The 67,609-nt window shown below is 43.0% G+C and overlaps 3 protein-coding genes and 1 long non-coding RNA gene across 6 annotated transcripts; 2 read left to right on the top strand and 2 right to left on the bottom strand.

Moving 5' to 3' along the window:
* Positions 1 to 9,901: 9,901 nt before the first annotated feature.
* On the top strand, positions 9,902 to 33,481 carry LOC127009998 (potassium channel subfamily K member 6-like). 2 transcript variants are annotated; one of them, XM_050883717.1, is made up of 7 exons: positions 9,902 to 9,945; positions 12,281 to 13,403; positions 15,414 to 15,554; positions 17,765 to 17,937; positions 18,231 to 18,456; positions 18,824 to 18,993; positions 19,883 to 33,481. In XM_050883717.1, exons 2-7 carry the CDS (start codon positions 13,040 to 13,042, stop codon positions 20,018 to 20,020), a joined length of 1,212 nt encoding a protein of 403 aa, XP_050739674.1. In that variant the 5' UTR covers positions 9,902 to 9,945; positions 12,281 to 13,039; the 3' UTR covers positions 20,021 to 33,481. The 2 variants fall into 2 exon arrangements, with proteins under 2 accessions (XP_050739674.1, XP_050739740.1); XM_050883783.1 differs by lacking the exon at positions 9,902 to 9,945 and having other exon boundaries at positions 11,731 to 13,403; positions 19,883 to 20,021; positions 21,537 to 33,481.
* On the bottom strand, positions 33,155 to 34,489 carry LOC127010265 (uncharacterized). Its single transcript, XR_007763029.1, has 2 exons — positions 34,339 to 34,489; positions 33,155 to 34,087 (listed from the first exon to the last, which is right to left on the bottom strand). It is a non-coding gene; the product is annotated as an uncharacterized LOC127010265 (long non-coding RNA).
* Positions 34,490 to 34,681: 192 nt separating this feature from the next.
* On the top strand, positions 34,682 to 63,054 carry LOC127010067 (COBW domain-containing protein 1-like). Its single transcript, XM_050883903.1, has 13 exons — positions 34,682 to 34,818; positions 35,889 to 36,107; positions 36,532 to 36,628; positions 44,906 to 44,997; positions 47,378 to 47,437; positions 54,407 to 54,444; positions 54,804 to 54,850; positions 54,976 to 55,062; positions 57,342 to 57,386; positions 59,100 to 59,211; positions 59,806 to 59,940; positions 61,765 to 61,891; positions 62,322 to 63,054. Exons 2-13 carry the CDS (start codon positions 35,900 to 35,902, stop codon positions 62,396 to 62,398), a joined length of 1,125 nt encoding a protein of 374 aa, XP_050739860.1. The 5' UTR covers positions 34,682 to 34,818; positions 35,889 to 35,899; the 3' UTR covers positions 62,399 to 63,054.
* Positions 38,777 to 40,921, bottom strand: LOC127010125 (uncharacterized). 2 transcript variants are annotated; one of them, XM_050884073.1, is made up of 4 exons: positions 40,761 to 40,921; positions 40,050 to 40,612; positions 38,996 to 39,152; positions 38,777 to 38,874 (listed from the first exon to the last, which is right to left on the bottom strand). In XM_050884073.1, the coding sequence occupies exons 1-3, from the start codon at positions 40,769 to 40,771 to the stop codon at positions 39,004 to 39,006; spliced, it is 723 nt and encodes a 240-aa protein (XP_050740030.1). In that variant the 5' UTR covers positions 40,772 to 40,921; the 3' UTR covers positions 38,777 to 38,874; positions 38,996 to 39,003. The 2 variants fall into 2 exon arrangements, with proteins under 2 accessions (XP_050740030.1, XP_050739955.1); XM_050883998.1 differs by having other exon boundaries at positions 38,777 to 39,152.
* Positions 63,055 to 67,609: the final 4,555 nt, after the last annotated feature.

Below are 67,609 nucleotides of genomic sequence, written 5' to 3'. Positions count from 1 at the left end.
AAAAAGAAATCCTGGTCTACATTTTTTTCTCTCTCATTATTTCTATTTCCATAAAGTCCTGCAGCTATTAAGGGACACAGCTGCTGGCGGCGTCCGAGCGGCTGGCGGGGAGGGAGGAAAAAAAAATTATATATCGTGGGCTTAGAGTTAAAATATATATGTAGTTATTGTGCGATGTGATTTACGATTTGGACTGAGCTGAAATATTTCCTCTGCTGTCTGGTGTGTCCATCCGGGCTTGAGGAAGGGACGGAAGGAAGGAAGAGAGGGAGGGGAGGAGGGGAGGAAGGAAAAGTGAATTGACGATTGAAGGGATGAAGGAAAGAAGGATATAGGAAAGAGGAAAGGAGGATGGGTGGGAAAGGGAGAAAGAAAGAAAGGAATGCAGGAACAGGAATAAGAGGAAGGAAGGGAGGAAGGAAGGAAAAGTAAATTGACGATTGAAGGGATGAAGGAAAGAAGGATATAGGAAAGAGGAAAGGAGGATGGGTGGGAAAGGGAGAAAGAAAGAAAGGAATGCAGGAACAGGAATAAGTGGAAGGAGGGAAGGAAGGAAGGAAGGAAAAATGAATTGAAGATTGAAGGGATGAAGGAGAGAAGGATATATAAAAGAGGAAAGGAGAAAGGAAGAAAGAAACGAATGCAGGAACAGAAATGAGAGGAAGGAAGGAAGGAAGGGAGAAAGGAGGGAAGGAAAGAAGGAAGGAAAAATGAATTGACGATTAAAGGGATGAAGGAAAAAAGGATATATAACAGAGGAAAGGAGGAAGGAAGAAAGGAAGGAATGCAGGAAGGAAGGAAGGGAGGAAGGAAGGATTTTATAGTGAGAGAAAGATGGAAGAAAGGGAGGGAAAGAAGAAGGGAAGAAGGATATAGTAGGAAAGGAAGGAGGGTGGGAGAAAGGGAAAATGAAAGAAAGGAAGGAAAGGAAGAAAGGATTAGCGATAGGATGAAAAAGAAAATCGAAAGAAGAAAGAGAGAAGGAAAAAGAAAGAAAATAACGACAAAAGACGAAAGAAAGAAGGAAAAGGAGGAAAGAAAGGAATGAGGGAAATATAAAGAGAGAAAGAAAAGAAAAAGATAAAGAAAATAAAGGAAGGAAGGTCAACGTGGGTGTCACCTCTGAAGGCAAAATGTAAAATAGAATCTGAAACTCTACCGAATCCAATTTTATGTCGAAGGTGAAACTGAATTCCTTGAGACGGTGATAAAGGTTAGGAGTCAATGTCTTCCTCCTCCTCCTCCTCCTCCTCCTCCTCCTCCTCCTCCTCTTTCTCCTCCTCCTCCTCTTCTGCTCCTTCTTCCTCCTTCTTCATATCTTCCTTCCTCTATACTTTCTGCTGTTCAATTTCTTTTCCTGCCTTTTCAGTATCTTCCTCCTCCTCCTCCTCCTCCTCTTTCTCCTCTTCCTCCTCCTCCTCTTCTCCCTTCTTCCTCCTTCTTCATATCTTCCTTCCTCTATACTTTCTGGTGTTCAATTCCTTTTTCCTTTCTTATTTTCTACTTCCTTTCCTTCTTTTCTCTTTCAAATCATCTTCCTTTCTCTTCTCTTCCTCTTTACTCCTCTCTTCTTCTCTTCGTCCTCTTCTCCCTCCTTCCTCTACTTTCTGTTGTTCGATCTTTCTCCTTCAGTTCCTCTCCCTTCCTCCTTCAATTCTTCTTCCTTTCTATTCTCCTCTTCTTCTTCTTTCCTCCTCTTCTCCCTCCTTTCTCCAACTCCGCTATCTCTTTTTTTCCTTTCCTTTCTGCTGTTCTATCCTTTTTCCTTCTTTCCTTCATTTCCTCTTCTTCTTTCCTCTCTTTCTCCTCTCCTTTCTGCTGTCATATCCTCTCTCCCTTCTTTTCCACCTCCTCTCCTTTCCTCCTTCATTTCTTCCCTCCTCATTTTCCTCCTTCTCCCTTCTTCTTTATCTCTTTCTCTCTCCTTTCTCCTGTTCTATTTTTTCTCCCTCCTCTGTTTCCTATCCCTTCTTTCCTCCTTTGTATCTCCATCCTTTCTCTCCGCATCTTTCCTCTGTATTCTCTATTTCCTCTCCTTTCCTCCTTCCTTCATCTCTTCCTCTCCTCTCTGTTGTCCTATCCTTTCCATTTCCTTCACTTTTCATCCTTTTTCTTCTCATGTCTCTCCTGTCCCCTCCACCTCCTGTCCTTCTTTCCTCCTTCCTTCATCTTTTCCTCTCCTTTCTCTTTCCTTCACTTGTCTTCCTTTTTCTTCTCATCTGTCTCTCGTCTCCTCCACCTCCTCTTCTTCTTTCCTCTCTCTTTCAACTCTTCATTCTTCCTCCTCTCTTCTCTTGTCTCCTCCACTTCCTCTTCATCCTTTCTCCTCTCCTCTCCCCCTTGGTTCCTCCACTTCCTCGCCTTCTTTCCTCTCCTTCACCTCTTCATTCTTTCTCCTCTCCTCTTTCTCCTCTTTATCCTCTGACGAAGGAGAGTAAAACCATAAGTAATAACCTCGCTATAACTAAACTAAAGATGAAGGAGAAAGTAAAATATTAAAGTGTCTTAAAAATACATACATACAGAGAGAGAGAGAGAGAGAGAGAGAGAGAGAGAGAGAGAGAGAGAGAGAGAGAGAGAGAGAGAGAGAGGATTATGTCGTTAAGAGCGTCTGCAAAGTCGTATTGATGGAGTTACTCGTAAAAGGATTATAAGTAAAAATAGAAAAAATAAATAAAATGTTCCTAGCAATGTCAGCTGATCTTGTAACACGCGCACGCACGCACGAACACACACACACATACGTTAATACACACGCACATACTCACATAAAAAAAAACATACATATTCTTCCTCTTCATTTTCTTTTTTCTTTTTTTTCATAATCATCATCTGCTGCTTCTTTCTTCCTCCTCCTCTTCCCCCTCTTCTTCTCCTTCTTCTTCTTTCTTCCTCCCTCCCTCCCTCACTGAAAAAAAAGAAAAGAAAAGGAAAAAGAAAAAAATAAAGTCTCGCCTCATAACGCACCCGCCTGCCTTAGTGCTTTAATTTATCTATTCGGCGCCCACTTTAGTCGCCTGCATAATAGATGAAGGCACTTTGAATATTCTCTCTCTCTCTCTCTCTCTCTCTCTCTCTCTCTCTCTCTCTCTCTCTCTCTCTCTCTCTCTCTCTCTCTCTGAGGCAAGGTTCCGGCGCTCAGGGGGGGCTGCCTCCACCACCTCTAATTGGTGTAACTGCCACAGTTTCGTTCACTGTAAGGAATATCAAAATAAACATATAGAATGTTCAACAAAGTCTTCTGCAAACAGAACATCCGACGCGTTGTTCCCGGCACTTGCCTCGTGGTGGGCGATGCGTTTTCACCTTCCAGGAGGCGTCTGGCCACGTCTCTTCCCATGCCCTGCTGGACCTGGAGTACCTCTTCAGGTGCAGCAGCAAGCCAGGTGCCGGCGCCATGCAGGTCAAAATCTGCGTGGTGCTGCGCTACGGCGGGAAACGTGTGGCCCGCGCTGACCTGGAAGAGTTTCTCGGCCAGCTGACGCGTGGTGGCCGCCTGGACTCTTTCTTCCTGTATGTACACGAAGAAAAAGTCGCCCTCCTGCAGGCCAATCAGCCGATTACGGACCCAGGTACGGAATGGCTTTTTGAGGGAGAGCCACGAGGCACACACACAATGGTTAAGGCTGAGACTCATGAAGAATATGATGATACTAACGAATTGGAAGACTGTACTGACGAACACTACGAAGAATGGAAGGCTTACCTCGACAAGGCATTCTCCGTTGAGGATGAAGATGATATCGACGAACTGGAAGACAGCAATGAAGACAACTACAAGGAATGGAAGGCTTACCTCGACAAGGCATTCTCCGTTGAGGATGAAGATGATATCGACGAACTGGAAGACAGCAATGAAGACAACTACAAAGAATGGAAGGCTTATCTGGAAAAGGTATTCTCCGTTGATGATGATGATGATGCAGACGAGGTGACCTCCGAGTTGCGGGAAGCCTCCGATGCAGGGAATGAAGGAGCAGACGAGGTGACCTCCGAGTTGCGGGAAGCCTCCGATGCAGGGAATGAAGGAGCAGACGAGGTGACCTCCGAGTTGCGGGAAGCCTCCGATGCAGGGAATGAAGGAGCAGAAGAGGTGACCTCCGAGTTGCGGGAAGCCTCCGATGCAGGGAATGAAGGAGCAGAAGAGGTGACCTCCGAGTTGCGGGAAGCCTCCGATGCAGGGAATGAAGGAGCAGAAGAGGTGACCTCCGAGTTGCGGGAAGCCTCCGATGCAGGAAAGGAAGGAGCAGAAGAGGTGACCTCCGAGTTGCGGGAAGCCTCCGATGCAGGAAAGGAAGGGGAAGCCTCCGATGCAGGAAAGGAAGGGGAAGCCTCCGATGCAGGAAAGGAAGGAGCAGAAGAGGTGACCTCCGAGTTGCGGGAAGCCTCCGATGCAGGAAAGGAAGGAGCAGAAGAGGTGACCTCCGAGTTGCGGGAAGCCTCCGATGCAGGGAATGAAGCAGCACGCGAAGCGACGTCCGCAGACCAGGAAGATTCCCGTCAAGGCGAGTCTTCTGCACCAGTGGCAGTCTCTGCCAACCCCGCCACTGCCTCTCACGCTTACCGCAGCCTGGCTGTGCCTCATAGATTCATCAGCCGCCTTGCAGGCCCCGGGGACCGCTACCTCGAGGATCTGCGGCGGAGCTATGGGGTACAAATCACGCGGACTAAGCGAACCCTTCATGTGAAGGGCCACAGAGATTCAGTTCTGCAGTGCCACGACTTCATTCGTGCCAAAATAGCAGAGTGGCGGAGGTGCGAGGCCGCTGAGGCTCATTAAGCGACCTACAGACACCTGGGACGGTCCGGTAACAATGCTCGTGACCTCTGTGAAGGAAAGGGTGCTGGAAACGAGGCGACCTCCGAGTTGCGGGAAGCCTCTGTGAAGGAAAAGGTGCTGGCGAAGAGGTGACCTCCGAGTTGCGGGAAGCCTCTGTGAAGGAAAAGGTGCTGGCGAAGAGGTGACCTCCGAGTTGCGGGAAGCCTCTGGTGTATATATCTTATCTTATTGTTTCTTATTATCTAGACGTTATGTAACTGTTGTACTTGTCATCCACTGCACTTCCGTTATTATTGTATCAGTAATGGTAATAATGATAACAAAATTACTACTATACTACTACTGCTTCCACTACTACTACTACCATGGTAAGACCGCACCTTGAGTATGCAGTACAGTTCTGGTCTCCTAGTTACAGAAAGGACATTGATTTACTGGAAAGGATTCAACGACGCGCCACGAAGATGATTCCAACCTTAAGGGCTCAACCGTCCGATGAACGACTCAAGCGACTCAATCTCTTTACAGTGGAGAAAAGACGCCTACGAGGGGATATGATTCAAGTCTTCAAGTACCTGAAAAAGTTCAATAACGTCGGTTACTCCAAATTCTTTGAACTGCAAACCAACTCAAGAACTAGAAATAACGGTTTACCCATTTAGTCGAGTCGATGTAACACAGACATTGGAAGGAGTTTCTTTTCAAACCGAGTCATCCGCCACTGGAACAATCTTCCCTCAGAAGTAGTAAATGCGAATACCATCAACTCCTTCAAATATCGAATCGACCGTCATTTCATTGTGTCAGGAGTAAACTGAACACCGAGGTGCTTTCATCTGTTCCTCAAGCCCCAAGTGGCTGTCGAGCAGATTAAATCACCAAAGCGGACAACCTCGTAATGAGCCAATAGGCTTTCTGTTGCCTGCATTTCCGTGTTTCCGTGTTTCCCTGTTTCCTCCTCCTCCTCTTCCTCCTCCCCTTGTCAATCTCAGTTATCATACATCAGAGACACAAATTTAGAAGCAAGGAAGATAGATTAAGTCAATACAGCATCTCTCTCTCTCTCTCTCTCTCTCTCTCTCTCTCTCTCTCTCTCTCTCTCTCTCTCTCTCTCTCTCTCTCTCTCTCTCTCTCTCTCTCTCTCTCTCTCTCTCTCTCTCTCTCTCTCTCTCTGTGTGTGTGTGTGTGTGTGTGTGTGTGTGTGTGTGTGTGTGTGTGTGTGTGTGTGTGTGTGTGTGTGTGTGTGTGTGTGTGTGTGTGTGTGTGTGTGTGTGTGTGTGTGTGTGTGTGTGTGTGTGTGTGTGTGTGTGTGTGTGTGTGTGTGTGTGTGTGTGTGTGTGTGTGTCTGTCTGTCTGTCTGTCTCTCTGTGTGTGTGTGTGTGTGTGTGTGTGTGTGTGTGTGTGTGTGTGTGTGTGTGTGTGTGTGTGTGTGTGTGTGTGTGTGTGTGTGTGTGTGTGTGTGTGTGTGTGTGTGTGTGTGTGTGTGTGTGTGTGGAGTCTGTCTTATCTGTCTGTCTGTCTGTCTATCTGTGTGTGTGTGTGTGTGTGTGTGTGTGTGTGTGTGTGTGTGTGTGTGTGTGTGTGTGTGTGTGTGTGTGTGTGTGTGTGTGTGTGGAGTCTGTCTTATCTGTGTGTCTGTCTGTGTGTGTGTGTGTGTGTGTGTGTGTGTGTGTGTGTGTGTGTGTGTGTGTGTGTGTCTGTCTGTGTGTGTGTGTGTGTGTGTGTGTGTGTGTGTGTGTGTGTGTGTGTGTGTGTGTGTGTGTGTGGAGTCTGTCTTATCTGTGTGTCTGTCTGTGTGTGTGTGTGTGTGTGTGTGTGTGTGTGTGTGTGTGTGTGTGTGTGTGTGTGTGTGTGTGTGTGTGTGTGTGTGTGTGTGTGTGTGTGTGTGTGTGTCTGTCTTATCTGTGTCTGTCTGTGTGTGTGTGTGTGTGTGTGTGTGTGTGTGTGTGTGTGTGTGTGTGTGTGTGTGTGTGTGTGTGTGTGTGTGTGTGTGTGTGTGTGTGTGTGTGTGTGTGTGTGTGTGTGTGTGTAAGGCATGGCAACGCATTATTACTATAGTCTTACAAGGTTATTATCAAGGACACTCTTTATTGTTAGATAAGCTTCTCCTCCTCCTCCTCCTCCTCCTCCTCCTCCTCCTCAGATAATCAGCCTCTTCTTGTTATCTCTTGTGGTCACTGGGAGAGAATTATCCTCCTCTTCCTCTTCTTCTTCTTTTTCTTCTTCTTCTTCTTCTTCTTTTATTTTTATTTTCTTCTTTTTCTTCTTCTTCTTCTTCTTCTTCTTCTTCTTCTTCTTTTTTCTTCTTCTTCTTCTTCTTCTTCTTCTTCTTCTTAGAGAGAGAGAGAGAGAGAGAGAGAGCATTGAATTGTGTTGCGTGAGTTGTATTTTTCTTTCATTTAATTAATTTTTGTGTTGAAGTTCGTTTATTGACACACACACACACACACACACACACACACACACACACACACACACACACATTTGGTAAGGCTTTAATAGAGGTTGTGTATGTGTGGGTATTTCCGTGGGTAGTGTTATGAGCCTATACACACACATATACGTCTACTGCATTAGTGAAAAGTGGAAGCATTAGTATTGAAGAGGAGGAGGAGGAGGAGGAGGAGGAGGTGTGAATAAGTAAAGGGAAAGTGATATTAACCAGAAGAAGAAAAATAAGAAAAAGAACTTGAAGAAAAAGAATTAAAACAAGAACAAGAAAAAGAAGAAAACTAAAACAACTACAACAAGAAAAATAAAAAGGAACAAGAAGAACAACAAGGACAAAAAGGAAAAGAAAAAAGACCTCGAAGAGAAAAATAAAAAGAAAAACGAGAAGAAGAAAAAAGTAAAAGAAAAACGAGAAGAAGAAAAAAAAGGTAAAATGACTAGAACATGAACAAGAATAACAACAAAATGAAGAACAAAAGAACAAGAAAAAAGAAAAAATAATAAAACAACAAAACGGAAAAGAGAAAAAGAACAAGAACAACAAGGACAAAAAGGAAAAGAAAAAAGACCTCGAAGAAGAAAATAGAATAAGAAAAACGAGAAGAAAAAAAAAGGTAAAATAACTAGAACATGAACAAGAATAACAACAAGATGAAGAGCAAGAACAAAAATAATAATAAAACAACAACAAGAAAAATAACAAAAAAAGAACAAGGGGACAAAAAGGAAAAGAAAAAAATCGAACAAAAAAAAAAACGAGAAGAACAAGAAAATAGATAAAATGACTATAACATTACCAAGAACGACAAGAAGCAACCTCCAGGAATATCACCATTGCTACACGACGCTTGCATTACATTACACACTCCACACGCCGCCTTGAATTCACTAGCTCCTGATGTCTGGTGTTTCTGGCGGCGGTGAATTATGCCGCACACGCACGCCGGGCACCGAGGCTTGAAGGCACTGAGAGACATATTAAGCATTTCCCCGCCCGAGCACACACACATTGGACAAGGCTTTCGTGGGAGTTTGCCCTTCTGGTAGTTTAACCTTTCCTCTGTGCCGTGAACCTAAGAAAACACTCATAGAACCCGACTGATCTCGTTTTGGGCATTTCCAGGGGTACTTTTATGACCCTTCTGGTAGTTTAACCTTTCCTCTGTGCCGTGAACCTAAGAAAACAATCATTAGAACCCGACTGATCTCGTTTTGGGCATTTCCAGGGGTACTTTTATGACCCTTCTGGTAGTTTAACCTTTCCTCTGTGCCGTGAACCTAAGAAAACACTCATTAGAACCCGACTGATCTCGTTTTGGGCCTCTGGAAATAGGTGAGTTGATGTGGTGTGTGTGTGTGTGTGTGTGTGTGTGTGTGTGTGTGTGTGTGTGTGTGTGTGTGTGTGTGTGTGTGTGTGTGTGTATACTTTTAATACTTTCAACGTTCCTCTCACGCCACGCACTGATAGAACAGGAAGGAACAAGGAGGGAGGGAAACGGAGAAAATAAGTGAGGTAGGAGGAAGAGAAGGCAAGAAAGAGAGAGGAGATAAGGGAAGTGATGTGGAAGGAAAAGAGGAAAGGAAGAACGGCTGCAGTGAAGAGATAAGCTAACAGACAAACACTCGCATCATCAAACGTTTGTGGCTCCTGTGACGAACGTTTTTCAAGGCCGAGAGAGGAGCTACACCGGGCTGTCACGAGTGCTTTCTTTTCCCCGTTCACACAGCGGAAGCCTCGCAAAACCACCGCCAGGCTCAGGAAACTAACTACCTATGGAAATTCCCCCTCGACAACTTCCGCGAGAGACCCTTTGGGAGTATAGATGGTATGAAGTAGATAAGCCTTCGAAGAGTTTGATAATATATGTACCAAAGATAGTTCTCGTGTGTGTGTGTGTGTGTGTGTGTGTGTGTGTGTGTGTGTTGAAATCTGGTTATGTGGAGAAATTAAACTATATGTGGCTTTTGATATAGTTTGGTGCGTAGACATTTTCCCTCCTCCCTCCCTCCTCTCTTCACATCTTCCCTCCTTCCTTTCCTCTCCATATTTATACAAATCTTCCCTCTTCCTTCCTTCCTTTTCCATACCTATACTAATCGTCCCTCCTTTCTTCCTCCACATACACGTCTTCCCTCCTCTTTTCTTCCTCCATACACACATCTTCCCTCCTCTCTCCTTCATCCACGTCTTCCCTTCTTCCTCCTTATATGTGAGTGCAGGTGTGAAAATGTGCAGGTGTCTTTTGCAGGTGTGGGGGGCGTCAGGTGTGGCCCAATCTACTCCCAAGGGTCTGGCAGTCAGGTGTTTCTGTTTGTCTGTCTGTCTGGTCTGTCTGTCTGTCTGTCTGCCTGTATGTATGTATGTATGTATGTATGTATGTATCTCTCTCTCTCTCTCTCTCTCTCTCTCTCTCTCTCTCTCTCTCTCTCTCTCTCTCTCTCTCTCTCTCTCTCTCTCTCTCTCTCTCTCTCTCACACACACACACACACACACACACACACACACACACACACACACACACACACACACACACACACATCTTCACGGCCACTTAATCACCATAGCAATCAGTCCGTTCTCTTATCTAAGCCTTAGGGCGGGAAGGGAGGAGAAGGGAGAGGGCGGAGGGGACAGTCAGGTGGTCAGTCAGTGAGGTCAGCCGTCAACCACTCCGTCAGTCAGGGTCAGCTCGTGGCCGTCGAAACACTCGCTGGTTGTGGTGGTAGTGGTTGTGGTGAAGTGCATTGTCTGACCTCACGTGTTTGACCTCCGTAACCTCATTGCCTGATTCGTGACCTCGTTTACCTGTTTTATCCGTCTTAAGCTTAATGTGTTTACCTGTGTTTATTTCTGGGCAGCTTGTTTACTTCCTTCGTGGCTGAAACCTCCTGCCTACCTGTCCATCCCTCCCCATCTGCTCCATCTTTCTGTCTCCGGGTCTTCCTGCTGTCCCTATTTCACCTCCTCCCTTGTCTGTCTGTTTTCTGCTTTATTTTCTGTCTTGTTTCTTTGCTAACTTGCTCGGTGGGTCATCCTGCTGTTCACATTTCGCCTCCCTCTTCTGCCTGTCTTCTTAACCTGCTGTGTCGAGTCTTGGTAACTTGCTCAGTGGGTCATCCTGCTGTCCATATTTCGTCCCCTGCTTCCCCTTCTGCCTGTCTTCTTAACCTGCCGTGTTGAGTCTTGGTAACTTGCTCGGTGGGTCATCCTGCTGTCCATATTTCGTCCCCTGCTTCCCCTTCTGCCTGTCTTCTTAACCTGCCGTGTCGAGTCTTTGCTAACTTGCTCAGTGGGTCATCCTGCTGTCCATATTTCGTCCCCTGCTTCCCCTTCTGCCTGTCTTCTTAACCTGCCGTGTTGAGTCTTGGTAACTTGCTCGGTGGGTCATCCTGCTGTTCACATTTCGCCTCCCTCTTCTGCCTGTCTTCTTAACCTGTGTCGAGTCTTGGTAACTTGCTCAGTGTGTCATTCTGCTCTCCATCTTTTTCCTCCTGGTCTTTCTTCTGCTCTATACACCGCCTTTCACCTTCCGACTCATCTATTTCTCCATTCGACTCATCTACTCACTCGGTGGCTTATTCTGCTCCTCATAGATTCTGCTGTCCTTATTTCACCTCCTGCATCCTCTTCTGCCATAGTTACCGCCTCCAAGCTCCTCTCCCACTTACCCATTCTCCTCCTCCATTCGTCTCATCTACTCACTCGGTGGCTTATTCTGCTCCTCATAGATTCTGCTGTCCTTATTTCACCTCCTGCATCCTCTTCTGCCATAGTTACTGCCTTCAACCTCCTCTCCCACCTACCTATTCTCCTCCTCCACTCACTGACTTCCTCCACTCGTCTCATCTACTCATTCTGCTGTCCATATTTCACCTCCTGCATCCTCTTCTGCCATAGTTACTGCCTTCAACCTCCTCTCCCACCTACCTATTCTCCTCCTCCACTCACTGACTTCCTCCACTCGTCTCATCTACTCCTGCTGTCCATATTTCACCTCCTGCTTCCTCTTCTTCTTTATCCACTTCCTCCCTCAACCCGTCTCACCTCCTCCCCCTCCTCCTCCCTCACTCGTCTGCTTGTCCACATCACCGGCACTCATGAGCTTCCAAGGCGCTCTGTGCTTATAGTCTGTTCGGAGCATGAAGTCGGTTCAGGGTGGAGCTGGTATCGTCGTTTACCTCTACCCATGCTGCCAAATCAGCCTTCGTACATGCGTCTCTCTCTTATTTCCCATTCATGTGCTATTTGAAAGCGATATTTTATATATTCTGTATATAGTAAAGGAAGCTACGTAGTATAATGAGTGTCGATGTTTAGGATTATAACAAGGATTTGTATAAATTCTATGACATGTGGCAGCGATTTTTTCCCATGGTGCCACGTTGTGGTGGTGGTGGTGGTGGCCGGTGTGTCCCCCTAGGTCCCTCCCCCGGGTCAAGAGGGAGAGAGAGAGAGAGATAAACAGGTGGGTTGTGGGTGGGTAGGCCGGGAGAGAGTGCTAATCTGATAATTGGCGGTCGAACTGGCAGCGCCGCACTCATGGGAATTCTGGAATCTGCCACACCTTGAACCGACTTCATGCTCCGAACAGACTATAGTGTTTGGACCCTTCGTGGCTCTCTCCCTCCTGCTGATGGTGGCGGTCTTCCTTCTCCTGTGTCCCTCCCGCACCCCCCCGCCGCCCCTCCACGCCCTTGAGAGTGTGTCCTGCCCGGCTACAGGGGACACGTACTGCACTCCCTTCTCGCATGGAAAGTCTGCTTAAAGTGCCCTGTGTTATCGTGTAAGAGGGACTTTAGTTCGGTTATCTCCCTTACGTAAGAGAGTGTATAGTGCATGATAACGAGGGGATACGATGATGAGGTGATTAGTTTGAAACGTGAGCTTTCGTTATGGTTTGTGTGCCAAGGAGAATTGCTGACCGGACTTGTGAGGGTTTAGAAGAGAAGGTTATACGTGTTGATGTTTAAAGTAAGAACATAAGAACATAGGGAAACTGCAAGAGGCCGAGTGGAGAGTATAATCGTGTCTCATCGAACTACGAACAGAATCAAATAGGAAGTCGATAAAGCAATGAAGAGCAAAGTAAGAAAGGGAAGAGTAGGAGTCACATAACTGAAGGAGAAAGAAAAGGAGAACATTCGAGTGAAGAACTTGACGAAAAAGTTGAAGTCTGACCAAGGATTAACAGGACCAAATGAAAAGCAGAAAATTCGAGTGAAGAACTTGACGAAAAAGTTGAAGTCTGACCAAGGACTAACATAACCAAATATAGCAAATCGATACAGCAATGTCGAGCAAAGTAAGAGAGAGATAACTGAAAAAAAAAAGTAGAACAATAAAAGTAAAAACCTAGACTGAAGAAAATAACAGTTAGTCAAATCGTGTGTCACCAAAGAACCACTAACAGAGAGAAGGAGAAGAGAGAAGGATGGTAAAGTTGGCAAAAGTGTTCCTCGCGCAGTGCTGGGAAAAAAGGGCACAAATATCTGAATAAGTGAAGATAAGTGACATTATTTCAGTTTAGAAAATTACGTAACACTGAAAACTAAAGTGTGTGAATAAGAAGGGAGGAACGAGAGGAGAAGGAGGACCTGAGAAGCGATACAAAGCGTTACAGATCAAAAGAAGAAGAAGAAGAAGAAGAAGGAACAAAACCAAACAGCAAATCGATGAAGCAATGACGAACGAGCTAAACAAGAAAGAGAAAAAGAGAAGAGAACAAAGAAGCCGTGAGTAAGGAGTGACAAAGAACCAGAGAAGACAGACAAACTTAACCTAACATAAAAACACCAACACCTTTTAAAATGACCATGCTGTTCTCGCGCCAAGGCTGCTGCGCCCCGCGGGAATACGAAGTCCTGGGGGGCGACGAAGAAGTTGGCAGCGGGGAGACCGATGTGTTAGTGCGGGAGAGTATCTGTGAGGACGAGGAGGAACTTCGCACAAGCCTTCGAAGCCTCCGGGAGCGTGATAACGTGGGCGTGTGGGGGCGTGGGCGTGAGCGGTGGGCGGACGTGGCGTTCCTGGGCTATGTGGGCTTGTACTGGGGGTTCCTCTTCCTCGGGGCGCTCTTCTTCTCGCACATCGAAGGGCCAATTGAGGACGGGATGATACGGAAAATTGTGGAGAGCAAAGAGGAGTTCCTGAAGCGACATCCGTGTGTATCAGGTGTGTGTGTGTGTGTGTGTGTGTGCAGCGATGACAAATTATCGTACTCAGCGCATTGCATTTTCGTGGTTTCTGGTCGATAACTATAGAAACAAAGAACGAAAACCATCAGTATTTAGCAGTTTCAACGATGACTTTAATTTTCTATCGTTGTTTGTGTTGTTACGACAGTCTTGGGACCTAAAAACAATAAATACAATGTTCAGAGTACGACACTTTGGCAACGCTCTGTGTGTGTGTGTGTGTGTGTGTGTGTGTGTTGGCCTTTCATCTCGTCACGTCTGTTTGCATGATGCTGTGTGCAGACTCCTCTCATCTCCTTTATGCTGAGATCAGAAACGTCAGTGCCAGATTCAGTGCCTCTTAACTCTCCTCCTTCTCCTCACTTCTCTTCAGTGCCTCGTAAGTCTTCTCCTCCTCCTTCTCTTCCTGCTCCGCCCTTCTACTTCTCTTCCTCTTCTTCCTCTTCGTAACAACAATCCAACCACAACGAGTCATCTTCATAACACTAATTCCAGCTTTTAACACTCATCTATGTCTTTCTGTTCATCTTCTTCATTCTCCTCCTTCATTTTCCTTCTCTTTCTTCGTTTCTTCGTTCCCTTCCTTCTTAATTTTCCTCCTACTACTCCTTCTCCAACTTCTTTCAACAATCCTCTAAGTCTTTTTCATCCTCATCTTCATTGTCCTTCCTTCTCTTTCTTCGTTCTCTTCCTTCTTGATTTTCCTTCTCTTCTTCATTCTCCAACTTTTTCCAACAATCATCTAAGTCTTTTTTATCCTCTTCTTCATTGTCCTTCCTCATTTTCCTTCTCTTTATTCTTAATTTTCTTTCTACTCCTTTTCATTTATTTTCCTCCTTCATTCTCCTCCTTTTTCATCTTCCTCCTTCTTCTTCATTCTCCCTCTTCCTCCTCCTCCTCCTTCTTCTAACTTCCTCTCAATCATCAACCCAAGTAACGAATCATCATAATCAATGTGACAATATAGTTCTCATTGTCCTTCCTCTTCCCTCTTCCTCCTGTTCTTCCACTCCTCTTCATCATCATCAACATCCTTTACCAATCTCAATTAACAGCTGTACTAACTTCCCGCATCCATCCCTGTTATTAATGGTGTATCTGCTCCCATTCATCTCCAGGCTCCCTCCTCCTCCCATTCATTAGTATCCTCTCACCTCCATCTGTTCGTCTTTATTAATTGTCTTTCCTCCCACGTTTGATTTCTTGTTTGTGTTTCTCTGCGTTGTTCTTACGTTTATGATTTACTCTTTTGCTGTTTGTCTCTCGCTATTCATCAAAATCTTCCTGTTCCCTATTTCTTGCATACCACATCTTTCCTGAAAACTCTTTACGGCTTCTATAATTCTCTCACTTGCTTTACCACTCAGTCCCAGCAGCAGCAGTATCCATTCCCCCTCTGTTCTTGCAATCCTCCCATTCACATCCCATCCCATCTCACGCAGTGCCACCCTCATCATCTCCGTCCTTTCTGGTACCTCCCACACCCCAGAATTGCATGCATCCTCACCCTTATCCTTTCCTTTACGTTTTGTTCACTACTCATGTTTTAAGTTATGTTTCCTGTCAGTTTACTTTATATAACTATTCTTTATTTTCTTCCCTATAATGCGCCACTCCTACTCTTCCTCCTATTACTACTTCTATATCTTCCTGATTCTCCTCCTCCTTTTACTAATTTTTCTTCTACTACTTTTACTTCTATAATAGCCTCCTTTTTTTTTCTAATGTACAAATGTTCCTGCTCCTCTTCCTCCTCCTACATATCTACTCGTATATAATAGCTACTTTTTATCTACTATTCCTGCTCCTCTTCCTCCTCCAAGATCTACTCGTATGTAATAGCTACTTTTATCTGCTTCCTGTTCATCTTTCTCGTAACTCACTTTCTACTACTACTATTACTACCACTACTACTACTACTACCACTACTACTACTACTATCACTACTACTACTACTACCACAACTAACGCCCCTCCCTCTCCGCAGACTCAGCCCTCGAGGACCTCATAGTGGAGATCATCACAGCGAACAACCGCGGCGTGTCTGCTGCTAAGAACACTGCCGGGGAGCACAACTGGTCCTTCGGGCAGAGCTTCTTCTTCTCCAGCACCATCGTCACCACTATAGGTAAAGGGAGGAAATGGGGTACTGGGGGCTAGGTGTGGCATAGGGCAAGAAAGGAAGGACGGGGAAGACAGGGGACTCGAAACTGTACCTGAACAGAAACGAGATAAAACACAGACAGTAAAATAGTGAGCCACTTGAAAACCAAAGTCTATATATACCAAGTCGAGTCATACGCAGCTTTGTGGGAGGAGACGCGGCAGAGGCGTGGCTTATGCGTGACGTTGCTTGGTTAATGTAGAAACAGGGATTTAGAGAAAACGAAGAAAGGCGGGCTATCACCTCAACATGCCCTCCCTCATACCCCACACCGCCGTTTGTAGGCATTGGAATTACAGTCACGCATAGCACAATAAAAAAGGGATATTTTTTCGTCAGTGGCTTGCATGAATCTGGTCGCAGTTTTGAAGGCAGAGCGACTTGACTTGGTATATAAATAGACTTTGTTGAAAACCTTCTAGTTGGAAAGCTAGAAACGAAGACAGAAGACTAACAAAAGGCTACGAAGGAATCAAGACCAACAAGTAATGACCTAGGAAGGGATACAAAGCGTCAGAAGTCCACAAAAGAAGAATGGATGATAAAACTTAATCTCTTTATATAGGTCAGTGGTTCTTAAACTGGGGGGGCACGCTCCACAAGGGGGACGCGACCCTGGAGAAAAGTTTGAATTTCTGTTGGAAGATTTATTAATTTGGCGAGACCGTTTGTTAATTTTGAGTCCATATGCAGGGGGGGGAGGGGGGCGTGAAGGGAAGGACTCGAATTCCTAAAGGGGGCGTGAAGGGAAGGACTCGAATTCCTAAAGGAGGCGTGAAGGGAAGGACTCGAATTCCTAAAGGGGGCGTGGTAGTGAAAAGCATCAGCCACTGCTTCTATTTCCTCTTATTCACACACTTCTTTTCAGTATTACGTAACTTTCTTAACTGCAATAAAGTCACTTATTTTCACTTATGATATTCAAGCCGTAGAGCAGGGGTTCCCGTGTACCCCTAAAAAATTAGGATAAAAAAATGATGAAATTATAACATTTTGATATTATTTTTTAATGAAATCTGTATATGTAGAGTGATGATATAATTTGAATAAGTTTTGCATACTAAAATGAGGAAATTGAAAAAAAAAAAATGACATTGTGTAATTTGAATGCAGATTAGATAGATACTTTATTCGTCAAATTGTGATACATTAAATTTTGTATACATTAAATTACACCATGTAAGTACAGTACGTTCAGTGGTGGTTAATCTCTCGGACCTAATGTACCCTACCATTGTATCTTTTTAATTTCATGGTGCTACCTACACATGTATTAATAGTTGTATAATCACACTCTGTCCTGCCTGGGGGTTGGGATGGCATGTTCCTCCCTTCTCCCTTGTTGTTTACCTGCAACAATAAACTATCAATCAATCAATCCCTCTGAAAAGTGCAAATGTACCCCAGCCTGTGGAAACCCCTGCTGTAGAGAATGAAAATGTTAATAAATCACCCGAGACAAATGCCGAGACCAAGGAGGACAGCGTTCAAAACCGTGTGCTTCTTATGCCTTAAATACATGCAACAGACTCGAATTAGACGTATGGGTGTATACTTAAAGGCACGGCGTTAGCTTGAAGGTCACGATCATGTAAACATAGTGGTATATATTGAAGCAGGAACATGATAACCTTAATTTATTGTGTACATGTCAAATTAGTTGCATATTTACACCAGTCACATACTCATTTGGTTGTTCTCAAGAAAGTACTGTAGAAAACTCACTTATCAACTCACTCACTCTATTTCCATTGGTTTATTTTCCTATTTAGTGTTTTCTCTCTCTCTCTCTCTCTCTCTCTCTCTCTCTCTCTCTCTCTCTCTCTCTCTCTCTGTTATTATTTTTTTTTTATCACATTAAGTACTTTTATACATTATTTCATTCTTCGATTATATAGCCTCAAATAGTTTTATCCTCCTCCTCTCCTCTATATCATTCTTACGTGCCCTCTCTTCTTCTTTCTCCTTCACTTCTCATCCCCTTTAGCATCATCACCATTATCATCATCATCATTCTTCCCTCTTCTAACTTTCCCGTACTGCATCTTCCTTCACTTCTTATTTGCCTCCTCCTCCTCCTTTTCCTTAATATTCTTGCATTCTTTGTCATCCTCCTCTTTTGTTCTCCTCCTTCTCCTCCGAGTCGAACATTAACATGCCAACCCTTTCCCCAGGTTACGGCCATGTCCACCCACTGTCTGAGGGCGGCAAGATCTTCTGCATCATCTACGCCATCATCGGTATCCCCATGACCTTCATCCTGCTGACGGCCCTCGTTGAGCGCCTCCTCCTCCCAACCACCTGGCTGCTCTACTGGCTAAACTCCAAGCTGGGCCATCTCTACCAGGTAACCCAGGGACTGTTTGTTACTCTGTGTTGTTACCCTATTAAATAAAATGCCTAATAATTATTTTTTAGCAGTATTTCTTTGGCTAGATCAGTGTTTTGTCGAGTGGGTGCACCTTTTGTATAGATAGTTGGCTTTTCATTCTAGGTTGTTCTCAAATTCATCTATTCTTTCTATTCATTCCTCAGATTACAGACTCATTTATCCACACTGTTTCTTCCTCCTCCTCCTCTTCCTTATCAATCAATCAGTCAATCTCAATCAACCAACACTCACCCTCCTTCCCTCCGCAGCCGTTCAACATCCGCGTGTTCCACCTCACCATCATCGGCTCCATCACCTTCGGGTTCTTCATGGTGGTGCCGGCGTTCATCTTCGCCAAGCTGGAGCCTGGCTGGAACTTCCTTGACTCCCTCTACTACTGCTTCATCTCCCTCACCACCATCGGCCTCGGAGACTACATCCCCGGCGACGCCCCAAACCAGCCCATGCGAGCGCTCTATAAAGTCTGCATCACGGGTAGGCACTGGGGGTGGTTGGGGCAGGGGGGCGGGTTGACTTTCATGTATGTATTGTGGTTGTTACGCCTTATATTATGTTGCTCTGTAAAGGTATTGGGTGGGTGACAGTGAAGGGAAGGGTAGAGCTAGGCTAACATACTGTGGTGGGTGGTGGAGGTGAAGGGGAGGAATAGAGGAATAGCAAAAGGGAGGAATAGAGTGAAGGGGAGGAATAGAGAGAATAGAATGAAAAGGAGGAATAGAGGAATGGCAAAGGGGAGGAATAGAGGAATAGTGTGAAGGGGAGGACAGAGCAAGGGTAACACTGTAATGGTGGAGGTGAGAGGGAGACTAGAGAAGGACTAACACACTGCTTTGGTTTTCAGCGTACCTCCTACTGGGCCTGACCTTCGTGATGCTGCTGCTGCACCTCTACAACGACATCCCTCAGCTCAACCTAGGCCACTTCCTGCTGCGGGGCATCGACGCCAACACAGGCGACCCCGAGAGGATGAGACTGAGCGGCACAGGAGGTGTAGCCCCTAAATACACACAGGTTAGCAAGGGGGGGTCATGCATGGAGAGTGAGGAGGAGAGAAAGAGGAGGAGGTGCAGTCATGTGCAGACTTATCATCCATGGCCTACTCTCCCCCTCTCTTCCCCCTTCACACCTCATTCTCACCTCATTTTCATTCCTCACATTTTCTTCTTAAGCATTCTCTCTACTTTCACTCACTCACACTTTTCCTATTCATTCCTTTTTTTCATTTCTTCATTTCACTCATTCTTCCTCTATTCATCTTTCATTCTTCCTCATTCCTTTCTTTTTCTTCCTTTCTCCTCAGATCCCTTCTTTTTTTTTCATTCTATTCCTTCCCCCTCTCTCTCCATTTCATCTCCAATCCAATCCTCTCTTTCTTCCCCATTCTCCCTCCTGACAGCACATATCCATATTTTATTTCTCACCCAACACACTCCATCCCTCCTGCTCCTTCTTCATTTCTCACCTACCCTCAAATCCTTACCCTCAGTTTTTCCTCCATTCCTCAGACTCTCCATATTTACACTCCTTTCTTCACCCAACATTTTCCATTCCGTGTTCTCCCTCCCCATTTCTCACTTTAACCTGGTAGCAGCGACGGGCCAAATTTGTAGCTTTACCGTGTAGCAGCGACGGGACAAATTTGTGCCATGATATAAACCCCCCAAAATAGATGATACATAAAGTGATCATAAATGCTTTGATATATATTATGAAATGGTTTGTGTGAGTGATGATTTTTTCTCATTTTTCTCGCTTAGAGGGACCATTAAGAAACATGATCCCCGCTGCTACCGGGCTAAAATTCCACTCACTCGACTTTCATTCCTTACTCATTCTTTCCAATTCTCACCCCGTCCCTATTCCTCACCCTCACTCTTGTCTTTATTCCTCACCCTCGCAGCACAATGACCAGCCAGTCCGCCAGAATGTCAAGGTGGTGTCCCGGCCAGTTGACTCCCCCAGCCCCGAGGAGGACACCACCCCCGTCCACGCCCAGATGCCCCCCATCATCCCCCCCGCCAACCAAGGCACTGGTTAAGGTAGTCACCCTCCCCCTTAGCCTCGATCTTTACCTCAGCGTTTTTTGTCCACTTCCTGTTTGTTGTCTTGTCAATGTTTTGCCTTCGTCCGTTTGTTTTTTGTTTCGTCTTTTTCCTCTTAATCTCACCATCTTCTCTTTTTCCTATTCTCTTGATTTTTCCTCTTGTCTCTTTCCTTTTAACCTCACCTTCTCTTCTTCCTTCTTTTCCTGTTCCTCTCTCTTAGTTGGTTGCCTTCTACTTTTTGTTTTTCTTCTCTCATCTCTTTCCTCTTTATCTAACTTCCTCCTCCTTCTCCTCCTCCTTTTCCTATTCCTCTTCCTAGTCAATTGCCTTCTACTCTTCATTTCTCCTCTCATCTCTTTCCTCTCAATCACACTTCCTTACCCTCCTCTTTCTTTTCTTCCTATTCCTCTCTCTTTCTTCCTAATCACACTTCCTCTTGTTCCTCTCCTTCCCAGTCAGCCGCCTTTCTTTCGTTATTGTTTCACGTCTCTGTTATTTATACTCTCGTCCTCTCCTTGTCCTCTTCTCGACCTTTCCTCAGCTTAACAAACGGTGTACGTACTCGAGAAAGCGTTGAATTCTTCCAGTGCTGCTATATAGGAATGAAACGTGCTTTTTCTCCTCCGAACTTTCCGATACTAACTAAAATAAAAACCAAGATGTACTATATTTAAAAAGCCTAACAATTTCTTCGCTGTTGTGTGGTATAGCGGTCTAACGATAATAACGACTCCTGTATTTTCTTATCGCTCGCTTTAGGGGCGGAAGTTCTCGGAGACTGTGAGTGATCGTGACAAAGAGAGAGAAGGTTGGTAATAATACTCTCTCGTCTTCTTCTTCTTCTTCTTCTTCTTCTCCGAGGGGCATCATCATGGAGGTCATAAGGCGTCTTGCGTGTTAAGGAGATACTGCATTTATTTTTCTGTGATCTGTGAATGCCGTAGAATGTGTATAGTTTCCCGTTACAATGAAATGTCTCGTGTGTGGAGAGGATGGACGGATGGATGCTCTGTAATCTGACACTCACGGCCGTGTTACAAGTTGAATCCCAGAAGTTTCGGGTCCCTAAAGAGTTCGGGATGACTAAACTCTGCAGTGACCCAAAACTTCCCGGATTCGACGTGTCATACGGCCCTTAAACCAAACTCTGTAGGGACCCGAAACTTCCCGGATTCGACTTGTCATACGGCCCCTAAACCAAGCTCTGCAGGGACCCAAAACTTCCCGGATTCGACTTGTCATACGGCCCCTAAACCAAGCTCTGCAGGGACCCAAAACTTCCCGGATTCGACTTGTCATACGGCCCTTAAACCAAACTCTGCAGGGACCCAAAACTTCCCGGATTCGACTTGTAATACGGCCCCTAAACCAAGCTCTGCAGGGACTCTGGACATTCCATTTATCATTTTTACGCTCCAAAAATGTCGTAACCACACAAATAACGGTAGGAAATGAAAGTTATCGTTAAAACTATTGAATACTAATGGTTTTCGTTCTTCTTTGCCATAGGTATCGGTCAGAAACTACGAAAATGCCATGCCCTGTGTACGATATATTTTGGCAATGCTGGTAGGGACTCAAAACTTCCCGGATTCGACTTGTAACACGGCTCAGAGTGGTGGGGTGTTTGTGAATGCTGCCGCCGCTACAGACCTTCTCCTCTCGTCCTTTTTTGCATCATCTTCGAATGGTACATGACACGATGGCCACAGAGGCAGTTAAGTGACTGGGGGATGTTATGAGATTATTATTGTTCTGTCGGAGTAGCTGCCGTGATGCTGTCTAGGTCTGTTATGTATTATTAGGGTTCGTTTGCCAGTTTCTATGGACTGTTTTAATTTGTACTCATGTCAAGATGCAGTAGAGCCTCCATTTAGCAGGTTTCTTCTTATGGACTTCCTTATAACATACCCGAGAGCTGACTCTTTCACACACACCATCTGAAACTGACCTCCCTTTTGGCCATTCTTCTCTACTTTATCTTATAGGAGCAGAACATTGCAGGCTTTTTTTTTTCATTTATTTTTTCCCTTGAGCTGCTTCCTTTTCTATAAAACAAACACGCACACATACACACACATATAAACAGAAGTCCCACCAGCCCCGAATCAATAAATATCATTGGAATAACATCTCCATTCTGCTTGGATTTTTTGGGCACTTGTCTCTTGTTAAATAGAGAGTCTACTGTAAAGGAAAAATCTCTGGAATTCTAAGCTTGAGGTATAGAAGTGAGTGATTATCAAAATGAACATTCACAAGCATTTTTTATTTTGACATTAGTTTATTTTCATTCTTCAGCTCAGTGCTCCATTTTTTTCTTCTGATATGAGGTGTTATTTTTTTTTCTCCTTCATCTTTTTTTTCCTTTTCATTTTCATTCCTCAGCTCAGTGTTCCAGTTTTTTACCTTCTGATATAAGGTTTTATTTCTACTTTTTCTTCTTTCTTCTTCGACTTCCTCTTCTTCCCCTGATATGAGTGCTAATTGGAAACGTATGTATGAATTCGCAAATGTACCGTTCATGTTATTTATCATTTCCACGCTCGGAGGAGTCTGTGCCGTGTGTCGAGAGCGTGCGAAGTCTATCATCCTGTCCCGCATCGGTTGGCGTCTGGAATGGTCTGCTTTCTCACTGATCTGCATCCTTGGTTACGTTCATATCAGCAAGGATCATCGAGGTGCTAAACAAGTAGTGTGAGCTAGTGTTGCTGGCGTGTGTTGTGTTGTGTTGCTGACCGACAAAGGGTGAGCGAGATGCGGCGCTCACTTCAGTAAAGACATGTATGATAATGACGAATAAGTTAAGTCTCACACCACAGTCATATCCATAAGGAGTAAAAGACCTCATTTTAATTTAGTATAGCCAGATATTTTGTATGGTGAGTTACATAGTATTATATTTTTAAATAAACTAAGTACACATTTCTTGCCTACGGAACCAGTTATATTTTTATAGATAAGTTACTCATAGCTGTAAACCCTTTATACTTGATTCTCTTTTATTTCTGATCCCCCCAAAAGGACAGTACTCGAGTCTATTGGTATGTATTATAATTTTTCTGCCCTGGGTGCTGGTAATCCTGGGCTAGATGACAATAGAACCATCATACTGCTGACAATGCATACAGGCAGCATTACCAAGACCATGTGAACAGTGAGTCATATCATTTTTCTTTTTTTACAACAAAGGAGACAGCTCAAGGGCACAAAAAAATGAAACAATAATAAAAAAAAAGCCTGCTACTTGCTGCTCCTAAAAAGAATCCAAAGAGGTGGCCGAAAGAGAGGTCAATTTCAGAAGAGAGAGGAATTTTCGGATTATACAGACATTATACAGGCAACATAAAGGTCAGAGGGTGGGCCAGATGATGTGTCACCCCTCAGCGTATGTCCCTATTGACTGATTGATTACAGAGACCTTATGTGAACAAGAGGAGTCATATTATTAAACAGGCAAAATAGTGTTTCATAAGGTCATAGGGTGGATGAGGCAATGTGTCACCCCCCAACCTATGCTCCTATTGACTGATTGACTACAGAGACTATATGTGAACAGTAAGAGAATTTTCATTATAATAGGCAATATTGCAAAGACCATATATGAACAGTAAGGGTCATGTCATCATACAGGCAGCATTATCAAGACCATATCGTCACCTTCGTAAACAAACCTCCTAAGTCAATGTTTTCTACTTAACAGGAAATCAGAAAAGAACTGTCATCATCTCATTTGGCTTAAGATTTAGGCAGAAATGAAAAGGCCAATTCTAGAACACTCAAACCCTGAATGACGAAGGGAACTGTGTTGAAAAATTGATGTAGACAAAAACCTGAAAATCGCTGAAAAATGACAGAGGCAATTATTTTATGAGGGTGACGATATGAGGCATGTAATAATAGAGGAGCTTATGCAAGTCTTAATGTCTTGGTAAGTAAGCCCCTCTCTCACTACACGTCTTGAATGTAAACAGTAAAATCACGCCATTCTAGAGACAACATTACAGTGACCATGTGAAGAGTAAGGGTCACATCATCATACAGGCAGACTAACAAAAAACATGTGAACAGTAAGGTCGGTATTATAAGAGACTCACTTCCCACGTCAGCTATTTCTAAACGTCAAAGATTGGGTTAGTCGGGTTCTAATGAGTGTTTCCTCAGGTTCATGGGACAGAAGGGTCAGACTACCAGCAAAGTCATAAAACTACTCCTGAAAATGCCCACAACTCCTACGAAAGCCTTGTCAAAGAGGTGTTCTTGGGCGACTAAGTGTCTTATGATACGACCCTAAGTCATGTCATGCAAGTTACCATTACATCAGCAGTTCTTCCTTTTGTGATATTTATTTTTTATTTGACGACTCCTGTTTTTGTGTTGCTATTTCAGATCGTACCTGTTATTATGATGCCTTAGTTTTCAGGGTTTATGATATGGTGGCGGTTTTTATTGATCATAACAAGTCCACAAGAGAGTACAATATTACATCACCATCTGGGTCATCTTGTTTGTTTCTGTGGCTTAACTGACTGACTTAAAACTTGCTGGGTGTCTCATGAGCCAGTGCTGGGTGCATGGAGACTCCCAAGCTGTTACATCTGAGGCAGGTGCTGCACATTAGGTTACAGAACTATTACTGCATTCGTTTAGTAGCTTCTGTTCACCTGCTCACCGTGATCTAAATGCATAGTGATAATGTGGTATTTAGTTCACTGTGGAGGAAAAATATTGTTCTTCATATACTTTCCTCCCTGGCCACGCATGATCCAAAGTGTTGTGTGAGTTGGTTGTGTTTATGAATTTGATTAGTTTGACAGTTCTTTACACTTATCGTGTTTTGACTGAGGATACGAACTGTGAGTGTGAAGGGGTCCGGGTCCAGACATTTCACACTTGTATGTAAAGGACCTGCATTGTTCAGCTATCTACACGCTTGTGTTTCTTAAAGTGGGAAAGGCTGTTTGTTATAATAAGTTTCCTGGCTCAACACTGTCATGCTCATGCTGCACTTTACTCACTCAATACATGGAGAGAATATTTTCATATTAAGTAGATCAGTTATTCAGCTCCATGACAATGTCTCTTGTGAACTGGTCTCAAAACTATATTACTTGAAAGACTTCAGTGAAGGAGCATGTGCTGCTGCATTTTGTTCTGGCCACTGCAAGAGAACAGATGAACTTATGTTTTGTCTCTTCATCTGGAGGCTGAGTGTCCAGTGCAGAGCATTGAATGAGCCGAGGGAGAGGTGCTCAGTGTGTGAAGGCAAGCTTAGTTGTTTTTTCATGAAATTTTGAGAATTTGGCAGAGAAAGAGAAAAAAATAATTGCTAGAATAAAGGAGAGAAAACAAGACATTACTTGCAAGAAAAATGCAACACAATTTGACAAGAAAATAGGCCAAAGAATGTTGTTGGGCAACAGAAAAATGCAGAAGCACCATTATTTAGGGAACTTTGTCGCTATGATCGGTAAAAAGGAAAGTATTTGTACTACATGTCTGTGTTTCTGTCTTTGGATCTATACTTTGTTGTTCATAAACAAACTGTAACTGTGAATACTTATGATAAAGAAGTAGTGTGTGTGAGGCCATGAGTGAGTGAGTGAGTGAGTGTGTATTTGAATGTGTGCCTACAGACTTTTCCTCCATCAGGGTAGCAGTAGTACATGACTGCTTTTATTTTCCTCCAGATTATACAGAAGATTCGCAACCCTGCCCTTGTACTGTACATACTTGTACATTATTGTGCTTCTTCACTTTCTTTTTCTTAAGAATCATGTTTATATATTCAGTTACTTAGTGCTGCTTTTGATCTGATAGCTTATATAACTGTGTGTGTGTGTGTGTGTGTGTGTGTGTGTGTGTTCGTGTGTGTGTGTGTGTGTGTGTTCGTGTGTGTGTGTGTGTGTGTGTGTGAATGCCTTACTGGGTGCCTATGAATACTTAAGATCTTGGTACACACAAACTGCCTGGGACATACCATGAACATCCACTGTCACCACCTCCACTCACCCAAGCTATGATATGAACATTTTCATTGGTCACCTTAATGCAGTGGTTGCTAGTTAGGAAGCCATAGCCAAGTTTACACGACCCAAGGCAGCCAACACTTTGGGGGCCAGGTGAGGGTCATAAGTATCTACAGTGACGTCTATCATTTCTTGTTATGCATTGTTGATGTAAACCATTGTGAACATTCTTATTGTTATGGATCACCTTCACCCAAGTCATGTCATAATCCCAATCAGTCATATCTTAATACATCTAATTGATTTTTTATCTATAACTTATTGGAAGCCATTATCACTGGTGTTTATTGCGGCACAGATGTGAGTGCCTGGCATGGAGAGTATTGTGTGGGAGACCCTGTTGTACTGTCCTGCCCCCACCCATCAAGGGAGTGTGCATGTGTTTGTGTGCGTGTGCATGCATGTGTGTGCGTGTGTAAATGACCTCTGGCAGGGGGTTGCATGCAATTCAAGAGAAACACTACTTTGAGGCTGCAGCGCTGCACCAAGACTTTATTTTAGTAGTTTGGTTGTCATGTCGGCGCCTCCTCTGTGAGGAGGTTTTGTCCCATGAAGAGAAATTTTGTATCAGTAACGAGGTTGTCATTATTTTTACGATTATACGGCCAGATGCATTCCATACCTAAGAGATTAACCGTATTAACGGAAACCTTTACTATAAATGAGTAACCAAGTCTGGCTTTTTGCCATCTCCTGACTTTGAAACTTATTTTAAGTTTAAAGTGATGGTCAGGCAGCTCAGAGAGGACAAATTTATATATTTTCAGCAACTGAAATCTTCACAGAGTATAATTTTCATACATTAGAATTTGTCAGTAACAAAGGCGTTTGTAGATGGAGATTAGTAACATTATTTTTTTATATTCTCTTCAAGTTTAAATAATTTCAAACTTTACATAATATATTTTATGCCTATATTTTTTATATTGTAAAACAGTTGCAAGTCAGTATTACGTGTATATTTATTGATTCATTTCACATCCAGGAGAGCGAGTCACACACACTCCTTGTTCAGAGATTGCAGACTAAATCAGTGAGTTCAGACTCCATTCCGCCCAGTCATGAGATGAATTTATAGTTCTTTTGACAATACATTTATGGATTTCTCAATACTGCTGTGTAAATACAAAATATATATAATCATGTACATAATTATTTTTTGTGCTCCTTTGGTAATGTGAAGATTTAAGTGGAGCATTCAATAAGTATATGATTTGAAAATATGTATGTACATTCATGTGTATATTCACATGTATAATGTATCTTCTCAGTATTTGATATCACTTCTACTGTTATGTGCCCTGGAGTGACAAAGATGAATGTATTCTCTGAAGTGACTGATCAGATCAGTGGCTTTCATTTGCTGTTTGTTTGAAATGAGTCCATGGAAAGAGTTCAAATACTTTGAAGTTTCCAAAGTTTACTTTCAGACTTTCTGAATCTCACCTTTATCTTCTATGTAAAGATTGTTGCCATAGTTAATATTATTCTGTCTATACTTGTGGACATAATTAAAAACAGTGGAAAGATATATTCTGCCTGTTTAGTGCACGTGTGTTGTGAAATACATAAACAGGTCCACACAGTAACGGACAAGGCTGAGTATGTACTTGACATGTGTGTCGGCAAGAGTCAACCACATTTTTAGTCCCTCATCCGCACATTGCAACACGCTGTGTGTATAAGTGAAATCAACATTTTCCAGGGTTCATCAAAATGTGTGTTTGTATTTGTTTGTGTGTGTCTGCTGCATCTCATAAATCTAAGGACAGGCTGTCAGAATTTGACATTTTTAATTGTGACATTGTGGTGGATTGTTGAGGTTGAGTGGGAAGCAAACCAAGGATTCGAACACCACAGCCATGCATGGAAACTTAACAGTCTGAGCAACTGAGCCACACTATTTAGCAATCACTTTGTCTCTTATTTTTATCATACACTGAAGTACATGTAATACTTGACCCTAGAAGGCACCCCTTGTGGTAGAATTCACACGTACATACTTCACACAAACAGATAGTGAATATGAATTCAACTGATCATCAGTTCAGCCAACACAGCTGAAGTGGCAGACATATTTAATTTCATATGAGCATGACATGAGGACAGTTAATTAGAATATGTGCATCTGTATGAAAACAGTGCATGAGTTGCATTAGTACTGGCAGTGCAAGACAATACACCTGGTATGAAGAGTGAATCATATACCATCAAAAAGTGGGCTGGCACATCCAAATTGCTGTTTTCTCCGTGGGATGAGGACTGAGTCGTGTTGACTGTTACTGCTGCAGGGAAGCAGTGTGTGAGCAGCAACGCTCCATTACCAAGCTAAGTGCATAGGACCTCCCCAAGTGCCTGGATTACTGCAGAAGTTTCTTAGCAGAAGCTTCCAAAGTTCATATGTTAAGCCCCTTGGACACCTTGTGTTTTATCAAGATACCATAGCAAAATTACATGGCTCATAAGCCTCTGTAGCCAATACCCAAGTTATGTAAGTTAATCTGTTACAGTTTAAGAGAAGGCAGGAGTTATTACTGTATGCTGCTGAACTGTTGCTAAAAGACCTAACAATACACACTCCCCCAGTGCCTATGGTGTGCCAGTGGTCTGTCTGTTGACAAGATACAGTACGGGCGTTCCCACATGCAGGTGTAGTAAGTTACCTGTGTCTGCCTCCTTACCCAGCAGTTATTGATTTGTGGTATTTAAGTATTTCGAGCACCACCACCAACCTAAATCTGTCACTCAGTGGTTATTTAGAGCCGCCGGGTGTCAGGAAACATCATCGTTACATTATTGTTTTCATAAGTCTGTCCTCTTAGCTTGTGTGTGCATGCGTGTGTGTTTGTGTGTGTGTGGGTGTGTGTATGTGTGTGTGGGTGTGTACATTTTATTCTTAAATTAATTTGTCAGATCAAGTCATTTCTAGGGGTATTTAGGTACATTTTTTTTTTCTTGTTTTTTAATGTAATGAATAGTGAAGTCTGTGATATCATATTTCGGATACTGTTGGCGCACGAGCGGAGATGAGGCTTGATTTCCTTTGCCACACAGTATTGACAGTATACACACATGACAGGTATCTTGAACATGAATTTCCTGTAGGTTGAATACTTAGCATAATAGCCTTAAACTACTCACTTGTTTTTGTTGCTGCGTGGCTTTGTTCTATGATTACAAACAAGTAAGAGAGATGTAATGACTGTGACTGACTGATGACACTCCCACACTATCTGAGGTGTCTGTATTTGTGCTAGAAGATGATGTATGTTTGTCTTGGCATCTATGTGTTTGTCTGTGTATGTGTATGTGTGTGGTGGTGAGCAGGGGGTGAGAAGCGAGGGTGGAGTGTGATGGTCATGACTTGTATCAGCAGAGGGCCAGTTCCTGATCAGTTTTCACTCTTAGCTGCACTTCACATATCTCACATTTAGTCCCTCAAAGGTAGTGCTTTAGATTATTTGTTACATTGGAAGCTTATGAAACTTTATTGACTTGCAGTACATTGAAATCCAACCTTCCTGTATGAACATATCAATTAAATTAGTATTGGTTGACCACCCCAAACAGCTGTGGGATTTGTTTAATAAGTGGTGTCCTTGTTTTCACCAGTGGTCTTTCAGCTCCTGAGAAAGGAAAGTTTAGTGACTATATCCTAGTGATCACTACATAGTGAGCCATTAAGACGGCTTTTAAAGGTGCAGAAACTGTTCTTTACGTAATATTTTAACGTGGCAGTGCAGCAGAGAAAAGACATGTTGAACTCATACCTATAGTGAGAGCGGTGTGTGTCTCAATCTCCATGTTGTGTTGCATCAATAGAAGCTGTTCACCAAGCAGTGTGCCGGACACCACACCGGCTTCATCCTTCTGCCAGTGTTTTAAGGTGATGGGTTGGTTATTTGCTAGGCCTAGGCAGGTGTATGCTGATTTATAAGTCATTCTTAACTAATTAAGAGGGTGATAAATTACTCTTTTTACCTTTTTTATGGATTTTCTTTATAGATAAACAACATCAGTCTCATTCAGCAAGCACTGCTTGGTAAACATCCTCATTCTGTTGTATTCGTTATTGAGCTGGTGGATTGCTAACTTGAAGGTGTGTGAGCATAAATTAGTATTATGGACTAGGAGATGGGGTCTTGTTTTGTTGTTTAAACTTTTTGCCTTCCTGAGTGTATGAAATACATAAGATTATGGTGGTGGTAATGATGGAGGAAGAATAAAAAGAGGCATTAGGTCTTTGTGAGAAGTTAACAATCACTATATTTGTCACTGCACGTAGACACCAACACTTAGCTGCTAATATTAAAGGTTCTGAATGGGGGAGTGGCTCGTGCTGCCCTCGGGTCACTCGTCGCCTTGGGATTCTAGGCTAAAAGATTTGTCAGCTTGATTCAGTGTACTCATGACAATACTACTCATTATGATGTATGTATAATAATGATAATTATATGAAGAGTAAATAGTAAACAATTTATTCAGTGAAATTATATATAGAGTGATAAACATTAATCTCAAATGTTATTTTTGTAACCATCATAGCCGTGCGGGGCACTACTAGAACACCGAGCACTGTAGGGAAGCACTTGTAACGTTGTTTAGCTGATACACGTGATTCACGCCAAAAATAAAGACGTATATTTTGCAAAATGATATTGTGCCAAACTTTTGCATTTTCTACTCAGTACTCTATCAGTGAGAATACTTTTGATATTCCTCGCCACTGTAGTCAGTTCAGGTTGACTCTAGATGAATGAACTCTTCCTCTCTCCCCACTGAAGTCGTTAAATCTTTGGTTGATGTCCTGGATGAGGTACAGTTTCTTTCCCCTTTTCTGTATGATTGGTGGCTGGTGGGTGGAGGGAGGCAAGGCATAGGCACTGAGTATTCTGACTGACTACTAGTATTGTTGCAGTAAGAAGGATGTGTTGACAATCTGTGAGACTGCATTAACCTGGTAGCAGCGACGGGTCAAATTTGTGGCTTTACCGTGCAGCAGCGACGGGCCAAATTTGTGGCTTTACTGTGTAGCAGCGACGGGCCAAATTTGTGCCATGATATAAACCCCCCAAAATAGATGATACATAAACTGATCACAAATGCTTTGATATAGATTATGAAATGTTTTGTATGAGTGATGATTTTTTTCTCATTTTTTTCACTTAGAGGGACCATTAAGAAACATGATCCCCGCTGCTACCGGGTTAAGTATAGACATTCTTTAGGAATGGAAAAGTTGATACATTTCTCATAATTCCTTTTTACATCCACTCTTTGTCTTAAAATTTTGTATGTGTTTGTAAAATAATCCTACCAATTTTCAAAACATCCCTACAAAGCATAGAAAAGATCAGAATATAGAATCCTTCCATTATATCTGAGTTGAAATAAGAAGTTTTGCATTACAGTTTAATTTGAACGTGTGGGTCACTCAGCGCTGACGGAGGCTTTTCTTCCTTATTTTCTTCAGCTCCTTCAACCACCTAATGCACTCCTAATAGTTAGTGTATATTTCATTGCACCTGTGTTCTGTGTCATGAGAGATCTGTTGTGTTGAGGCTGTTCTTGGCACGCTGAGGTTGTTTTGTGTTTCCTAGTTTATCTTGAGGACAGACTGTTGTGTGGGGCAGTTCAGTGAGTTGTGTTGAGCTACTGTGGTGTGTCATTCATACCATGTGATGAGAAGAGGATGTGCACCAGTTTGTACGCACCATCCAAGTTAGTGTTCATATCAGAAAAAAAGACTAGCACTCTGAAGATTTTAATGGTGGTATACCAATTAACTACAGTAATGTCAAAATAAATAATGTTTACCAATCGTTATTATGATAATACAACAAATTTTTGACCCATGGCTTTTTGTGTCATGATCAAGATAATTTAGTTTCCCATATAGTAAAAAATTGTATTGATGCCTGGAATGAGTTTGAAGTGGAGGCAGTGTGAGGAAGGTACATCCATGGCTTGAAGTCTAGGATGAGATTAGATATGGAGGCAGGTCGACATGAGATCAACTTAAACTTAAATCCCTTATATGCACTTTTTTTTTCTTTTTTTCTTTTTTTTCTTTTTTTTTTACAGGAAAGGATCAAGGCAGCTCAAGGGCATAAAAAAAGTGCAGAGGAAAAAAAATCCCTCTAAATGCCACTTCTAAAAATATAAAAGTAAAGAGTAGCCAAAAAAAAGGTCAATTTCGGGTGGAGAGGTGTATTGATACTATAATAAGGTAAATACAAACTGGTGTACATACTCTACGGTCTTTATGAACCCAGGTAACGGCAAGGCAGCCCAAACAAACATCATCATCTTTACGACATTGACTGATCACTTGTCACGTCACCCATCCTGCCCTACCTAAGCACATTCATGATCTGTACCGATGCCCAGCATACCACACATTTGATTAAGACCCGGCCAAGATTTTGCGTGGAATTGTATGTCGGAGAAGAAATAAAACGCCTAAAAAATTTAAATGAGAAACGGGAAGTGAGTTTTTGATGTCGGAATCTATAATTGCAAATGTGTACAAATTGGCAGACATACAATAGCGATTCCTAAGGTTGTGCTTCCACTGGCCTATCGGAGGTCAGTCGTCTAATTCACTACTGCGCTGACGAGTTGGTGCATATTAGGTGATATTCGCACACTACCAAGAATGAGTATACAGTGTTGCCTTTTGCTGTCACATACAAAAACCTCATACTGGTGATTGTTCCAAGGTGTAATAATGATATAGTATGTGCATATAACATATACTAGGTGTCATCTTGTTGGTAAGGGTGTGTGTTTGTATGTGTGTATGTAACATGTTATCAAAAAATTTCTGTATCTTCTCCTCCCACTTCTCTTAGGGCTCTGATAGACTGCGTGTTGGATAAACGGTGGAGAACTAATTGACTTAACCGATTATCCGTGTCGAGCTCTTGATTGTCAGACTTTGGTGGCCGAGTGTAGCATCCTCTTATCCTTCATCTGCTCCCTCTCCCTTCTCCCTTACATCACCCTCCTCCCCCTTGCTCTCCCTCTCACTGCACTTTACTTAACCTTCCTCCTCGTCCCTTCTCCCTTTTTTTTCTCTTCTTTCCCATATATATCCTTCTCTCCATGTATCCCATTCCTCAACCTCACCCTTACTCCCTTCTCCCAACTCCTGTCTCATCCTCCAGCCCCCATATCCCAGTCCTTCCTCTCCTGGTCCTCCTCCTATTCCGGTTCACTGCCCAGCGGAGAATCGAGGCCCCCTGTCTGTCAGTGTGTCTGTCTCTACATCATCAAGGCGTTAAGTCAAGTTTTTCTCTGGTATACTTTTTATGTTGTGTCTTGTAAGTGTTATGACGTTTGCAGAGTTTTGTAAAATCCTGTATATTTACCTTGTACAGTTGTTGTTGCATCTCAAAGCTAAAAAATAAAATGACAATAGAATGCTGTTGTTTATTTTTAGTGTGTGTGTCAAACCTTAATTAATTCTTTCCTTGGCTTGTCCGAGAGAAATTATGTACAGTTCCATTTGGATTTGTTTCTTGTTTTTTCTGAATTATATGTTTCTAGAATAGCATCTAATTTATTTATTTATTTTTTTCTTTATTTTAAGGCAATTTTATGTTTGTTGAATGTATGAATTCTAAAGGAGCAGAGTGTATGGTTTCAGATCAATGATGGGAGCCAGCCGTGATGTAAGACTTGGATGCTGAGGGAAGGAGGAAGGCCATGCAGGGGCTGAGGCGATTAAGATATCTTTATTCCAAGACATGATTTGATGGCTGGGTATGTTTTATTTTTAATGTATCAGGTTGGTTGCAGCTGATATTAGTAACACTGATAGCAGTAGCAATGTTATTAAAGGTAAAGTTGAGGTCATGCCCCATAGCTGCGCATGGCCTCGCTGCTCATCTCCATCACATTAACTGACCTTTGAGCCAGTGGTGGGAATTAACCCATAACCCGGGACACAGGGCAGGTGTGTCATCGGAGTTAGAGCAGCACTGTTTCCTTTCCCAGGTTTCTCCGGGTACGCATTTACCGACCATCCTGCAAGGGAGAATCATAAGCTGGGTGGGCTGGGCTCCGCCTGCCCGCGCCGGGATTCGAACCCAGGCCCGTGGATTCGTAGATAGATTAGTTAGCCACTTAAGTGGTAGAAGAAGTAGTAGTGGTAGTGGTACTATATAGTAGGAGTAGCTTTTGTAGGTAAAGTTTTTTTTTTTTTTTACCTGTGGGTTTGATTTGATCAATGATTTTTAAGGCAAAAAAAATGCATACTGGTAGAGTGTAAGACTCACCTTTAAATTTCCGTAATTTGCATCTACTCTGCATGCTAGATAATGCGACATTAATCCAAGGATTCTTGAATTCTTGGGAGAAGTTTGATCAAGAGTCGTGAAGACTGAAATCATAAGTCTTGTAAGACTTAGTCAAGGAGACTATAATATTATCATAGCCTCCGAGTCCTTTACCTTATAGCATAGGGGGTTTCTGAGCGCCCTCTCCCACTCCTCCCGAAAGTGATAAGCCGAATCGATTGATTGATAGTTTATTGTTGCAAGTAAACAACAAAGGAGAAGGGAGGAGCATGCCATCCTAACCCCCAGGCAGTACAGAGTGATTATACAACTAAGGATACTTGTGGAAGTAGCACCAGGTGAGGGATGTGCTGCACGAGGCTGCTGCCCCGTTGTGAAGGCGGCGGCGGCGGCACAGCTGACCGGGTAAACAAACACACCGCCGCGGCCCCTCGCTGACCCCCACGCTGCCAGGCCCAGGTGAGTGTGTGGCCCTGGGAGGCATACCACACTCTTCCTTTCACACTAACACACTGGTGGATGCACTTATTGAATACCCATCGTGACATCAGGAGGGAATAACGAAAAGAGTTCCCCACAGATCAAACCGTAATACAGAAAACATGTCAGATTGTGTCCTAATTTAGTTTCCATAGTGGTTTTTCAAGTCCCTATGGTTGAATTATCTCGTCCTTAGCACTGTGTAGGGTTTATCTCTATCTGTCTGTTTGTTCTCTCTCTCTCTCTCTCTCTCTCTCTCTCTCTCTCTCTCTCTCTCTCTCTCTCTCTCTCTCTCTCTCTCTCTCGAATAGCAAGGGTAAGAGGATAATTTAAGAGGAAGGAAAAAGGTTAAATAGGCAAAGGCAAGTGTTGGGAGACAAGAGGAGAAAAAGGAAAGGATATGCATAAAAGGAGGGAGAGGAGAGGATGTACATCAAGAAGGGAGAAGAGTGAGGTAAGGGAGGAGGAGAAAGAGTAAAGAAGGGAGAAAGAGAAGACTGAGGTAAAGGAAGAGAAGAAAGAAAATAACGTGTATAAAAGAATGTAAAAGGGAGAAGAGTGAGTTAAGGGAGGAAGAAAAAGAGTAAAGAAGGGAGAAGAGTGAGGTAAAGGAGGAGGAGAAAGAGTAAAGAAGGGAGAAGGGAGAAGACTGAGGCAAGGGAAGAGAAGAAAGAAAATAACGTGTATAAAAGAAAGTAAAAGGGAGAAGTGTGAGTTAAGGGAGGAAGAGAAAGAGAAAAGAATGTGCATGAAAGAAGGGAGAAGACTGAGGTAAGGGAAGAGGAGAAAGAAGAGAATGTGTATAAAAGAAAGTAGATGGGAGAAGAGTGAGTTAAGGGAAGAGGATGTGCATAAAATAAGGGAGAAGGGAGAAGACTGAGGTAAAGGAAGAGAAGAAAGATAAAAGAATGACCAAAAGAGAAAAGGAAAGATAGTTACTTCACCATTGTTTTGTTTAATACCTTACTCACACTATTCCCTGTTTTCATTGCAATATATATATAGTCTTTAATAACGTGACCCGCACCTCACAACCCAACCCTCCGCAGGCAGCATCATCATGTCGCAGGTGGAGGAGGATGTTCCCATGTTAGTCGCAGAAGATGATGATGAGGCTCCTGACCTGGTGGAGGCTCCTGACCTCCCCCGTGTCCCTGTCACCATCCTCTCCGGCTACCTCGGTGCCGGCAAGACCACACTCCTCAACTACATCCTCACGCAGCAGCACAACAAGAAGATTGCCGTCATACTCAATGAATTTGGAGAAGGTGAATTTGGCACTTTAATTTGTAGGTTTTATTGGGGCTTTAAGTTGAGTTTATTTCTCTTTTGGTTTGAATTGCTCAGTAAAATAAAAAGATAGCCATCCTAGTCAGCAGGTTTGGTAGAGGTAAAAATAGCAGTTTAAGTTATTTTACTGGTATATTGTTAGTTTTAGTAGCTCAGTAATCTAGCATATCCAGTGAAATAGAAAAAAATTATGCATTTATTTCAGTCAGGGCCATAGAAATGTTAATATTACATGATAACAATAGTTTCCGAGTAACAAGTAAAGTTATTCCTTACAGTTAAAGGTTTATTGTTTTTAGATAGCTACAGTGTTTGGTAATTTAGTGTATACTGTAAATTGATAAAAATATTAATTCATTATGATAAATGTGAGAGGTAATTTTGATGGTTTGTATCTGTCAGGAAGCTCCTTGGAGAAGAGCCTCAACATAGGCCACGGCGGGGAGCTGTTTGAGGAGTGGCTGGAGCTGCGGAACGGCTGCCTCTGCTGCTCCGTCAAGTGAGTGCCTGATGTGGCTCATGTTTTGTTTGGTCCTTCTCTTCCTTGGCATAAGTTTAAAGCAAAAGTCAGCACCCACCTTTTAACTCATTAGGTATTATTTTTGTCCCTCCCTTTTTATTTTTGTTCTTTTTACTTTACTGTCGCTAACTAATTTTTCATATCCATGTCTGCTCATCAAGGGCGCTTCATTTATGTCTACATTCATCTCCACTAATTGAGTTTGAGAGGTTATGTTTTGGGGCAGTTGGTTTGTTTGTCTTTCTGTTTGTCTCTTGGGAGGATTATACATAAACTTACTTTTTACTTCTGCTCTTAGAAAGGCTTAGTTAGTAAGTCATGCAGGCCAGCTCTCTCTTGCTTGTCTTCTCAAAGACATCTTCAACTCTTAACTTGCAGGCTTTTTTTATTTTACTGTTTCACCCTTTAGCTGCCTCCTTTGATGTTATAAAAAATGATGGAAACTGTGGTAAGAGAATGGCACAACTCAGCAGTCTTAGAAGTTAGGGCAGATAGAGAAGCCAAGTGGAAAGAGATAATGTGAAGCTTAACTGAGAACACTGACATCAGAGAGAGAAGTGAAAACTGTTGAGCAAGGCAAGGTTGATAATGGTAGTGATTAGATTTTTATACTGCTGTAATTTGCTTTAGTGAAATTGATGTTCTTAAGTTCGGTGTTCTGCAGTAACTTTTTTTTTTGTTGGAAGTGTACAGGTGACTGTTTTATTTATTTATTAACAGATTTTTTTTGTTTAGCAGTAAAATAGGCAGCTCAAGGGACCCCAAAAATATATATACACAAAAAAAATCCCATTATGTCACTGCCACCCAAAAGCAATAAGTAAATGAGCACCCAAATTCTCTCTTTTTATCTCTTTGTTGTGCTCAAGGGGGAAAAAAAAGCCTGTGTCACTGCTACCTGAAACCAAACCTTAAAGGAGCATCCAATGTCTCTATCTATCTCTTATTGTGTTCTCTACCACTGAAAAAAAAATCCTACACTTGTCACTTCCCCTTCATGTGGTGCGAGGTTATCAGCACCTGCTTCAAGGCCTCTGAGAAATGCAATGGTTGTAATCAGCTTGATCCCTTTCCGTATGCCTTCATTGTGGGTATCAGTAGCTCTATCACACGGCTTATCCCTTTCAAGTGTCGTTAGTGCTGTTATCATGGACTTTGCCTCCCTGGAATTATCATGTGAAATATTGGTTGTGGATGTTTGAAATTCCCGGTTGTGAGTCCATAAACTTGTACTTCAATATTGTTTTGTTCTTTGCTTTGTTGTTAGGTTTGGTCTTTATTTATTATCATTATTATTATTACTGTTTTTATTATTTTAATTTTCATCATTATTTATTTAGTCTTGGTTTGGTCTCTGTTGTAGCCTGTTATCTGGGTCTGTTGACATCATATAATCAGTATTCAAACCAGGAACTAGATACTTATTTCCTGATCTGATAGTGAAGTCCCGGATATCACCAGCGTGTCATACCAGTGGAGTTGTTGAGACTTATACAACTGTTAATCCTTAGACAGCGGCAGTATTTGCAGAGTAGCTCCCACCAAAATGATTTGTATATATATAGTCACTGCCGACCTTGGAACCGTAGCATAAATATAGTTATGCCGCATAAGAGATGTTTTAACTATCGTCCGTACATAGATTCTGCTGCAGTCTTGAAGTGTTGTTATATTTCTGCCATACAAAACTGACTGACTGAATTTTGGACCGTCTATAACAAATATGACTGACTGAATTTTGGACCGTCTATATAGAGTTCCACCGCCGTTTAAGTGTCAATGTCATTCTAGCACACCTTTCTGACGGCCTGGAGTGAATGGGCAGCTTCATCATTATCACCCTTCTATTCCTTGTTTTTATAATGAAAGAGACACATCTTTTTCATGAAATACTTTATATCTCATCTGAACAACTGTATAATCACACGCACTACATTATAAAGAAAACATTATGAGGCATCGCCTCATAATGTCATTACATTTCTTTTACATTGATCTGATTTATTTTAGTTTTCATGTAATGTGCTCCTGTGAGACCTACAGTTATTGTTTGTAGATTGTGATGATCGAATGTTACTAAATAATCAAGACAGCCCTCCACCCGAAATTGACCTCTCTTTTGGCCACTTTTTACTTTTATTTTTTTTTATTATATTTTTTTTAAGAGCAAAGTTTAGTGGGCTTTTTCTTATACTTCTTTTTATGCCCTTGAGCTGCTTCCTTTCCTGTAAAAAAAAAAGATAATAATAATAATAATCATGCTGGCAATAACAACTTTACAACAAAATTAATACAGGAAACACAATAGTAGTTGTTCTTAGTTATCGAGGCACACCCTAGCCTTGCCTCCTCACTCAGTAGCTGTAGCAGTTCCCCGAGGAGTGGCGATAGCTGCCGTACACACAATCGCACATGCTGGTGGCCTCGTTCCAGTTGGAGAGGTACGGACACTCACACTTCCCATTCTGCCAAACCTTCCCGTCGCGGCAGCTCTCCACGGCACCTGCAAAAGTATACATCACTTGTTGAGACGTTCATCATCATCATCAAGGGTATTATTTCACCCTCAATATTGTGTTCTTGAGATCACTTTTTTATGATAGATCTGTAGTTGTAATTAAGTTTCTCATAATACAAAAAAAAAAATAAAAAAAATAAAAAAATAACAATAAGCATGATTTTGGGTTTGAACCAGTGCTGTCATAGTTGTCCTATTGCAAAAGTGGGAACAATAATAGTAATAATAATAATAATAATAATAATAATAATAATAATAATAATAATAATGTGGTGACTGCCTTGACCACATTTCCAGGGCATGTAAATCTTGTGTATCTATTTGACACACCAGAAAGACTGGGATAGAGTCTGTATTTGCTTAGTCTAGAACCAAGTGACCTTCGAATCCATATCGCCTGCCCAGAGCCCAGACAGGCAGGTTTAGTTGTGTGGCATGTTTTGAGGCAAGAAAGGCATTTAAATTTTCCCTCACCTGTAGGCTGGTTTTATCACTGTTGATGTCTGCTGTGGTGTAATTGTGTGTGGAAAAGACCAGGAAAAGAGCAAACACTACAAAAATGAAGCAGTGGATGTAACGTGTGGTATGAAGGGCCGAGAAAGTGTGTATATTAGATATATTGCTTGTCTTCCAGTGCCCTGACTTGTACTACATGTCACTTTGAAAACGTCTTGATGATTCTGCCGTAATGGCGAGCACTGACGCACCGTGAACTTTCCTGCACCACACACTCACACGGTGAGGTGGAGACATGTTAGTCACCTTCTCTGTGTGCCTGAGGGAAGACACCTGCCCTGCCCTAGTGGCCTTGTCTCAGTGCCACACAGCTGCCATCACGGCATCTGTAGAGTGCCCTTGACTCCCCCAAAGAGTTTCACCTACCTTGGCCTCGCCCTGAGTCCGGCGATGTCAGGTACCTGCGCGGCACCAACCACTGGTGACCCGGCCGCCGCCGCCCCGCTCTGGGGCTGGACAAGAGCTGGGCGGCTGGGCGCGCGTCCTCACGCCGTGTCGCGGGGGCGGGACTCACTACCACCCTGTCCTCGGTTTGGCTGGACTGGTGTGACCTGTGGACGGTGTGACTGGGCTGGTGTGGCTTCAGGAGGCGGCCAGTCCATGGCGAGGCCGCGTGGTACCTGTCTGCCAGGGCGTGGTGCTGCACGCGGGGCTGGGAGAGGGCCGACGCCTGCCTGGCGCTGGCCCACCGAGCATGGCCGGACGCCTCGCCTGCAGTAGGGAAAGACCGCTGGGCGTAGAGCCGCCTGCTGTGGCTGTATCTGGGCCGCGTGTACACCTGCCGCCCGAAGTCCGGGAGTGCCGGCCACCCCAGCTGTGTCCACACACCGCCGGCTTGTGCCCGCTCAGAGTGGCCGTCGAGCCGGTTGTTGTAGGCGTCGCAGAGGACGCCGCAGGAAAGCGTCACACACAGCAGTGCCAACCAGTACCTGCGGGAACAAGCAACAATGATCAGTAACTCACTGTTACTCACAATTAACTTGCCTTGACCATTTTGCAAGTATATGTAAGCATGAGACATAAACTCTGCCACACGCGCAGTCCAGCACGCGGGGCCTCAGGGCGCCGGGCACTGACCTGAGCGTCATGGTGCGTGCGTTGACTATCAAGGCGCGGTGGGAAGTGCCTGTTGCTGCCAGTGCGGGGCTGTGGCTGCCCAAGTGTTACTCCCTCCCTTCCTCGCCCCCCGTTCCTTCATACCCCCATGTTTATCAGTCCCTTCCCAACCCCCACCTCTGATCCGTCTCTACGCCCCGCCCCGCCCCCCTCCGTCCCCAGCCCCGGTGACCCTCCCCAGCTTTCTGCCCTGCGGCCCCTACGCCCCTTCTTTATCTCGTCCTTTTTCACCTCGCCAAGGGTGAATGCTTGAAGAAAGGTGACCGAATCAGCCCTCGATGAGCAGGTGGAGGAGGGTCAAACTCTGTTATCTTATCGCGATCTCTTGACGAAGTGCGTTTCTGACCCCGCGTGGCCGGCGTCGTCAGCATCATCGTGGCGGTTATCGCGTACGCCACCACCCACAAACAATGCTAGCTAAGGTCGCACCAGCTCTGCAATTGCTTATAGAGGTCAATTTCAATTTGCCAGGGCAGCCTAGAGAGCAGTTTGTCACGTGATTATACATGTAAGCGTAGATGTATACCACGAGGAAGGAAGGAAACAAGAAAAAAGAAACACATCTGTGGAACCTGAAAAAAAAATGAGCACTACCTCGACGGAAATAGATCACCATAAATAACGTAGATGATCTGTTTTTAGTTTACGCTTCCATAAAAATCGGATTGGCGTCAGCAGTATGCATATATAAATGGCGATCAGGCTTAATCAATAGGCTACTTTTACTGAAATTGAATAGTCTTTATATAAACCCATTTTCTGCATATATATACACGCATCAGGTATCAATACAGTTGGAACGGTTTATCCTGTTTACTATCTCATGCAGTACAGCGCAACGTGGGGTTTGTATGAGGTTAGGTTACTGCACAGTCATCGGCGTGGTGGTGGTGGTGGTGGTTTCATATACACAATGACTCTCTTCTTGCGTTGGAGTGTTGGTGATTGTGTAGGTGTGAGATGGAGGGTGGGGGAAGGGGCGCATCAAGTGGGTGGTTGGCAAGGATGACTGTAGATTGGTGTTGGTGGTAAGTAGTGGTATGTAGGTGGATGAGTGGTTGGTGGAAGGCAGCGGTGGGTGGCGGGGGAAGGGGTGCATGGAAGTGAGTGGTTGGCAAATGTAGATTGGTGTAGGTGGTAAGTAGTGGTAGCTATGTAGGTGGATGAGTGGTATAGGTGGAAGACGCATGGGGATAGCGGTGAGTGGCGGGGGAAGGGGTGATGAGCGGTGGATGAGTGTTAGGTGGAAGAAATGTAGATAGCGGGTGGCGGGAAGGGGAGAAATATAGATTAATGTTAACATGTGTGTGTGTGTGTGTGTGTGTGTGTGTGTGTGTGAATGGCTGGTGGAAGGGGAGTTAGTGGGGCCCTGGGGTGTGGGTTGGTGTTAAGTGGACGAGTGGATGAACAAGCCCCCGGATCCCGCTTGTTGAGTGGTGATAAGGGAGGCTACACGTGTGCCGCCGACCCAGGGAAGGAGCCTCGTGGTGGTGCCGGGGCCTCGTTGTCGCCAGGGTTAAGGGTTAGGTTAGGTTAGGTTAGGTTAGGTTAGGCAGACTCTCGTTGTCGCCAGGGTTAAGGGTTAGGTTAGGTTAGGTTAGGCAGACTCTCGTTGTCGCCAGGGTTAAGGGTTAAGGGTTAGGTTAGGTTAGGCTAGGCAGACTCTCGTTGTCGCCAGGGTTAGGTTAGGTTAGGTGGTGTCTCGTTGTCGCCAGGGTTATAGGTTAGGTTAGGTTAGGTTAGGCTAGGCAGACTCGTTGTCGCCAGAGTTAGGTTAGGTTAGGTGTCTCGTTGTCGCCAGGGTTATAGGTTAGGTTAGGTTAAGTTAGGCTAGGCTAGGCGGAGTCTCGTTGTCGCCAGGGCTAGGTTAGGTTAGGTTGTCGCCACACTATACACATGCTCTCCTGTGCTGGGATCTCATGACCAAGAATTTTCACTCATGTTTTAATCTCGTTGTCATCAGGGTTAAAGGTTAGGTTAGGTTAGGTTAGGTTTACGCCACACTACACATGCTGCTGGGATCTCATGACCAAGAATTATCACTCGTGTTTTAATCTCGTTGTCACCAGGGTTAAAGGTTAGGTTAGGTTAGGTTAGGCTAGGCGGAGTCTCGTTGTCGCCAGGGTTAGGTTAGGTTAGATTAGGTTAGGTTGTCGCCACTACACATGCTCTCCTGTGCTGGGATCTCATGACCAAGAATTATCACTCGTGTTTTAAGTAATAGAATCGTAAATTTATAGGTATATAGCTGAGAAGAGAAGAAAACGAAAAAAGGAAGAAAAGAATAAGGAAAAGAGAGAAGAGGAAGAGAATGATAAATAAAAAGAAGAGGAGAGAAAAGAAGAAAATGGAAAATAACAGTGGTATAGTTGTTATTGTAGGCCTATATCGTATGCGTGTGCTAATGCGTGCCAGAATGATATCAAAACTAAGTCTTATACCAAAGCGACTACTACTACCACTACTATTACTACTACCACAACTACTACTACAAATAATGACGGTAATAACCCCACTCACCACTACAATAACCTTTACAGAGATCATATGTGCTAACCAACACCTTAAAACCTAACCTAACCTAACCTAACCTTAACCTATACGCCACATCCAGGGTACAGTTTAGTGGGGGTGGCTTTCGTTCGCTATCTCGCTCGGTGTTCCCCCAAGGCGCAGTTTCTTCCAGTGTGTTATCAGCGTAATAAAAGTCGTTTATCGGAAGCTGAACCTGATACGGCCGCTGTTTGGGGAGTTTTGGAGGCGAGGGAGCGGCCTAGTGGCGCTTATTTGGCGATTACGGCGATTGGCGGGGTGGTGAGAGTTATGGTGTGGTAGGTAACGGCTTAGAGAGAGAGAGAGAGAGAGAGAGAGAGAGAGAGAGAGAGAGTTATAAGAAAGAGAAAGGTACAAAAATTAGTCAGAGAAGGGAATAAAAGAAAAATAGAAGGAAAATAATGAATGAGAGAGAGAGAGAGAGAGAGAGTTACAAAAATCAGTCAGAGAAGGGAATAGAAAGAAAAAAAATAGAAATGGAAGGAAAATAATGAATGAATGAAGAAAGGAAATTAGGCAGGGAAGAAGGAAGGAACGAGCAGATGAAAGAATGAAAGAAAGAAGGAAGGCAAGGAAAATAATGGATGAATGAATGAAGAAAGGAAATTAGGAAGGGAGGAAGGAAGGAACGAAAGATTGAAAGAATGTAGGAAGGGAGGAAAGAAGACCTGAATGAAAGAGAAAAAAAAATAAGTGAGAGATATAGACAGACAGACAGAGACTCACATAAATCATACACGAAAAAAGGAAGAAAAGAATAAGGAAAAGAGAAGAGGAAGACAACGATAAATAAAAAGAAAAGAGGAGAGAAAAGAAGAAAATGGAAAATAACAGTGGTATAGTTGTCATTGTAGGCCTATATCGTATGCGTGTGTTAATGCGTGCCAGAATGATATCAAAACTAAATCTGATACCAAAGCGACCACTACTACCACTTCTATTACTACTACAACAACTACTACTACACTTAAAAGACACATAAATCATACTCTGTTGTCCCTGAGTGTAATTTTCTCTTCTATGTCTCGTCTCCGTGTTGTCTCATCCACCCTCATCATTACAACCCAGTAGTCAGTCATGTCCAAGGCTGTGTGCATCGTCACGTATCATCAGAGCCATCACAAGGGAGGCTAACCGTCCCTCGCCCCCGCAAACACTTTACCGAATAGCAAGCGAGTGTTGTGCTGCCGATACGCCGATATACTTTTTTTTATTAATTTATCTAACAGTTTTTTATAAGATTATCCAACATCCTTGTTTGATAAATTTAGTATGGTAGCTTGCTTGGAGGGACAGGATGTATAATGTTTGTGTTGACTGTATTAAAAAAATGTATATAATGTATTTATCTATCATCTTTATCTATCTGTCTGTCTATTCTTTATCTAACTATCTACGTATCTACCACCCTACCTACCTATCTATTTATCTATCTATCTATCATCTTTATCTATCTGTCTGTCTATTCTTTATCTAACTATCTACGTATCTACCACCCAACCTACCTATCTATTTATCTATCTATCTATCTATCTATCTATCTCCTTCGCCAGAGACAACGGTGTGAAGGCGATTGAGAACTTGATGAAGAAGAGAGGCAAGTTCGACTACATCCTGCTGGAAACGACGGGATTGGCCGACCCAGGTAATATTAGAGAGAGAGAGAGAGAGAGAGAGAGAGAGAGAGAGAGAGAGAGAGAGAGAGAGAGAGAGAGAGAGAGTAGAGCACGTAGTTATAATTACCTAAAACACTCACACTCACTGGTGGACGGACAGACAGCAAAACAACAAACATAAACAGCAGACAGGCAAAACAGTTGCAACAGACACCTAATTGTATAGTAGAAAAAAAAGACAATGGTATTAATAAAAAATAAAAAAAACAGGCAAATATAGAGAAGTAAAGAAAGATGGATTAAAAAATAAGATATAGAGAAAAAATGGTTACACAGACACACACACACACACACACACACACACACACACACCACATTGCTGCGGTTATCACGCTCGCCTCACAACCAAGAGGTCCCAGGTTCGATTCCCGGGCGAAATGAAAACGTGCCCCCTGTCCACCCTGCAGTGAATGGGCACCGGGGGTCAGTCATGGGTTGAGTTCCGCTTCCTGGGGGTGTATGGGTGTGAGGTTTCAGCGGTAATCAGATATCAGTCACTTGTAACCTCCAAGCACATTCGGGAAAGGTGCTGGCTGGCGATTGAGGGTCGCATTATAAGACATTTCGCCGCCCAAGAACACATATTTGACAAAGGCAAGGCTTAGGCTTGGGAGTTTTCAGGAGTAGTTTAGAGTTTTTGGAACCTGTTAGTAGTTTGACCCTTCTTCTGTACCATGAACCTAAGGAAACACTCATTAGAACTCGACTGACCCCCTCTTTAACCTTTAGAAATTGTTAATGTGAGAAGCGATAGTGTCTATAATACCAACCTGAGAGTCTAGCGTGCGGTCTGTCCATGGGAAATTACACACGGGTTCTCCCCCCTTCCCCCCTTCCCTCCACGTGCATTCACTCACACAACTACATGACATCGAGTACTCAGTCGCCTCCTCTATTACACCAAGTTGCGTCATGTCAGGTAATAGGCGTTGGCAGGTGTGTCTGGGAGGGGAACAACAAATACCTGAGCACAGTAACACCTGGAGCAGGGCGTCAACGAGGTGCTTCCCTTCGATACCTTTGTACTGTTAACTCTAATGAACCTGTCGCCTTTCTTTTCCCTCCTCGCTTGCTCTCTCTCCTCACACTGGATATGATAAAGGAGTGTATATGCGTGCGTTCTCACTCTCGCTTTCTCACTCTTTCTCAATCTCTCAGTTTCCCCTCATTATTTTCTTCTCCATCCTTCGAAATCTTCCCCTGTTCTCCTTATGTACCCTCTCTCTTACACTGGATATGATAAAGGAGTGTATATGCGTGCTTTCTCACTCTCACTTTCTCACTCTTTCTCAATCTCTCAGTTTCCCCTCATTATTTTCTTCTCCATCCTTTGAAAGCTTCCCGTTCTCCGTAGCCTCTCTCTTTACCGTCTCCTTTCGTCCTCTCCATAACACTTCTCTCCACGTTTCTTTTGTTCCGCATTCCTTCCTCTCACTATTCATCCCCCTTCACCGCTTCCTCCTCTCCTGTTCATTCCTCTTCACTCGGTCCTACTCTCTTAACTATACTCTGTTCACGTTAACTTGGCGAGTAAGCCCCTTCCTCTTCTGCAATGGGTGTATATCACTGGCCAGTCCACAAGCAAGCCACGCCCCCTCTATATCTCAAGTTCCATTTGATTTGTGAATGCTGTAGGGTAATTTTATAATCTTATTGGTGATTCTTGGATTGGCGAGAACGCGATTTGTTTGCCAAGTTAATCTGAAGAGTATGATATGAATGGGTGAATGGGTGATCGTCTTCTGTATACTCAACCAAGGAAGTCTATCGTGCTTCAGAACACTGAGCAATTTAAATAATGTCCCAGTCCTACGCTACTAAAGTTACTAGCGCCAGTTTTCATTATTTTTCGTTCATTCTGTTCCATCGGTCATCAGGTATTCATGAAAGTTAAGTCCTATCCCAGAACATGAATTGGTATGAAAACTGTCTAAATCATTTGCCACTTTCTTTTAGCAGCATCCATTCTTTCTCTCTAGTTTTGGGTCACATTATTCAATCGCTTATAAGGTGCCTGAAATTAGTCCTTCCCCCGAATTTGAAGTAATATGAAGTTTGTCTAAAAACATTTGCCGCTTACTATTAGCAGGATCACTTCTCGCTAGTTTACTGTTCACTCTGCTATCGTTAATAAGGTAAGCTACCCCCCAAATTAAGTGAACCTAAATCAAAACGACTTCTTTTTTACAGCAAAGGGGGCAGCTCAAGGGCAACAATAAACGGAAAACAAGAAAGCCCGCTGCACATTTTCTTTAGTTTTCGTTCATTATATGTTGTTTCGCTCATAAGGCCGCCGGTATTATTCAGGGCGGGTGTGCTAAGACGCGTGTATCTGTCCCTCTCTCGCAGGCCCCATCGCGGCGCTCTTCTGGGTCGACAAGCAGCTGGAGTGTGAAGTGTACCTCGACGGTGAGTGTTGCTGTTATTGTTATTATTATTATTATTATTATTATTATTATTATTATTATTATTATTATTGGTGGTGGTGGTCGTGGTGGTGATGTTATTGTTTTTTGTTGTATTATTGAGATCCAAGGAAGGGCATCAGATGAAAAAAATATATAGACCTAAACAAACAGAGTCCCCTCGATGAGCAGACACGGATGTAGTGATATAATATTAAAGTTGCTTGGCTTGATGACGAGGTTGCTGTTATTTTTTATTATTATTATTATTATTATTATTATTATTATTATAACGGTAACACTAATAATGATAATAATACTGATAATTTGAATAATTGTATATTTTTATTAATATGTCATATCAGGACAGATTCACAAAAAAGCCAAAATGTAACGTGATCATTGATTTTTTATTATTTCGTTTTATTTTTTTTAGCTTTATTTTTGTGTTCATGACTTGTGTGATATTTTCCCCAATAGCGTCTCGCACTTAGTGATTATAATTATCCTCCTTCATAATTAGAGATAAAAAAAAATCTAGGGTTGACTATTATGGTTTGAAGTATCAAAATAACAATGAATTAGGTCATTAGTCTACTGGATTTACTGAGTTTAAGTGAAAAGAAGCATTCATTCTGGCACGAAAAAAGTAAAGCTTCATCATGATTGCCCCGGCGCGAACCCTGTCACTGATATTTTAGGTAACGTGGTAAAATTATGTCCAGGCACGCTCCCTGGACATAGTTTCGGCCACAAGGATGAAGCATGCAACGGAATACTTTAGGAAGGCAATTGAATACTAAGAATGTAACGGACTTCTTTTTTTATATATCAACACGTTATAAAGGATTGAAGACTACAGAAAACAATATTGGTGATGCAGCTTCTCACTTCATGCTGTCACGATCAACGGGTTGGAAGTAAAGGAATATAAGTGCTGCCATCGAGTGAGTGCTATTTTTGAGACGCCCAGATTATGTGAAGGCCTGCCCACTCAAAACATTCTTCTGTTGTTATTTTTCTTCCAGAGCCAATCACAGCCCTGCATATCACGGTTACTTTAGACAATAATAACTTCACGAAAAGGCTTTCCAAATAGATAAGGTCGTTCTAAGGTTGAGAAAAGGAAGAAAGCAGATGAATAAGGGTCCAAATTTTTATTATTGTTATTATTATTATTATTATTATTATTATTATTAGTAGTAGTAGTAGTAGTAGTAGTAGTAGTAGTAGTAGTAGAAGTGTTGAAATCCCAGAAAGTGAATCACGTGAAAACAATTATATTCTAAAATTGAGGAAAATAAGAAAAAAAATTATTATTGGTCTCTTAAAAAGATAAACTGATTCTGAAGTTGAGAAAAAGAGAGAGAAAAAAAAGATGATCGTTATAACACGGGGCCAACAGCAAAACATGTACCTCTACCTTCCCATTACCGCGAAGAGAGAAGGAAGAAAATAAGCGTGTACTGTACTTGTCGCCTATCTGTGGAGTGCCCTACGGAACTACAGCATCGTACACAGTATATATCTGTCGCTCTGTCGGGAACTGCGTCGCTGGATCCGGACAAACAGACAGACAGGTAGAGTTTCTTGTTACACGGCTAATGAGCATTGTAGTTTCTCTCTCTCTCTCTCTCTCTCTCTCTCTCTCTCTCTCTCTCTCTCTCTCTCTCTCTCTCTCTCTCTCTCTCTCTCGTCCCCGCCGTTTCCCAGGTGACACGCTCTTTAATTAGCCGCCTCGCCCTCTAATAACATGTCAGCACTTTTCTCCCACCTGGCAAATTGTTCCGTGTGTGTGCGTCTGTGTGTGGTGGGGAAGGGGGGTGGTGGGGGGTAAGGGAAAGGGAGTATATGTCTATGGGTGAGGGGAAGGGGAGTGTGTCGGGAGAGGGGAGTATAGGGGGGAGTGTGTGTGTGTGTGTGTGTGGAGAGGGGAGATATGTGTGGGTGGGAGTGAGGGGAGGGTATGTGTGCAGGGGAGGGGAGTAAGGGGGGGTGTGGGGGAGAGGGGAGCAGGATGTTTGTGAGGGACAGACAGACAGACAGACAGATAATAAAAGGTAAGACAAAAGGAGATGTTTGTCCCATGTAGCTTTGTCCGTTTCTGTTGATGCGAGATTGTCTTGGAGAGAGAGAGAGAGAGAGAGAGAGAGAGAGAGAGAGAGAGAGAGAGAGAGAGAGAGAGAGAGAGAGAGATGTAACATATATAACTTAGGACGGAGAAAGGTGTGAATATAATAATAATAATAATAATAATAATAATAATAATAATAATAATAATGCTATATATGTCATCCATCGTCACGTTACCCAAGTATATCAAAAGGCAAAACACACAAACAAGCAAACAAGAATTAATAAGCAAAAGCAAATATATCAAACAACGTATAACTAAATAAAATAGTAAAAAATAAAGAAAACGGGCGAATAAATATGAATGAAAAGGGGAACTGTAATATATTGACTGTTTTCATGCGTTTTATAAGTGTATAGTAACCCAAGCGTCTATTAAAAGAGAAAAAAAAAAAAAACGAAAAAATATATGAAAAAAACTGCATTGTATCAACCACTTCCATGAGACTCATATAAGAGAAATCTAGCAGAGACCTTTTTGACAGTGCGACGGAGATGAGCACTGAGGCCACGCGCAGCTATAGTGTACGCCCCCACCTCTACCTTTACCTTGTTTGGCATTCAATTCGTATAGGGCTGCAGAGAGGCCTTTGAGGGGAGGCCGCCGCGTCAGTGAAGGCCGCGTCCCATTTGCTAATTTCCACCGTTGACTTGTATAGAAGGGGAGAAGAGGGGAGCGAGGGCAGGCTGCAAAAGGCCGAGCTATGGGATGGAAAGACTGTAGAACGATGTGGGTCTATAGTGAACGTTCAGTGCCTTAGGTTGTTCTGTAAGGGGCTTGAAGGAGGATGGGATGTAGGTAGCTATAGGAAGGAGAGGAGGAAATAAGAAAGGGGAAGGAGGGAAGGAAGGGGAGGGGGAAGGTAGATGGACGAAAAAAAGAAGGTGGAGAAGGAGTGAACTTGAATGTAAGGAGGAAAGCCGGAAGGGAAGGAGAAAGGGAGGAAGGGAAGGGGTAAGAAGGATGAATGGATAAAAGGGAAGAAAGGGGAAAAAGAGAGAATCTAGGATGTAAGAAGGACGATAGGAAGGTAGGGAGGAAGGAAGAAGAAGGAAGAAGGGACAATGGAGAGAAAAAAAAGGAAGAAAAAGGATATAAAAGCAGGGATAGAGACTGGAAAGAACGGAGGAAGGAAGAAAGAAAAGGAAATAAGTAAATGAGGAAGGAAAGGAGAGAAAAAAGGAAGATAGAATATATAAAAGCTGGGATAGAGACTGGAAAGAACGGAGGAAGGAAGAAAGAAAAGGAAATAAGTAAATAAGGAAAGAAAGGAGAGAAAAGGAAGATAGAATATATAAAAGCAGGGATAGAGACTGGAAAGAACGAAGGGAGGAAGAAAGAAAAGGAAATGAGGAAGGAAGGAAGAAAGAATCATTGCAAACAGCCGGCCGTTACGCTTCCCATTCAGCAATCGTCCAGTCAGCCTGTCAGCCGGCCAGCCTTCGAGTCAGCCAATCAGCCTCCGGGACAGTCAGTATGCAAGAGTCACCGATGCGCCAAGAAACCTCCTCCCTTTTCCTTTAGTCTTTCCTTTACCTCCTCGTCCTCCTCTTCCTCGTAGTCTCCAACCACCTCCTTCCCCTCCTCCTCCTCCTCCCCCTCCTCCTCCCACACACACACCAGCATATTTATCGCCCAATTAGAATAGTGTCGCCGAGCAGAAAAACAGATTAGGGTCGGACCCGTCTCCAGCGGTCCGTCCAAATCGTCAATTCAGAAAGGTTTAGGGAAAGAAATGTCCCATCTAGCCCGACTGTGCCGTCCGCCGCGCCAAGTGTTATACATCTTTCACGACCTCGCCTCCCCGCCGCTCCCGCCTCAAATATCGCGGAAAGAAGCGGAGGCGATCCTTTGAAGCTTCGCCCAGGGAGGAAAAAGGAAGAAAAAGGCGGAGAATTCACCCCAATCTAGTGCCGAGCGTCTCCAATAATCTGCCCGCGCGTGTATTGGGGTGGAACAACCCTCTTAATTTGAAAATCCCGCCATTCATTTGAATTTCGCGCCCTTCCCCGTAATTTGATTTGAATTTTGCCGCACTCCAGACCCCGCGGTGTTGACGAGGGACGATGCCAGTTTGCGGCGAGAGGCACGAGGGGGAAAGAAATCGATGTTGTATTACGAATGAGTTAAAGGACCCAGATGTTGGTGGCTATTGGTCATTAGAGGCACTCAGGTGGATATCCGTCTGCGGGGTTGAAGAGACGCCCGTCGGTTTAGCGAAGTGAACGGTCCGTGAGGCATCGAACTCAGCCACGCCGGTTGTCTCCGCCCTCCCTTGTCTATTGCGGCGGAGGAGGCGCTGCGAGGGGTCGTTAGGGGTGACGGCAGGGAGGCGGCGAGGGCAAGGGGAGGAGGGTAGGGGGCTGCTGTGGGTGAATCCGGGCGTTATTGTGGCGAGAAAATGTGACACTTTTTAATTATGCCCTCAGGCTAGAGAATTAACTAGGCATTAAACGATCCTCTTATTAAATACGACGCGACCCCGCTGTATCGAATCGCGCCGTGGGAGTGCGGGTTGAAGGGCCTCGTGGACGGGCTACTTTGAGGGTCTTGTCGAGTGAGCTTATTGGATTATTTCGCGGGTTATCGGTTTCCGCGTGGGGTGGCGGGGCGGGTGGGAGGCAGGCGCGGTTAAGGGGTGGTCGGCAGGTTCTTTGGGCGGCTTCAGCCAATATTGGCAAAGGAGAGCGAGGTGGCGGGAAATTAGCGCGGGTAAAAGACGGCGCCGCGCGATTGTCTGGCGGCGACAAATTGCTCTTCCCTGAGTGGCCCGTCTTCCTTCCTTCCTTCCTCCCCTCCTCCTTCCCTTCTCTTCCCTTCCCCTCCCCTGCCCTCCCTGCCTCCGATGCATAATTAAATCTTATTTGTCGGGCGTCATTTGCGGTGGAAATATGGAATGCTGAAGATGAGTTCGACGGAATTCGTCTAGCCTAGCCTCGTGTTCGCGTCAAGGACCGGCCGGACGGAGGGGAGGCGAGTGTCGGCGTGTATTGAGTGGCGGAGTGAGTGTTGTGCTGTTTGTTGTTGCGTTGTGTTGCTCTGGTAATGCAGCGACCTCCTCTCCGTCCCCTCCCCCTCTTGGTAATGAATGTTGCGACGCCCCCCCCCCTCCTCTACCTTCCCCCCCTTCCTCCCCCATCCCCGCCAAGCACCTCGATGTAACAGTCTTTTGTTATTGTTGTTTTCATAGAATATTTTAAGTTTTGCGTGTTTTTTAAGGTTGCTTTTGTTAATTTGGGGTAAAGCATGGAGGATTTCTTCGGTTAAAGTCTTATTTGGGTTTAAACAAATGAGCGTCAAGCGTTTCTTTCTGTATTTTGTGGTTATGAAACTGTCAATCGATCTACCCTTACGTCTATCTATCTATCTCTATTATCAGTGTGAGTGGGCGAGCGAGCGAGTGTTGGCGTGTTGTCGCGATGCTCATTAAACTGGTCATTACACTGATCATGAAACTCAATCTGTCTACCAATCCGCCAATCTGTCTGCTTAACTATCAATCCTTGTGAGTGGGCGAGCAGCGAATGGCGGTGTGTTGTCGCGACGCTCATTAAACTGTCAATCTGTCTACCTATCCGTCTGTCTATCTTTCTATCTCTCTATGTATCTGCGTGAGTAGGCGAGCGAATGGTGGTGTGTTGTCGGTACCCTCGTTAAACTGTCTATCTACCTATCCGTCTGTCTATCTATCTCCTATCTTTCTATGTATCTGCGTGAGTGGGCGAGCGAATAGTGGTGTGTTGTCGCGACGCTGCCCCCTCCTTCCCCTCCCCGCCCCCGACAGACCCATTGATGTATTGCAAAGACAGGCGCCGCGTCTTGCAGGGCGGAAGGGGGGTGTCGGAGCCGGGGCCGGGGGTCACGATACGAGTTTTTCGCTTTGAACGCCAAAACAAGAGTAATAAAAGTTCATAAAAGTTTAAGATGCCACGTTTTCCGCTTTGATTGAATCCGGAGGCCGCCGCGGCGCCGAATAATACGTAAGCAGACGAGGAGAGGCGGAGAGGCGAGGCGACGCTAACTCTGCGCCGCGCTGTTGTCAAATTTACGTCGCTTCGCCGCGTTGATTCCAGACCACAAGTAGTTTACGCCTCATTGAAGTGATTAATGGCGTTGCTAATATGTCCAGTGTGTTGTTATTGAAGTTTATTTGTCTTATTTCAGTTTGTTTATTTTGTTTGTGTATATATTTATTTTTTGTTGTACTTTATGCTCCGTTGTACTCATCATTACTGTCCCTCATGAATCAAGTTTGTTTTTATTTCTGTTTATTTGTTTGTTTCAGTTGATCTTTCTTATTCCAGATTGTTTTAGTTCAGGCCTTGAGTACTTTACGCTTCATTGTACTAATTAATATCGGCGCTAATGTATCCAATTTGTTTTATTAGCTGAAAAGAGGACAGGTGAGCTTGATTAATTTGCGTTATGAAGGTGAGGAATGTTCAGTTTAGCACCGAGATGGAAGGCGCGGAGGGAGTCATGGAGGTAGCATCATCAGGGCGGGGATGAGTGTGTGACGGAGGGGAGGATCATTCGGCTCGGAACCAGTGAGTTAGGAACGTCTAGAAGCAAAATGAATGACAGGTCCAACAATGGTTTCTAAAGTTATATTTTTTAACTGACAAAAGGCTAAAGACAAAACACAAGAAGAAAAGATAGCTGAAGACAAAACAATAGAAGAAAATTGACTCCACTCACAACACCTCTGTCCCAAATATGGTACTAAAAAGCCAAACTGGAAATACGACGTTTAAAATCATCAGACATTGGACCCATCATCCCGCCCGCGTGAAGTCACTTGGTCCCCTCTCTGAATCTTGCTTTTTCCTTCCCCCACAGGCATCATCACGGTGCTGGACGCCAAGTACGCCGAGAAGGTGAGTGGCTGGGTCCAGTGGTGAGTGCGGGTTCAGTGGGCGGCGTCTCCATGGGTCTGGTAGGGGCGGGGGTCACTGGTGGACAGCTCTTAATCACTTTAGTAGAACTCCACTATGTAGTCTTTCTGAACGGTAAAAGTTAAAGCTATCTAGTTTTAGCGTTCTTTACCAGGTGGCGTTTTAGTGACCTTATTAACAAAGTATATTTTGTTTCATATTTTCTTTAAACATCCACTAATATGATATTTTCAGTTTCATTCACGTAATACATCTGCGCTAGTGGACTTTTTTGTTCTCCTTTTTTTTCATTAAGCTGCCTTCTTTCTTATGAAAATAACAACTATGAACATTTTTTTCAGAATATCTCCGAGAAGAAGCCTGAAGGTGTGGTGAACGAGGCTGTGAGGTGAGTGACTGAGGGAATGCTTGAGTTGGTTCCATGGTTGATTGATAGATTGAGGGAGAGCTCTTATTATTTTCTTCTTCCCCCCCCCCCACCTCCCTCATCTACCTGGCTTCCCCTCCCCGCAGACAGGTGGCCTTGGCGGACCTCCTCATCCTAAACAAAACGGACTTGGTGGACCAGCAGCAACTTGACCTGGTGACGCGGATTGTGAGGTGAGGCAAAGAATTCAAGAGTATTATAGAGAGTTATAGAATATTAGAGTGTGAGTTACAGGTATTGTTGTTAGTGTTGTTAATTTGTTTTTGGTTATTGTTATTGTTATCATTACTCTACCTATGATTATTAATTGTTCCTTTCCAATATTTGTGATTTTAGAGTTTGTTCATGATTTTAGAATGTTATAAATGGGGTCATAGATGTTACTTTTGCTCTTGTTAGTGTTGTAATTATTTATTATTATCATTATTATTACTTAACTTCGGATTAATTGTTCATTTTTTCCTGTGTTCGTGATTTTAAAAGATTATACGTTATTTTAAACTCAAGACGTAGGGAAGGAGATAAAGAGAAAATGAGAAAGAGAGAGAGAGAGGGAGAGGAGAAAGCAAGGAACAAGAAAGACAATAGAGAGAGAGAGAGGAAGAGAGAGAAGGAGAGTAGAGAGGAGCATAGCAGGAGAGTCAATAATGTTAATGTTAGTCAAATAGAAGAGAGGGGGAAACAGAGGAGGGCAGAAGACGTCTCAAGGAGGGAGTGCAGCGGAGGGAAAGTAAAAAATGGAAGAGGAAACACAGGTGGAGGAAATCAGGTGACAGATGACGATGATGGGTGAAGAGGATGGGACAGGAGGAGGAGGAGGAGGAAAGAGAGTGGGCAGGAAGAGAATGAAAATGATTGAGTTGATCCCATGATAGTCAGGTCAGATCAGGGAGGGAGGGAGAGACAGAGGGAAGGGAGAGAGAGAGAGGCAGGTAGGGAGGGAGAGACAGAGGGAAGGGAAAGAGAGAGAGAGAGAGAGGGAAGGTAGGGAGGGATGGAGGAAAGGGAGCGGAAATAAGAACGCTACCCTGTTTTGTGCACTCACTTGACGCGAAAAATAAGTGCTGGAAAAGGGAGAAGGTGGGATCCAATTCTTCATATTTCCCTGGTGACATGTGAAGGATTTTTGAGGTATTAGCAAGATAAAAGGTAAAGTAGAGGCAGATAGATAGAATAGTATATAGTTTTGTGCGCTCAGTTGAACCTAAAAAATAAGGCAATGGAAAAGGAAGAAGGTTGGGTCCATTTTTTGTTTTCCTGGTGACAAGTGAAAGATTTTTGAGGTATTAGCAAGATAAAAGGTAAAGTAGAGGTTGGCAGAATATTATATGGCACTGTGCACTCACTTGATACAAAAAATAAGGGCTGGAAAAGGGAGAAGGTGGGATCTGATTCTTTATATTCCCTGGTGACATGTGAAGGATTTTTGAGGTATTAGCAAGATAAAAGGTAAAGTAGAGGTTAGCAGAATATTATATGGCTCTGTGCACTCACTTGATGTGAAAAATAAGTGCTGGGAAAGGGAGAAGGTGGGATCCAATTCTTTATATTCCCTGGTGACACGTGAAGGATTTTTGAGGTATTAGCAAGATAAAAGTTAAATTAGAGGCTGGCAGAATACTATATACTAGTTCTGTGCAATCAGTTGAAGCAAAAAAATGAGTAACTTGAAAAGGGAGAAGGTGGGATCCAATTCTTTATATTCCCTGGTGACAAGTGAAGGATTTTTTAGGGATTAGCAAGGTCAAAGGTAAATTAGAGGTAGATTGAATAGTATATAGTTTTGTGTACTCAAATGAACACAAAACAAACTATAGAATAAGTGCTGGAAAAAGGGAGAAGGTGGGATCCAATTCTTTATATTTCCCTGGTGACAAGTGGAAGATTTTTGAGGACTTAGCAAGATAAAAGGTAAATTAGAGGTTGATAGAATAGTATATAGTTTTGTGCACTCAGTTGAACCTAAAAAGTAAGGCATTAGAAAAGGAAAAAGGTTGGGTCCATTTTTCTTTAGTGATAAGTGAAAGATTTTTTAGAAGATTAGCAAGATAAGAAATAACATTGTTGTGATAGGAAACTAGAGAGGTATATAATAGTACATAGTTTTGTACTCTATATATTAAGGGAAAAACTAAGTACTGGAAAAGGAAGAAGATTGAATATATATTTATTTTCTGGTACGAAGAGAGTTTTTATTTTTATTTTTTGTGGGGGTGAGCAAGATGAAAGATAAATTAGAGCTAGATAGAATAGCAACTACATTGTAAAAGAGAGTTAATGATAAAGATAATAATAATGTAAAACTAATCATGGTGAGATTTATTTCAACTTATAAAAATGGATTTAAGCAACAGGAAAAAAAAGACAGTTGAGAATCACTTAAAATACTTACAATTCTACATAATGTACTACTTGATGGTCATATATTTATTTATTTATTTGTTTATTGCAGAAACATCAACAGCTCAGCAGAGATCGTCCAAACACAGAGATGCAGGTGTGTATACATAGGTGTGTTTGTATGTATGTATGTATGTATGTATGTATGTATGTATGAATGAATGTATACTAAGCCTAACGAGTATTATTTTCCCTTCGTCATTTTTTTTTTGTATGTATGAGAGAGAGAGAGAGAGAGAGAGAGAGAGAGAGAGAGAGAGAGAGAGAGAGAGAGAGAGAGAGAGAGAGAGAGAGAGAGAGAGAGAGAGAGAGAGAGAGAGAGAGAGAGAGAGAGAGAGAGAGAGAGAGAGAGAGAGAGAGAGAGAGAGAGAGAGAGAGAGAGAGAGAGAGAGAGAGAGAGAGAGAGAGAGAGAGAGAGAGAGAGAGAGAGAGAGAGAGAGAGAGAGAGAGAGAGAGAGAGAGAGAGAGAGAGAGAGAGAGAGAGAGAGAGAGAGAGAGAGAGAGAGAGAGAGACTAAAGGTTTCATCACCCAGAGGCAAGGCAGGAATTATAGCTTTCTCTCTCTCTCTCTCTCTCTCTCTGACCCCTCTCCTACCCCATTCTTCCCCCCCCTCTCAATCACTAACCTATCCTACCTATCCTCATCCTATCCTTTATCTGCCATCCTTCCACTCCTCCTTCTGTGTCCCAATCTTCCTCTTCCCCTTGTGCCTTTATGTCCCTCCTCACCTCCCTCCCCCTCCTTCTCTCCTCTCCCTCTCCTCCTCCTCTCCCAAACTTGGCCTCTTACCCCCTCCAGCCTGATTGAATTTGCCACAGTTCCCCCGAAAGAGAAGGTACAACCACGCTTCAACGGGGCTGATGAAATTTGTCACTCAGAGGATGGGGAGAGAGAGGAGGGGGGAGAGAGACACAGGAAGAGGGGAGACGAGGGGTGACGAGAGGTGAGGAGAGGTGTCAACGGGAATGGGGGGGCCGACACACACACAAACTCACGCACTCACACAGGGAAGGACAGAAGGAGGAAGGGAGAAGAAAGAAGTGGAGAGAACCTGGTGGCGGTGCGATGAAAGAAAGGTGTTGGTGACCTAAGAAGGAGGAAAGAATGTAAATTTGTAAAAGTTGAGGCGACTGTGAATGTCAGTCATGAAGGAGACGAGAGGAGGAGGAGGAGGAGGAGGGGATGCAAATAAAATAATGGTGCCGTGTGGTATTAAAGAAGAGACAGACATATTGTGATACTAACGAAGGGAAAATGAGGAGAGTTCGCCTTTTCTTATATATAAAAGGAGAAAAGTAAAAACGGAAAAGTAAGGGAAAGTAAATGATAAAGACAGCAAAATAAGATGAAATAAATAATAAAGAGTAGAAGGAAATAAAAATGAGGGAATAGAGAGAAAAAAAGGGAAATTAGTTAAAATCTTTACTTGTATTTCTCCTGCATTATCATCATCATTGCTCATCATTATTGTCATCATCATCATCACCATTACCATCATAAATAACAGTAGGCCTACAATATACAGTAAAAGTCCATTCACTCGATTTTCACTGGCCAGAATTTCTATTACAGTACAAATTCTTAGAAGCAGGAAATGTAATTCAAATAAAAAAAGTCAGTATTTATTGAAGAAAATTATAAATAGGTAAATCAATCAATCAATAAACAATTGTCTGAAGTTTGAAGTGCAAGAACTTATAAATAAAACTTGCATACCTTTCCTTCAGGCCTTCCTTGGTGAGTGAGTACTAATTAGAAAGCTGAGTACAAATTGGTGACCATACCCTGACGATGATGAGTTTCTTACAGAGTCGACCTTGATAAGCTCCTCGACCTTCACGCCTACGACAAGTTTGGGGCTGACGAGTATGACCGAACCCTCAGCGCACACTTCAAGGATGACCTCCCACACTTGGACCAGGTTAGGTTGCGAGTTCTTCCTCATCTTGGTTCTTTTTGGTCATTCCGTGTCTGTTGTCTTCTTGAGGGCATAGTGGCTGGTCTTTGTCCTTACCATCAAGCTTCATTTGTTATATCCGTCAAGCTTCATTTGTTAGTTCCGTCAGGCTTCATTTGTTATTTTGATCAAGCTTCATTTGTTATTTTTTGTTATTTCCGTCAAGCTTCATTTGTAAGTTAGTGTTTCCTCAATGTGTGGCTTCCTAAGTAAGTATTTCCTCTTGTTTGGTCTCATAAGTTAGTATTCCTCTCTCCTTGCCTCATAGCTACATTAGTATTTCCTCTTTTTTACCTCAAGTTAGTATTTCCTAATTTTTTGCCTCACAATTCAGCATTTCTTAATTTTGTATGTTTCCTCATTTTGTAGCAGCACGAGTCGGTATTTTCTCTTCTCTTCATCTTGTAGCCTCATGAATCACTGGTCAGTTCCCCCTTGTCGTCCATCATCATTAGTCAGTATTGCTTTATTTAGTGACTGCTTCCTTCCTCTGGTGTTAAAAAAGAGAGAAGTGCTTGTAATACCATATGCTAAACCATCCTCCCTTTCCCCCTTCAGCGAGTCGGCACGGTGACCCTAGAGGTGGAGGGCAGCCTGACCCCCGCTGGCCTGGACACTCTGGTGGAGACACTGCTCTGGGAACGTTCACTCACCACACCTGCCGGACACCACCCACACATCTATCGCATGAAGGTACGAGCCTCTTAACTTAACGCCACCTATGTAGTTTGGCACGGTAGGGGTTTTATAGTTCTGTAACCAAATGCTAAAGACAATGGAGGTTCCTTGTAAATAGTATAAAGTGTTTGGTGATTATATGGAAGGTATGATTTTAGGTCGGTGCTATGAGACAGTTTCGCTTCTCACATCAGCTAGTTCTAAAGGTCAAAGAGGGGGTCAGTCGGGTTCTAATGAGTGTTCCTTCAGGTTCACAGTACAGAGGAAGGGTCAGACTACCACCAGGGTCATAAAACTACTCCTGGAAATGCAACAAACTCCTACGAAAGCCTTGTCAAATAGGTGTTTCTGGGCGATGAAACGTTTTATAATACGACCCTTAGACCCACTTACGCAGTTTGCCACAGTGGGGTTTGTAAATGCTCTGTAACTAAAGGGTACAAAAGACAATGAATGTTCCTTGCATATATAGGTAAGAAATTTCTTCATGAAGGCACGACAAGCTTCTAGTTTATGAGAGTCTGTCATGGCGGGTGTTTGTGTACGCTCTGTAAATGAATACTACTAAAGATGTAAATTCCTTTGTACGTATATAGCTAGCTGAGCCGCCCTACTTTCCCATAGAAAAATAAATAAGTAGTCATTGGCCTGTCTCCTTGACCATAAGAAAAAGCAGCGGGAAAATGTAATGGAAGTAGGAGGAAGAAAAGCAGGAGACAGCAAAAGAAGAAGAAGGATAAAGTAGAACAGGCTGCAGATAAATAATAACTAAACAAAATGGGAGTACATATATCTTGCTTTCGGCCACCTCTTTTGTTTCTTTTTTAGGAGCAGCGAGTAGCGGGCTTTTTTTTTTTTTATTATTGTTTTCTTTTTTTTGCGTGCCCTTGAGCTGCCTCCTTTGTTGTAAAAAAAAATAAATAAAAATACAATAACTGCAGGCGGCCTCAGAGCTCATCTCTAACGCCTATGAGCCGGCGGTGAATAAGAACTCATTACCTTGGAACACCGACATGCAGGTTACCTCAGTTTACCTTCCCCAGGTTTCCACAGGCACCCATTTATCAATCGGCAATTTCAGGCTGGTTGATGAATATATTTTTCTTTAGCCTCCATACTGTGTCCTTTACTGCAAAAAATTAGTAGAGTAAACAGAGAAAAAGAATAACACGCCTAACTCACCCATTCTCTTTTTCATTTGATGGTTAACCCGGTAGCTGCAGGGATCATGTTTCTTAAAGGCCCCTCAATGTAAGAAAAATGAGAAAAAATCACTCACGCAAAACATTTCATAATATATATCAACACCTTTGTGATAAGTTTATGCATCATCTATTTTTGGGGGTTTATATCATGGCAAAAATTTGGCCTGTTGCTGGTACACGGTAAAGCCACAAATTTGGCCCGTCGCTGCTACCGGGTTAAATGAGGAGCAGCAAGTGGCTATCCTTTAATTTTTAGCTCTTGATGTGTCTCTATCTTTGCTGTAAAAAATATAAGAAATAACCACAAGAATAACAGGCCTAACTCACCCATTCTCCTGACATTTTTCAATTTGATAGTGAGATGAAGAGCACCAGTTAACTATTCTTATATTAAGCTCTTGGTGTGTCTCTGCTCTTGGTACAGAATGATAAATAAAAGAAATAGAATAAAAGAATATCAGGCCTAAGTCTCCCATTCTCTAAACATCCTTCATTCAGTAGTGAGGCAAAGAACAGCAAGTGGCAATTCTCGTATCTTTTGCTCTCTGTATGTCTCTACCATTACTTCCATCGCTGTAAAAAAAAAAAAATAAATAAATAACAATAATAATCACCCAGACTACCCCCTCCGCAGGGCATCCTCTCGGTGGTGGGTGAGGAGCGACGGGTGATGCTACAGGCGGTGCAGGAGCTCTACGAAGCCGAGCCCATCGACCCCTGGCCCCCACACTGCCCCCGGACGTGCAAGTTTGTCTTCATCGGTGAGTGTGGGAGTGTGTGTGGTTAGGGTGGGGTGGGGGGATCACTGTGCTGTGTGTGTGTGTGTGTGTGTGTGTGTGTGTGAAGGGGAAGGGGTCATAGGGGAGAGTGTGGGTGTGGGTGTGGGTTTGGGTGTGTGTGGGAGGAAGAAAGGCTTTTTTTATGTGTGTTGTGTGTGTATATATGTGGGTTGTGTGTGTATATATGTGTGTGTGCGTGTGTGTGTGTAGATGCGTGTGTTAGGGCATCTTGCATGAGTACATGTGTGTGTGTGTGTGTGTGTGTGTGTGTGTGTGATTTATCTCTCTATTTGCAATTGCGCAATTATAACACATGAAATTATAGATGAAAACATTTATGTCCAGCACGATCTAACTGATTTCCAATATTGTCTTTATTAATGCTACAATTTTTCTCTGTTTCCACCTTCAGGAGAACATCTGGAGGAGGGCATCTTGAGGGAGTTCCTGGAGTCTCTAGCAGTGGAGGGACCTGTGGGGGTGCCGTAAGGGGGGGCAAGGGAGGGGATGATTCTCTAAAGCCTTGTCCTGCCTCCTCCTGCCTCTTGTCCCCCTCCTGTCTCATCCTACATCCTCTTCCCTCATGTCCTGCCTCACCCTGTCTCATCCTGCCTCATTTTGTTGTGTTATTTTCATTCCTTTACTAAAATAATGGTCCAAAACTCCTCTGTGTGTGTGTGTGTGTGTGTGTGTGTGTGTGTGTGTGTGTGTGTGTGTGTGTGTGTGTGTGTGTGTGTGTGTGTGTGTGTGTGTGTGTGTGTCCTTACCTGATCTATTTGTTCTTAGGTAGGTATTTGTATTTTTGTATTTTTTTTCCTCAGCTCAATGTGTGTGTGTGTGTGTGTGTGTGTGTTTTACCTAACCTATTTGTCCTTGGTTTGGTATTTGTAATTTTTTTTTCCTCAGCTCAGTGTGTGTGTGTGTGTGTGTGTGTGTGTGTGTGTGTGTGTGTGTTCTGAGTTAGGTCCTGTTGTGTTTCTTCTTCATGTGTTGAGTGTGTAAATAATTGTAACAACCACTGTGTCATTAACTTGTGGCTTATTCCTTGCCCTTCTCATTTTGTATGTAAATACTTCTTTTAATTAACTCAGATTAAAAGGAGAAAAAAAGATGTTTTATACTTATATCATTAAAGCATTCAGATATTTCCCTTTTGAATCCCTTTGAATTTGGTATGTAGCAGTTGCATTCAGTGAAGAGTAACTAGATTCATGAAGCAATTGGAGGAGAATATACACCAATCATTAAACAGTCAATTATTATACAGCTGTGCATATGTGTTCCTGGTATTCATGATCTACTACCTTCCTGGATTCCTCACAATGCTTTTTATTCTTGTTAGAGTGAATTGTCAAACGTAATGGGAGGATGTAGCAGATAGGGGACGTGCACTCTATTGTATAACTGTGTGGCATGTAGCCTTGTGTAGTGAATCAAATGAATTCTCCTCTGATGGGAAGTAATTTTTTTTTTACAGCTAAAGAAACAGCTCAAGGGCAACAAAAAAGGTGTAAAAAAAGCCCGCTAATCGCTGTTCCTATAGAGAGAAAAAATTGGAATACTTGTTTGAGGGGATGAAATAGGTCCTGGAAAGAAAAGAATTGAGGAATGGATTATCTTAGGTGGGATTGGTGTCACAGGAACTGATTTGTATAGGTCTACCCGCCTCTTGCAGACTCCTTATGTTCTTGTGTTCTTAAATGAGTTATCTCTTTTCAGAAATATAGCTGAACAGATTATTTGTAGAGGAAATTCTAAACTTTCCGTCTCCTCCATTCTCTATTTTAATTTGTTACTACTATATTAATTTATTTGTTCATTATGTTGGACGGGACTAAAAGAAACATTGAAAACTTGACTTCTATATTTTGCTTTATTAACAACTGAAATATTCTTTTAGTATTTGAGGAAGGAGCGTTAAAAAGACGAAGTTAACATCCCTATAATGTAATGATAACCTCATCCTTGTATTTCACCCTACTTTTTATCAATTTACTCTCATTAATCAAAACTAACTTCCTTATAATTGGGTGTATGTGAGAAGGGAACGTTACAAACACTCAAACAGTCTAAGACCCGCCAGTGCTGATGATGACGACGCTCCGCAAAACCCACCACGGGGCGTTGAGGTGACACGTGCGGCGAGGTGACAGGTGGCGGCCGCTGCGTCCCCGGGGGTCATGGTAAGGACGGGGTGCGGCGCCAGGCATCCACGCGCCTCGCAGGGGATCTCGGGGGCTTTGTGAGGGTACATGACGGTGCGTGGAGAGCCTCGGGGCGGGAAGTAACAAGGGGAGGGGCGGGGCGGGGCCATCACCTGCGCCCCGCCAGGACTCTCGGGTTGGGTATTTTTGTCACCTTCATTTGTTGGTATTGAGAGAGAGAGAGAGAGAGAGAGAGGATTATTAGCTCTTCTTAACATCTTTCAAAGCATCGGTTCGCGGCTAATGAACACTGGGTTTCATTTTAGTTCCATACTTACCTAGACCTCCTCCGTGGTGCAGTGGCTAGCATGCCTATTTTCTGTGGCTACGAATCTGCGGGCTCGGCTTCGAATCCCCTCCCGAGCAGCCGGCGTGCGTTTATCTTCCATTTCCGGCTGGTCGATAAATGGGAACTGGGGAAGGTAAATTATGGTAACCTGAATGTCCCAGTGGGTCTGTACCCCGGGGTGATGGGTTACTTCCCCCTACAGGCTTAACCCATCCGCTGCGATTGGGGTGGATTTGTCTTTCACTGGTAGCCTGGTCACATATAGTCCCAGGTCTTTCTCTGCCTCTGTGATGGATAGTGGAGTGTTTCCCTTGTGGTATTGGTGTGCTAGATATCCCTTCACTGGTAGCCTGGTCACATATAGTCCCAGGTCTTTCTCTGCCTCTGTGGTGGATAGTGGAGTGTTTCCCTTGTGGTATTGGTGTGCTGGATATCCCTTCACTGGTAGCCTGGTCACATATAGTCCCAGGTCTTTCTCTGCCTCTGTGATGGATAGTGGAGTGTTTCCCTTGTGGTATTGGTGTGCTGGATATCCCTTCACTGGTAGCCTGGTCACATATAGTCCCAGGTCTTTCTCTGCCTCTGTGATGGATAGTGGAGTGTTTCCCTTGTGGTATTGGTATGCTGGACATCCCCTCCCAAGGTCCAGGACTTTACATTTTTCTTCATTGAATTGTAGCAGCCACTTTTTGTTCCATTCCTGTAGCTTGGTGAGGTCTTCTGGTAGGAAATCCGCAGTCAAGGGTTAAGGGCCAATACTACGGAGATGAGCACCGAGGCTACGCGCAGCAATAGCGTATGCCTCAAACTTAACCTTTATACAGAGCATCGTTATTATTTATTTAGGGGAAGATTGAGATGAGGGTAGCCTTCACCGCCGCCATTGACAACAGCTGCGTAGCGTAAAGCGTATCACATATTTTTCAGACAAACTTAACAACCTATAATACAACATAACTGCATTCAGAGAAATAAACTCAATGTCAGTATTAACCTCATGCGAAATGGCTATATCTTTATTTTCAGGTTAGGCTTTATTCGTTTTGCTGATTCGATATTTTTTTCTCATTTTTTTCTTCGAGTGTTTCATAGAGAGAAGGTTCGGTAAGAGAGAGAGAGAGAGAGAGAGAGAGAGAGAGAGAGAGAGAGAGAGAGAGAGAGAGCAGGTGTTTTGCGTCAATGGCTAGTATTCAAAAGGAGCAGAACTATGCGAGTCTTCTATATATAAATGTATTCTGAGCAAGCCTACTGTTGTGTTGTGTTTATATCTCGTTAGTTCTCCCCTTAGCTTTATAGGGGTGACTAACCTCTCGCGGGAAATTAGTGTAGCGCCATTAGTCCTTATTTTTAAACATATTAGCTTCAGTTCCCCTGTTTGAAAAGCCTCGCGTAGAAGTTGCTGGGATTTCCTGGACTTTTGCATTACATATTTTATTTATTTCGTTATTTGATTGTTTTGAAGTGTATTGAACTATTTAGAAGTCTGGTTATTAGGCTAGTCTGCATACGATTATGGACTCGAAGTATTAATAGCCTACAATTTTCCTGCAATACATATTTTATTTATTTCGTTATTTGATTGTTTTGAAGTATGTTGAACTATTTAGAAGTCTGGTTATTAGGCTAGTCTGCATAAGATTATCGACTCGAAGTATTTATAGCCTACAATTATTCTGCATTACATATTTTATTTATTTCGTTATTTGATTGTTTTGAAGTATGTTGAACTATTTGGAAGTCTGGTTATTAGGCTAGTCTGCATAAGATTATCGACTCGAAGTATTTATAGCCTACAATTATTCTGCATTACATATTTTATTTATTTCGTTATTTGATTGTTTTGAAGTATGTTGAACTATTTGGAAGTCTGGTTATTAGGCTAGTCTGCATAAGATTATCGACTCGAAGTATGAATAGCCTACAATTTTCCTGCATTACATATTTTATTTATTTCGTTACTTGATTGTCTTGAAGTATATTGAACTATTTAGAAGTCTGGTTATTAGGCTAGTCTGCATACGATTATGGACTCGAAGTATGAATAGCCTACAATTTTCCTGCATTACATATTTTATTTATTTCGTTATTTAATTGTTTTAAAGTATATTGAATTATTTAGAAGTCTGGTTATTAGGCTAGTCTGCATAAGCTTGTCGATTTGAGGTATTTGAACGATTCCTCCGCATTACGTCATTTATTTATTTCGTTATCTTCTTAATTTGAAGTATATCTAACTATTCTGAAGTCTGGTGATTAGGCTAGTCCGTCATATAGCTTGCAGACTCAAAGTACTAATATACGATTCTTATGCATTTTCATCAATTATTTCGTTATTTTATTGTTTTTAAGTCAAATTTCATCGTTTTTCTTATCTTTTCAGGTGTCTGGTGAGTACCGTGCATGGCTTCACCTGTTGGCAAGGCTTCGGGCAGGTGTCCTTCGCCTTTGATGGAGCCAGGTAATATTGCGTGTTCTTTATTGGGCCATATTTTGTAAGGCGCCCAATAGCTTCACATTTATTGCCCGTTTAATGTTTGGTGTGACGTCATATTTTATAGCGCTGCGTCCCCTGAATGTGTTTGTCTGTTTTATTATTACTATTATTATTATTATTATTATTATTATTATTATTGTGTGTGTTGGGTTACATTTGATAAGGATTCGTTTAGTTATAGATACAGTGCTCGCCTCTTATTAACCGGAAATTTGCGAGGTAGCGTTTATTCTGAGTTCTAGAGCAACGTACCTCCGCCGTTTCTTATTATAAATGAAAGACAAACAGTTTATATATATGGGCAGGTGTCTTTCTCGTCTTCAGACCTGCGTTTGGTTATAGATATCGCTTTCCTTAGCCTATGGCGTTTGTACTCGTCAGTTTTGTATTTCTTGTATGTAACTCCTATTATAACAAGACGCGATGTACCCGAGTGATAATATTATGGGCGGAAATGGGAAAAAAATATGTCGCAGCTTTCCTGTGATAGGTATGACAAGGTTGTTGAGTACGGTGTCAGAGCTAAATTATTGTAAAAAGATGTATTATATTGTTATTTTTTATGTGCTGCTTACCTTATCTTACCTTACCTTACCTTACCTCACCTTACCTTACCTTACCTTACCTTACCTCACCTTACCTTACCTTACCTCACCTTACCTTACCTTACCTTACCTTACCTTACCTTACCTTACCTTACCTTACCTTACCTT

The sequence above is a fragment of the Eriocheir sinensis genome, chromosome 1 (genome assembly GCF_024679095.1).
Source record: "Eriocheir sinensis breed Jianghai 21 chromosome 1, ASM2467909v1, whole genome shotgun sequence".
In the NCBI taxonomy this organism is placed as follows: Eukaryota; Metazoa; Arthropoda; class Malacostraca; order Decapoda; family Varunidae; genus Eriocheir; species Eriocheir sinensis.
The sequence above is the reverse complement of the archived record's forward strand: the minus strand, read 5'-3'. Positions and strand labels throughout refer to the sequence as shown.

Excerpts from the sequence above, each read along its gene's own strand:
- LOC127009998 (XM_050883717.1), top strand. The coding sequence starts at position 13,040 with ATGACCATGCTGTTCTCGCGCCAAGGCTGCTGCGCCCCGCGGGAATAC. Across the intron at positions 13,404-15,413 it reads GCGACATCCGTGTGTATCAG|ACTCAGCCCTCGAGGACCTC; the intron begins GTGTGTGTGTGT and ends CCCTCTCCGCAG. Across the intron at positions 17,938-18,230 it reads AGCTGGGCCATCTCTACCAG|CCGTTCAACATCCGCGTGTT; the intron begins GTAACCCAGGGA and ends TTCCCTCCGCAG.
- LOC127010067 (XM_050883903.1), top strand. The coding sequence starts at position 35,900 with ATGTCGCAGGTGGAGGAGGATGTTCCCATGTTAGTCGCAGAAGATGAT. Across the intron at positions 59,941-61,764 it reads CACACATCTATCGCATGAAG|GGCATCCTCTCGGTGGTGGG; the intron begins GTACGAGCCTCT and ends CCCCCTCCGCAG. Across the intron at positions 61,892-62,321 it reads GTGCAAGTTTGTCTTCATCG|GAGAACATCTGGAGGAGGGC; the intron begins GTGAGTGTGGGA and ends TTCCACCTTCAG.
- LOC127010125 (XM_050883998.1), bottom strand. Across the intron at positions 39,153-40,049 it reads GGACTCAGGGCGAGGCCAAG|GTGCCGTGGAGAGCTGCCGC; the intron begins GTAGGTGAAACT and ends ATACTTTTGCAG.